The 70,752-nt window shown below is 41.7% G+C and overlaps 5 protein-coding genes across 10 annotated transcripts; 3 read left to right on the plus strand and 2 right to left on the minus strand.

Annotated features, from left to right (window-relative positions):
* Positions 1-16,045: 16,045 nt before the first annotated feature.
* Positions 16,046-29,023, plus strand: clint1a (clathrin interactor 1a). 3 transcript variants are annotated; one of them, XM_046030131.1, is made up of 12 exons: positions 16,046-16,243; positions 19,619-19,723; positions 20,400-20,496; positions 21,024-21,132; positions 22,394-22,558; positions 22,690-22,873; positions 23,376-23,595; positions 23,698-23,785; positions 24,373-24,438; positions 24,921-25,225; positions 26,299-26,491; positions 26,612-29,023. In XM_046030131.1, the coding sequence occupies exons 1-12, from the start codon at positions 16,203-16,205 to the stop codon at positions 26,965-26,967; spliced, it is 1,929 nt and encodes a 642-aa protein (XP_045886087.1). In that variant the 5' UTR covers positions 16,046-16,202; the 3' UTR covers positions 26,968-29,023. The 3 variants fall into 3 exon arrangements, with proteins under 3 accessions (XP_045886087.1, XP_045886088.1, XP_045886086.1); XM_046030132.1 differs by lacking the exon at positions 16,046-16,243 and adding an exon at positions 16,380-16,421; XM_046030130.1 differs by lacking the exon at positions 16,046-16,243 and adding an exon at positions 16,452-16,470.
* A 1,392-nt stretch (positions 29,024-30,415) lies between these two features.
* Positions 30,416-33,807, minus strand: lsm11 (LSM11, U7 small nuclear RNA associated). The gene is made up of 4 exons (XM_046031279.1): positions 33,271-33,807; positions 31,905-32,044; positions 31,675-31,758; positions 30,416-31,004 (listed from the first exon to the last, which is right to left on the minus strand). The coding sequence occupies exons 1-4, from the start codon at positions 33,728-33,730 to the stop codon at positions 30,672-30,674; spliced, it is 1,017 nt and encodes a 338-aa protein (XP_045887235.1). The 5' UTR covers positions 33,731-33,807; the 3' UTR covers positions 30,416-30,671.
* Positions 33,808-34,067: 260 nt separating this feature from the next.
* On the plus strand, positions 34,068-39,151 carry thg1l (tRNA-histidine guanylyltransferase 1-like). 4 transcript variants are annotated; one of them, XM_046031281.1, is made up of 7 exons: positions 34,077-34,554; positions 34,741-34,854; positions 34,937-35,113; positions 35,208-35,377; positions 35,503-35,591; positions 37,423-37,530; positions 38,444-39,151. In XM_046031281.1, exons 2-7 carry the CDS (start codon positions 34,751-34,753, stop codon positions 38,603-38,605), a joined length of 810 nt encoding a protein of 269 aa, XP_045887237.1. In that variant the 5' UTR covers positions 34,077-34,554; positions 34,741-34,750; the 3' UTR covers positions 38,606-39,151. The 4 variants fall into 4 exon arrangements, with proteins under 4 accessions (XP_045887238.1, XP_045887237.1, XP_045887236.1 ...); XM_046031280.1 differs by having other exon boundaries at positions 34,079-34,554; positions 34,654-34,854; XM_046031282.1 differs by lacking the exons at positions 37,423-37,530; positions 38,444-39,151 and adding an exon at positions 36,333-36,398 and having other exon boundaries at positions 34,068-34,554; positions 34,654-34,854.
* A 1,928-nt stretch (positions 39,152-41,079) lies between these two features.
* On the plus strand, positions 41,080-59,253 carry adam19b (ADAM metallopeptidase domain 19b). The gene is made up of 23 exons (XM_046031608.1): positions 41,080-41,717; positions 42,087-42,199; positions 42,338-42,408; positions 49,565-49,643; positions 49,867-49,943; positions 51,603-51,807; positions 51,913-51,978; positions 52,333-52,404; positions 52,498-52,664; positions 52,861-52,945; positions 53,344-53,483; positions 53,886-54,063; positions 54,152-54,241; positions 54,423-54,618; positions 55,584-55,692; positions 55,846-56,053; positions 56,251-56,328; positions 56,984-57,092; positions 57,191-57,320; positions 57,467-57,569; positions 57,671-58,042; positions 58,152-58,249; positions 58,330-59,253. The coding sequence occupies exons 1-23, from the start codon at positions 41,603-41,605 to the stop codon at positions 58,334-58,336; spliced, it is 2,868 nt and encodes a 955-aa protein (XP_045887564.1). The 5' UTR covers positions 41,080-41,602; the 3' UTR covers positions 58,337-59,253.
* A 10,052-nt stretch (positions 59,254-69,305) lies between these two features.
* gpr151 (G protein-coupled receptor 151) lies at positions 69,306-70,625 on the minus strand. Its single transcript, XM_046029698.1, has one exon. The coding sequence runs from the start codon at positions 70,623-70,625 to the stop codon at positions 69,306-69,308; it is 1,320 nt and encodes a 439-aa protein (XP_045885654.1).
* Positions 70,626-70,752: the final 127 nt, after the last annotated feature.

The raw sequence follows: 70,752 nt of genomic DNA on the forward strand, positions 1-70,752 counted from the left end.
TATCCTCAATTCTCTCTCCTGTTGCTCTGGCTCTCTCTCTCCTTTACTTCCTTCACCTCCTCTCCTCTTTCCTCTGTTGGTTTAAGTCCAAACAAAGTCACCTCATCGTCTATTGTGGGAGAGATTGTAAAGTTTTCATTGAGCCCATGTGGAAGTGATTTAGCTGTAATCTCCAGTAATTGTGACTGTAACACAGAAACAGACTGGAACAGATTGGCCTCATATTTTTCTTCAGGGTCACTATGGGCTTATCTCAATATTTAGCGTCTAGCCTGATTGAGTTATCATATCACATTTGCTGTTAAGAGCTGAGTGATGTCAACAAATGTAACTAGAGAGCACAAAATGTTGCTTTAAATCACAAAGAGGAAGGTTCCTGTTTAAAGAAAGCGCACACATCAATGTCAGCGTGACCTGCCAAGCCCTGACTTTTTAAAATGCATGACATTTAAGAGCGGTGTAGAGATGTGAAACAAAAATGCTGTTAAAAAACCCACTATTACAGTGTGACCTATCCTAGATCTGAACCCAGTTTCCCCAGACCCATGTCACACACTCTCTCTCTCTCTCTCACACACACACACAAACACACACAGAAGTCTAGAGCACTCTGCTCAGTTGCTGCTGAGGTGCAAATGGTTTGTCTCTACGCATCACTGACCCAACGCTCCTTCACCGCCTCTCTCCTCTATCTGCTCCTTCTTGACTCTGTCCATCAATGCTCCACCTTAGTCACCTCTGTCTCCTTTGCACTTTTGTCTCTGCACCCAGCCCCCCCAACCATCCCTAATTTGTCTCTTTGTCCTCTGTTCGTCATAGTTTCCATTTTTCTGAGTCATGATTTGTTTTCTTTCTGCTCCCTCGGCCCCGTGGCCCTCACTCACACATCCTGATGAATGAGTAATCTTGTTGTGTTGGACTCAGCCATCTTTGTCCGTGTTTCGATAATGGCTCATTTTATTCTTTGCTACTGGTGTTCAGCAGATGGCAGTGACAGAGAGCTGGAAGCCATGCAGTTATCATAAAGAGCATGTCAACTGCGAAGCCACAAAGCCTACAAGTGATTAAAACCCTTCAACTCGGGGTTACTTCATCACAATCATTAGTCTTTTCTTGTCCTACCTTCTGGGTGTTAAACCCACTGAGCCTCACCCTCCCTGTCCGTTAATAATATTCACTCTGCCTCTGATACATTAGCCATTGAATGATAGGGCAAAGCCCTGGCCTAATTGCTTTCTTCTTGTAAAGTCTCAATTCATTTTTGCTGAGGAGACACAGCGATGTGCCCCTATAGTGCACATATATGAGTTGACACACACAGACGCGCACACTTTCACACACTCACACACAACCCCACCTTCCCACTGCCGTTTTATGATGGATGGGGCTGAGGATGCATGGGGGAGGAGGGGAGAGAGACTATAAGACTGCATATGTGTGTGTGTGTGTGTGTGTGTGTGTGTGTGTGTGTGTGTGTGTGTGTGTACGAGCAAGTGTGTATGTTTGTTGGAAAAGAAAGAAAAAGGGAGAAGGAGAGAGAAAGAAAGAGAGAAACTGAGCTGAGAAGCTCTGATTAACGACACAGAGAAGGGTCCCAGAGGAGCTGGGGGAAGAGCAAAACTATCTAGGGCCAGCTGAGAGAGAACAGGAGAGAGAGAGACTGTGTGTGTGTGTATGTGTGTGTGTGTGTGTGTGTGTGTGCGTGCGTGCGTGTGTGTGTGTGCGTGCGTGTGTGCGTGCGTGTGCGTGTGTGCGTGAGGGGGGGTGGGGGGGCACAAAAAAGAGAGGCAGAAAATAGGGGGGCGGAGGAGGAAGATGTTTTCTTTTTATACGTTTCATTAAAACAGATTCACAAACACATGAAACTCTGCATATCCATCATCATCATCTGCAACTAGGAGTATGGGCTTTATCCCTGTTAGCCTTGCTGCTACACAATGCATTTCTTTTCCCCTACCTACCAGATACGACACACACCCTTCAGATTAAATCACCTTGCTTACCTCCCTTATGATCCTGGAGCCCGGTGCCTTGGGCCTCAGTTGACAGTGCTGTCAGAAAGGGGAAACAGGGTGTGTGTTGCCAGAGCACAGGCCATCACCTCTCTCTGATTGCACATGAGAGTAGAGGTAATGGGAGTGTAATAGCACCTTAAGTACCCTGCTCTCACTGACACTGGCTGTATAGCATTACCCCTTGGTCTGACTGTGTGGAAAAGTGTGTGTGTGCACGAGGGGGTGTATGCATTGGCATATGTGCAGAGTTTCTTGTGTTTCTTGTGTATAAGTGTCAATCCGTTTGTCTGCTGTGGATAAGTGTGTGGATGCGTGGGTGTGTGTGTATCTATACCGAAAGAGCTCTCACTGAGGTTTGAGTGTGTTGTGTTTTCCCTGAGGGTCGTCTGAGCCACAGCGATCAAAGAGAGAGATGGAGGTTAACTGACCAGACCTGAGAACCTCCACAGAAGGACCTGAGGGACTCCTCTCTGTTAGCCCAGGTACCAATCATCTGACACACACACACAAACACACACAATCAGTGGAGCGGTGAGTGTAGAAGGGGGCAGTTTGAGTGATCCAGAGGGATTTAAAGATCTGTAAGGCCCAAACTAACTTTGTCACTTCACTCACGTAGCCATAGCCTTTCACACAGTATCCATTACTCCAGATACATTCACTACAAAACATCAAATAGCTTTATCCCAACTCCTACCTCAGTGCTTTCTCAGAGATATGCCTTCCACTGATATGGAAGTCCTGTAAAGTGAGTATAAGTTATATAGCAGGGGTCCCTGGAGAGAATCTCAATGACTAGTCTTGTACTAGAAAGTTAGACTGTATTCCTGAGTCGCTCAAAGTAACGACTGCCGCTGAAGGACTGAGAGTGGCGCACTTCTGCTGGAAGTTAAGCTGGAAGTTGTGTTGTCAAAAAGAGAAGGGGTGGGGAGGAGAACAAGCACGTTCAAGTGTATGAACGTGTGCAAGTGTGCAAACGTGGAAGCATGAGTTGCAGGAGTGGTTGTGCAAATGTTCGTGGGTCTGAGCATGTGTGTGTGTGTGTGTGTGTGTGTGTGTGTGTGTGTGTGTTTGAAAATGAATGAGAGATAACCATCACAGGCAGCTGCCGTGGTGAAGAGAGACGACCAGCACCAGCTAGATGCTGCAGGGAAGTTGTCTTTAAAACAAAACTGAATACTTGTTGATTCCAGAGGCGTATTACATTTTATTGCAGGAATCAAAAAATTTTGGAGAGCTTTAATTCCAGACAGCCTGTCATATAGAAATTCACATCACAGCGCAGCGGTGGAAAAGGTATTCACATCATTTACTTACTACATTCTTGCAGCAAAACGTCTGAAGTATTAAAGAGTACTCATTATGCAGAACGGCCTTGTGTCATTTTAACACCCAATTATTATTTCTGCTGCATTAAAATGTGAAGCAGCATTTTAAATGAAAGGTTGGCAGTATCCTATATTTTTCTTATTGTCAACAAATCCCATGAAACAACCAAAATCAACAATGGATTTATCCTACTTACAAGTTTAAGTAGCCAAAACCTGATATATCTTATTCCTGTTTGCTATAGAGCTCCATTGCTGTCCAAACATTATCAAAAACAAATCAATGAGCCACACTATTGCACTGGCTAATATGGTCCTTCATAACTATGAATACATGCTGCAAATACTCACTAGAGCAACAAATACGTATAAACTCCCCTGCTGGAAAAAGTCCCCAACAAAATAAACTATTAACTCCTATTAGAGTAGCATTTGGAATAAAAACTACAGTGTCCAGGTTATAGGGACTTTCTCAGCCTGGTGAAAAAAATAAACCATATATTTTTTAAGATCTCTTCTCGGCGTCTTCTTGTGAAATGTATTGACATCTAGAATAATTACTATTCTACTGCTGCTAAACACACAACTATGTCACTTCACTTGAGACAGTACTACACTATTGGGTGCTGTATGTACAGTATATTGCTTGCCTTGTAATTGCTTTTGTATAGTTTATACAAATTTTTATATATATATTCATATATCACACTCATATTTTTTTTATAAACTTCTAATTATTTATTTCTTATTTATCTGTACCCTTTTCTGTCCTTGTGCTGCTGCAACACCTTAATTAGCCCTCCTTGTATCAAAGAAGGCTTATCTTATCTTAATGCTAGCTTTAAGGATTCAGTATACTTAAAACAAACTAGGTTGTAACACATATCATCCAGCCATGTCTAAATGCAAAAGTGTTTATAATGGTTCTGAATGGCCACACTTAAAGGCAGCGCAAAAAGTGCTCCATCATAGCCTCCAAATGCCTGGACCCCCTTTCTCCAGGAACAGTTGTTTGTTGCACATAATCTCCATGAAAAGTGACTGGAGTAGATGTATGAGACATAAGCTAAAACCCTGCCTTTACTCACATATTTTCACACACCTGGTCAGTCACTGCAGAAAGTGTGCACCCCCCTATTCAAACATCGGAAAGGTTTCGGTATAGGAGGTTTTAGACACAGATGGATGATCCAACAGGAACTTTGTTTGAAGTGGACTGAGGCTCTCGTCCTTGAATGCTGGTCAGGGTTGGCTAATTTGAATTTTGGTGGATAGTCTATCTATTATTAGTGTTATTATTAGTCTATCTATCTCTATTATAATGCAAAGCTAATCATATATTTTATTCATACAATCTTAATCAGTAAACTAACTACAGCTGTCAGTGGGGTAAAATGAGCAATATTTCCCTTTAAACTGTAGTGGAATAGAAGTATAAAGTAGCATAAAATGGGAATAGTCAAATAAAAAACAAGTAACTCAAAATGGACGTACGAAGTATGCTATAAATGTATGCTACATATCCTGTCTGTGAGGGATGGTTAACTGTCCTTGTCGTGGAATAAACAAAGTATATCCTCTTCACTCAAGTTAAACACGACACGGACGATGACATTGAAGGCCAGGCTGTTTGGGTAGGTGAGTATGTGTGCTTCTGTGAATGTGTGTGTGTGTGTGTGTGTTTGCGTGTGTGTGTGTGTGTGTGTGTGTGTGTGTGTATGAGGAGGGGGTGGGGCACAGGATCCTGCTGCTGGGTAACATCTCTGTCAGGATGGCTTTGCTCCATCACCACCCTGCTTCCACACACACACACACACACACTCCATCAGCACCCGCTCAGGGCCCATCAGTCGCAGCGGAGCACATGTGGCCAGAGTATTCTAAACAAAGCTTTATAAAGAGCTCAACTAAGACGGCCCAATGTGACAGTCGAGGTACTAATGACGCCTGGAGACTGCTAAATATGCCACTGACAGACCAACGGCCTGCATGCCATGCACACACATATAACACACAGGTTTTAGTTTTGGCATGCACCGACAAACTCTCACAATCACTATGGCAGGGTGGAACACATGCTCACCGCGGCAAACACACAGATGCACACAAACTGACACACACACCTTGTGCCCAAGGGCATCTGTCCACAGCCTAAGAGCTCCCAACTGTTGAGGAAAAACAGCTCAATTAGCTCAGCAGAGGAACTAACGAAATACATCTATACATGCACACACACCACCCACACACACACACACACACTCAGAATCGCATTGATCCTTCCCCAGTCTGTGGCTCTAATTGGTGTGTTGATGATACTGTGAGAGTGTGGGATCCTTCAGGCAACCATAGAATGACTTCCAGCTCTTTATTTCTCATTTAAAGTTGAAATACACCCACAAACCTTTCCCAGTCGCATGCTGCAAACTATATTCTACCTGATATATCTTTTGAAATTCTTTTCTCATGTCTGGGTTTAATCTAATTTTTGCTCGTCTGTGATAATGCCATTCCTGAGATCACTCCAGAATCACAAAAAGCCAAAAAAAAAAAAATCAGAGCATTCCAATGCCATAAATATCTAATGGCTTGATGATTGTGTTGCTCCCAGTAGATTGAACAGTTGTAAAAACCATCTATTCATTATCTGCATGTCCATTAAAACTATATGCAGACAAATGCTCAATGAGCACCTTCAATTCACATATACACAAACCCCCGCACACACAAACACACACACACACACACACACACACACACACACACACAAAATGTTACAGCAAGTTATTGAGAGCAAATGGGGTAGAGTTATTTCCATAAAGGGTCTCAGTGGGTCTCAAGGATCTCTACTCCCGCCGACTGGGAGCGATTTAGCGAAGCACACACTGGTATATTAGTAACTGAAGACGTCTGGGGACAAAGCTGCTCTCTCTAAAACCCTATCCCTCCACTATGACCTCTAGAGCATTCACAACTGGGACTGGGAGGCACTCTCCATCTTTTGCCTTCTCTCTTTCGCTGACTATCTCAGTTTGTTCTCCTTTCCTCTTTGACTTTTGGTTCTCTTTTTTTTATTATCTTCCTTCTTTCTTGAGAGGATGGTTATCCTTTTTTTATCCATATATATATTATATTTTTTTCCGTTCTCTCTTTCCATTCCACCCATATTCTACCCTATTTTTCCACATTTCTCTCACTCTCTCTTACATCCATCCTCTGCAACCCCCCCTAGCCCCCACCCTCCCTCCTTGGCCCCAGGGACGGACTGCTGATAGACTGTGTACACCAGCTGCCCAGGGGCTATTTTTAAGGAGCATTTGTCCTTCTCCATCCCTCTGGAGACTGACTCAACCCAACAACATCTCGTCCACGCACACTCACATGTGCGCTCAAACACACACAGGCATTAACACATGCACTCATTAGCCCATGAGCACGCATGCCCCACACTTTCTCTCTCACACACATCTTCCGTCCAAGGGCATTCTGTAAATGTAGGGGCAGCTTGTAGCGCCGTAGCCCACTGCTTAACTGCACAGGAGCCCAGGCGCTCCCCAGCCAGCCTCAGAGGGCTCATAAAAGTACCCTCCTCCCAGGTCCTGGCTAATACTCTCCCTTGTTCTAACCCTGCCTTACAATAGTTTGTAAAACAATACTGTAAAACACTGTTGCCGAGTATTGCGTCAGGCTGCTTTCATCACTAAACCCATAGCAGCCAATAGGGGCCCTTAAATAATGCATACAGGAAGTCGGAAGATTCAAGTTCCGTGGCACCCAGCAACCAGCAGCTTAACACCGCTGTAGTCTGTCTTATTTGTCCCTGCTTTCCCATCATGTTGGACAAATATAAAATTGACAGAAATAGACACCTAAAGCCTAAACATACTGCAAAAAGAGCAGTTAAATTTGCAGAAACAGAGAAGGAAAATGTTATGAATAAGTCATAAGTCTGCTCACTGCTAAAACAATCCTGAAAAATTCAGAAATTATTTCAGTTTTCATTTGTAACCTTGGTAATAATTGTAAAGGAATTTGTTAACAAGCTACTAAATTATGTTCAAAGCATAAAATCTAGGCTGTGAACCTTACTTTTGTGTTGTGTTCAACCACTGCAGCTCAAAGCAAATGTAAAATATAAAATGAATCCTCAAACAACTGCTCCAGCAACCTCGTTAAGACATTATTTACTTTCATCGTTAGCCAAGGAAGAGGACACTAAAAATCTGTCAGCAGCCTGAAACGCCTGCTCGAGTGTCTGAGCACTGTTTAATTGTGCTATTTATCAGCCAAAAAAGCCTACACACCCATAAATAAACACAATGCCCATGCAAAGGAATTATAAAAATGTCACGGCGAACCCACAAGTGAGGCCAGTGTTGATGCATATTAAGCGATTTAGTCAGTGAAGGAGTGGAGCAAAAATATGATGGTTAATTTAAGAGTCATTAAAATTGCATGAATGTGCATTGCGCTTGCTTGGAGTGGGATCTTCTCTGATCGGTAACGAAGAAGGAGAAAGAGCAATACAAGCTGCCACACATTGTGGTCTATAAACTCACTGATTGATCATGGTGGAGGCAAGCAAACCTGAGAGGGAGGCCCAATCAATGTTTCTGAGACTGGCAAGGTAGTGTGTGTGTTTGTGGGGGGGAGCAAGAACGTGTTATTTTTGTGTACTTACATGCAAGTGTGCACTATTTTGCCTGTATATGTTTACAAGCTTGTGAGTTTCATGCATATTGAAGTGTATACTTGTGACTGTGTGTGTGTGTGTGTGTGTGTGTGCGTGCGTGCGTGCGTGTGTGTGCGTGTGTGTGTGAGAACGAGAGAGAGAGAGAGAGAGAGAGAGAGAGAGAGAGAGATTGTGTGTTTCCCTCATTTGAGGAAAGACTATGTTCTACATTCCACAGGGGAACAGAGTCATTACCGAAGCAGGAACTCAAGCCTGGAGGCCACGGCTCTACATGTAGTGTGAATAGATCGAGCTAGTGTCTCGCTGAGACGTGCTGTAGAGCACACACTCCGCCATTACCTGTGCCCCGCAGTTCAAATCTCACTCCCACCTTATTTCAGCTGGGAAAAATAGGTAAAGTTGACAAAAACAAACAAGTATCTCACTGTGGCAGCTCTGAAGTGAAGCCATCGTTGGTTTAGGCGCAAACACCACAAGCACCCAAATAATTTTACATCAAATAGAAAATGAGTGCTTAGGGCATTTGTGAGGTGACATGTAGATCTAGGATTTATGAATTTTCTGTGAGTCTGAGGCTGAGCTTTTTGACCTGACTCTGAGGGACATGTCAGCTCCGAAGCCCTCTGCTGCCCTCTGTTGGTGACTGAACCTCACCCACAGTTCCCACACAGTGCAGGTATGGACATATGGCAGTTGTCTATCACTACATAACAGGTGTGTGATGTGATTCTTCCATCTTCCCCCGCTCTGCGCCTCTCCCTTTGTCAGTTTCCCTCCCAGCATAAAGCAGACAGAGTATGGCTTGGGTTAATTTCCCCTGTTGCTGACAAACACAGGTCGTTAGCATGGCCCACAGGAAACTATTGTTCCCTCATAATAGATGGCAATCAGAGGTGAGGTCTGATTATGCCTGCTGTCACCTGATGCTCCGTCTGTTTCCCTCTCTCTCGTTCCCTTCCTCTATCTCAATAGCTCTCTTTCCTTCTCAGTTTTTACCACGTGTTAAAGCACAAGTGCAGTTGCAGTGTGATGTACTCATACTTGCAGATATATTGTACATTTCACAGTAATTTGTTGTTTTTCTCTCCCCCTTTTCTCTTGTGCTCTTAGCCACTAAATTAAGTATGACACATCTAGGTTGCGATAGACCTATAACACAATAGTTAATGCCTCTATACAGCACTGAATCTCTTTTGATAACACAAATGCACACATATGGCGCACACACACACACCAGCCACCAGCCCTAACACACACACTCAAAGCTACTTCCTTTTATAACCTCCATCTGTGCTTTTTTTTTAAATGGTGTCTTTCTTTATACATACATCCATGAACTTCCCATTCCATTCAGCCACATTTGAGACCCTTTTTTTTCTTGGTCCAGATTTCTTTCTGCAATTTCTGGCATCCTTCTAGTACTAACAATGTGTTTCCAGGACCTGCAGTCATAAACACTGTTACAGACTTCCCGTGAGCTTGATTTTGATTGACACCACTGGTGATGTGTAAAAAAATATATATGAATATTTACAGTATTAGTATTAGTCATGGTAAAAATTCCAGTCACATCACATACGTACACTTAAACCACCCTTGATCTATAAACAGACTGAGAATGAAGGGCCTTGATTGGCTGAGAGAATGATTGACAGCTGAACGAGTGGAACCTTTGAATGTGAAACTCAAAGGAAAGATGGGAAGCGTGTTTGTGTACGTCCCAAGGGAGGAAAAGCCTGGGTTTCACACAGGCATGCACACACAGACACACACGCACACACACATACACACGCACACATTGTGATCTTGCTCTACTTTGGGCTGTGCTCCACATGAAAGCGTTGATGCTTCCTGCTGTTTGAGACGAGCTGTGTGTTGTGCTGCAGTAGAACACACAGGTCTGTATATACATGTAGACGGACAGGTCTGTGTCAGAGCAGGTGAGATTGTATCCATCTACAGTACCTTGGCCTTTGTGGAATATCTCTCTTTCTCCTCCTCTGCCTCATTTCCTCTTTCTCTCATCTGCTGTGTCTCTGTGTCTGTCTTTTCTGTCTTTTTATATTTCTGTCTTTTTATATTTCTGTCTTCTTCTTCTTCTTCTTCTTCTTCTTCTTCTTCTTCTTCTTCTTCTTCTTCTTCTTCTTGTCCCCAGAGAGAAAATGAATGGGTTTCATTCACATCTTCAGATACACTCAGGTAACACAAAACAGCAAAATAACATTTTCCCATTCAGTTTTCTGCATGCGTTTTGTTAATTTCTCATTTTATGATTCAAACATGAAGAAAAATATCCAGAGGTTTTACCTAAGGATTTAAATTACAAACAAAACGTGCAATAACAATCACATTTCTTTCTGTCAGCCTGCTACTGACTCATCATTCCCTCAGAATAATATTTAATATAGAAAGTGAAAGTATCACCGTGTTCTACAAATGGCACTCCGCAAATGTAGAGGCACCGTGCCCTTGACTATCCCCCTGCTGAAAGTAAGTCTTAGCCAATTAACAACGTCTTCCACTAGGTCTACACGCACACACACAAACACACATGTGCGTGCACTCACACACACCCAAACCTCTCAGCTCATGGGACCAAACCTCATTAACTGCTCTGAGACATACACTCTCTCTTTAATCAATCCTTTTCTAAGACTTGCGCGTACATGGAGGAACGGTGACAATACAACACAAGCACACACGCAAGCACACATGCAAACACACACACAAACACACACACATATATAAGGGGAAAGAGAGAGAGAAAGAGAGGTGTAGATACATCCACACACAGATCTCCCAGAGAGAAAAACATGGTCATTTGCCAGGGTGATTCAACTCTAAAACACCCTAATTACATCGACAAAGCCACTTTGTTTTGGTGCTGGATAAAATGTGAATGATTTAGCATATTATTATTATGCCTCTGAAATATTAACCAACCCCGAGGGACTTTATCTGCTCTTTTAAATATATGCAAATTATTTTATTTTGGTTTGGTTTGTTTCCAGTGACTTTTGTGAATTGTGTTTGGATAATTAAATGAGTGCGTGCAGATGTAGAATCGCAAGCAGTGCCTACACGATATGATGATCTGCCAGATTAGCATATAAAGTAGGAATGTTGCACCTCGACTACTAATCGACTAACTTTTGTTTTCGCTTCAACCTTGACCTGTTTGAAACATCCACCCGGTGTCTGGCCTTGGAGTGGGAATGTAAACACCGTTCCATGACTTTTTAATTGATAAGACTCATTTGATATTGTCCTTCATTCTGAAGACTTCTCATTTCGCTTGTGTCAGGCTCTTTCAGTTATGACCGCCCTCATATCTCCCTCTGTGCTTTTCAGCTCCACTGGATTCATGTTGTACTGGAGATGTACTACAACAGGCACTGTGGCTTTGCACTGACTTAGCACTCTTAGCATTGCCAAATTAGTGGGTGAAACAGTCTACTTCTGTCTGAACCAGGTACAATTATCTCCTATCTGAGGTTGAGAAGTTCTTTCAAATGACGTAGTGGACCTGGAACAGTTGATGTGCAGAGCGCCAACATTTCAGCTCTGTCTTACTTCACTGATTGCCTTGTGAATCCCTGATGGGTTCCGCTTGGTACATAATCATTTCCCTAACATGGGATAATTTGATTCTATTACTCTAACAACAGCGCAAACAAATTGCCTACGTAATTTATTGTGCCAATAATAGCAAAAACAGATGTGGTAATGGTACTGCGGCTTTCCAACCTCACATTTATATGGACTTAAACCAAACTAGATATAATTGTTAAAATACATTTATGAACACCCAGCCTCACGTTTACTTGGAGCATTTTCTGTGTCCAAATATGCATAATTATGGTTTGGCAAAGTGGCGATCTTCAGCTGCTGGTTCTTAATTCGTGCACCCACACAGCTCCAGGTCTTTTTTCCCCAAAAAATTGAAAAAACAAAAGATAGCCGTTTTTTTACACAACTTCCCCTCAGCTTTTCCACAGCTTTCTCTCCACTTATCAGGATGGTTTCCTGTGAGGAGGTTCATGACACAAACAACATTGATGTGTCTTCTCAGTTGTATTATCTTTGCCAGTACTGCATTTCACTCCCATACAGAATCTCACTGGCCCTCTCCTGTGCTCTCCTCGTACGCTCTACCTCTCCATTCACTGGCGTTCCATATGCCCTCTAAAGCCCTCTGCTCTGTCCCATTTCTCCCATTGCCTTGGGTCCTTTTTGACACCCCTGGCATGTTAATGGGCCAATCAGAGACACTGTCCTTGAGAATCTCACATTGGCTCATTTTCACCCCCTCAGATTTATAACCTGTGCTGCTTACAGCTCCAGATGTTTTGTTCTCGTTTTTACTCTCTGTAATTGCTAATTCAATCTGGTTGTAAAGGAGCAGATGCTCTCAGGACTTGAGCATACCTGTGTGGGTTTCTCTCTGTGTGTGTGTGTAATGTTTTCGCACCCCTGTACAAAGCAACAGGATTTACATCGTGACTCATAAACATAAGCCTTCACAATTACACCAAGTTCATTTCCTCGTGTAGGGGAATAATAAGACAACAACAGTTTCAACTCGCAAAGTATTGCACACGGGCATCCCCTTCCATATACCGAACAACTGTCACACTTAAACCATGGCCGCTGATATTTGCTGGTTCAGTCGGCCTGACAGTTGGCTTTGGAGGTCAACACTGTGGTGGGAGCCTCTCTCATCAGCCTCCTTGTATTTTTTTTTATCATCTTCCACCCCTTTTCTCACCAGGGAAAGTGGCAATCCAGGCCGGTTTAGAGAGAAAAATAAACAGACCGGTCATCCACAGGAATGTGAATGCTACTTTAGTCCCATTAGGAACATCTGTGTGTGTGGTATGAGATCACAGCGGGTTGTCTGTGCAACTTTGACAAGTAGCCTCATTGTTTAGCATATTCAATATCTACATACTGTGCCAGATATGCTCGGTACACACAGATATATTTACTGCACATTTACATGCGCATACACACACATAAATGTGCACACATCAGTTCTTGCTTACATGCCCACACACAAGCACCACAGTGGACCTGTCATGTGTCATGGAGACAGGGGTCAGATATCGTGTGATGTGTGTGGGGGTTATATCGCTTGGGAAAAGGACCAAAGATCTTACCAAGGCTGCAAGAGGGCCAACAATAACAGCCTGAAATATAACAGCAGCGAAAGAACCCTCACTGACAGGAGGAAAGCTGGGCCCCAGCGAATGACTCCACAGATCAGAACCTCTTCTGCGGGCACAAAGATAGGCAAAGATGTGCAAAACAAAGAACATTGTTTTCTAATGACATTGTAAAACTGCAAAGAAAAAAAAGCACAGAGTGTTGAGATTGAAAGCACATGTTTGTAGAGAAAGAATAATAGCGGAGTTGTAGAACGGGCGTCTTTCTTGTGGACATTCCCAAGTCGAGATGATGTTCTGACCACATTTGTCATGGGAACTTCAGCCATGTATACACACAGCCTCGACCCCCAGTAGTTACACTGACAGACACGCACACGCTCACATGTGCACAGGCACTGAACGCACTCACCCATGTGCAATGCTCAGCAGTCTCCAGCACAAGAAAAGTCAGAGTGCCCCCTAGTGCTGCTTGTGTTAAAATTACATCATTCATCTGGCTTACTTTTTCATCTCCTTCAACTCAAAAGTTGTTAGTGACAACTTAGTCTAACCAGACCAAACTGATGATCAACCAAAGAGCAGGATGATGAATGGAATGTGGTTATAAAATATGAAATATCAAGGACAGGCTGACAGGTTTTTTTTTTCCATATCCAAAGAGAGCATATGACTGTACAAGATTTCTTATAGACAATGATTTGCCAATTTCTTTCTGAAAATGAAAACTCTCCAAAAAAACAACTCCAAAGCTCACTTGACAGCACAATTTTAACTGCATAAATATTGTTTGAGATCAGATTTCTACCATTAAGCCTTCTGCCAGCTCGGTTTTCCCCCTACACCACACAGCACTATACTGTATTTAACACAAAGACTCACCCCATCCTATACATCAGTGTGCAGAATTCTGATCTTTAAGGACACAGGGGGTTTTCAATCAAAGCCTTGATTGAATACTTTGCCATCCTCAGCACTCACAAATACACACACATAGTTGACAGAGAGTGTCTTGCGCTACATCATTTACCACTTAGGCCCCTCCCCGAGGAGCGTGCCATTCTTAATGCGTGGCAGATAGGTTGATAGCTCTGGTTTCTGTCGAGAAGTGCATGTCAATCAACAGCTCGCGTCAACGTCACTGGGGCAAAGTGTTTCTGAAAGATCTTTTTACTGAGTGCCTTTCTGTCCAACCTCCTCAAACCCACACACAACAACACACTCACACATGCACAAACACACACCCACAGCCATTTCCATCTCAGCAATCACTTCTCCTAGAGTTCTCCTCTTCAGACGTGTAACAGTAATTGAGGTTGCTCCCTTGGGTGCGGTGCATTCTGGGCCGTTAAGTGCTGTTTCTTGTTGTTTTTTTCTCAAATGGGTTGTATTTTGGCTATTGTGTTGTTTCCTCCTGCTCTCCTATAGAAGCGTAAGCTGTGGGCCATATTTACACGTATCATTAGAGAATAGAGACCCTGTCAGATGGAGGGCATCTGAGGGCTCATCTTGCCCACTGGAATATCAATCAATACGACAAAGAGTCTTAATACTTTTTGTACACGCCCAGTCACAAGAGAATCAAAATCATTTTATCGAGAAGTAAGAAATGACGACTGCCAGTCATTTAACTCGTCCTCTACAAAAAGTAAATATGAAATACCATTTTTTCTTACTCATAAGCTTACTGTGTCTATTTAAGATGGCACTCAGCCAAGGGTGTTCACTTGCCATGCTGACCTCCCTGCTCGCCACATCAGCCCTGGCTTGGGTACACCCTATGACCTTTCTGTGCGTTGATGACGTTGTCCGTCCAGAAGAGGGAGTGATTGATCTGGATTGACACAAACAGCCAGTGCCCTGCGTGGCCTGTCACACAGCATCACTGGGTCATTGTAGCATGCCTGAATGCCAGATGAGGAGGGATGGAGAACACACAGGGTGGTGACCTGATGCTGGCTACTGTTCTGGGGGAAGCTGGAACACATTTGGACAAAAAGGACAGGTTTTTGCTATACAGCACAATTAGCAGTGTGCAGTGGAAGCCAAAGAATGTCACTACATAATAAAAACATTAGAAAATTGTCTGTTCTGGATAATATATTTCAGGCGATACTAGATTTTTAAGGCAGATACAAAAATTTATATTTGAGAGTTTAAAAATATTTCATAACAATATGTGAACTGATATTAATTTGTTTATATAAACACATAACACACATTTTATAAGAGTCTCTTAAATTGATTTGTTTTTGTTGTGTTTTCTTACAAAACAGGACACTGAAATATCAATTGATTTCACATTTTGCAATGTCATGACCATTTTGAAACTACCTCAAACGTATCCTTAGCATTTCTTCATGCATTTTCTTGTGACTTATTGACAGAAATTTAAATAGATTTCAAATGTAATATATCTGCAATAAGATAATGTTGAATATCAGTCAACCTGTACTGATAAATGGTAACATCATGCATCACCAACATGCATAAACCACAATACCATACTGTCTAGTCAAGATCTATGCAAAGCCACATTTTGACTGCCTCATAACCTAGAGACATGTTGTTAAACTACTTTTTCCAACCAGGGCCCATTATAATAGGATGTTTAGTCATGGACTCTCATAATGTTTCACTTTTTTAATGATTAAAATGTATTTTTCTATTTCTAAAGGCTATTGTTTAGGGTTGTATTTGTTTACCAAGTTGACAGCTTTTTCTTTATCCATTTAAAAAGGCTAATGCACTCACAGTATTAATGGTGGTGCATGAACACTTTTTTAAAAACTACAACTCCGAAGCTGCTTTAGGCAATGTTGATGACGTTACAGGGGCATTTCCCGTAGTAACCTTTCCTGTCTGCCTGGTGGTACGTTTGCGCCGCCTGTCTTGAAAGGGAGGTGAAGAAGAGTTTACTTTCCAGAGTTCAAGGTTTGGTTTCGTTGTTCGTCTGGAGTTAAGGGTTTTGCCGAGGCAGAAAGCCCCTTTTCACAGAGCCAAGATGATGAACATGTGGAAGGTTAGGGAGTTGGTTGACAAAGCGTAAGTATCTCCGAACTATATTACGTATGTTTCGCATTATTTGTGCCTGAAGTGTACCTGTTTGAAAGAGACACGTACCCAAAACTTTGACGTCACATCACTCTAACAAGTTAGCTAGCCTCTATGCTAGTAGCGATTTAGGTAGCCGACTTGGACAAATACCATTAACATACTATAAGTATGAGTACCTCTTTGTCGCAGTTAACTTGCCAGTTCTTTCGATTAGTGTAAGATAACATTTGCACTGTTATGAGATCACGAAGCTTGTTTGTGTGATTACTTCCGACAGTCCAAGCTAACGCACTTCGCTAACAAGCTAGCTAATTATCTAGCCTGCTGGCTGGTAGTTAGATAGCCGACCAGGCTAGCCAGCTATGCTAGTTTGACAGCTCCTGGGCTGAATTATCAGCGGGGAATGTTAACCCGTTATACTTTAACGAACATATCGTCCTACTGTTGCTTGTGTGCCACTGTCTGGAAACATTTTTAAAACGTCTTTAGTCTCCGGTATGACTGTTAACGACACTTGTAGCTAAGTTAACGTTAGAGTTACATTACTGTATTCAGTACAGTTAACGTTAGTAAGGTATCTATTCTGTAAATTAAGTTACACCACATGGTTGGATCACTTCACAACCAATGTTGTAATGTTTGTCTTACACCCTAGTTTGCTTGTTAAGTGAAACAAGTTAGTCAGACCACTTGAACTAAGTCCTGAAGATGTCAAAATGTCTAACGTGAAGTTATATCTCGTAAAACAGGAAGCTATAAAAGCCGCTGCTGCAGCAACTGTAACGTTACACTTTATTCCAATCTGCAATATTTAGCAATCTTACAGAAAAGGTTTATTAAATGACTGTACATGGTAAGGCTGCTTTTTTTATCATAGGTAACACCAAAGAACAACGAGATAAATAACAGTGCCACAACAAAGCACGTATTAATCAGTGACCAGTGATCCTGCAGTGTTTTGCAACTTGTTTGTTGTCCAGCTGTTGGCCTAAGAGCAACAATTTGATTATTTAAGTTAAACCACACACATCAGTTGCTGTTTACCTTTCCACCAAGTTTTAATTGGATTTAAGATAGAGATAGTTGGGCAATTGTAAAAGGGATTATGTGTCTTTTGTTATGCTTTGGACTGGTTTACTTTTAGCTGCTGACTAAACATAAGCACGCTGTCCTGTACTGTGGGGCTGTGGGAGGCTATTGCACAATTCTTCCTCCCTTCAAAGGTTCAATGGCTAATTTTGCAGACCCAGACAATAGCATGTTCTTAAGTCCATCCAAGAATGCATTCCTGTTGAATGCACCTGTCTCCCAGGAGTGTGGCCTCCTGGAACATGGGTTACTTTCATGGGAGCGAGACAAAAGGGGGAGGGGGACTAGGGAGAGAAAGAAGGAAAGAAAGGTGCAGGTTTCAAAGATTAAATGTTAGAGAGTATCCATGTTTTCCTCCTGGTCTCTTTGAAATTCAAAGTGATGTAGCTTGAGTTTTGAGAGTTTCAGAAATAGTCACTGTTTGTATTAACACAAATGAAAAAATGGTTTCATAAAGTGTCACCAAGCTGTGAGGCATTTATGCTAACACTGTGACATGATGCAACATTCCTGTTATGATTTTAAGGTGAGGTTTTTGCTGAGTCAGGACAAACAAACAAAGGTTTTATCCTGTTTAAAAAAGGTTTTGTGATGAGTGAAACCAACATGAATAATATATAGCCAGGTTTGTGAGACACTGCAAGGGAATATTTTTTGACAGATACAGCAGTCTAACGGAAATCTGTGTGATAATGTGGCACTGTGAGAGAGTATCACAACTTCCGTTTTATGTGGTTGATAACTATGACGGGGCCACCGCTGTGAGGAGATAAGATGTTGCATCTTGTGTTTTGCATGTCACCCATGTAAACATGAAGATTTGTGCAATGTCTGTAAAACATCTTGGGAAACATGCAGTTAATAACACAGCACACACAGAATAATTAGAAAGTCCTCAAACCTGCAGAAAAACATGATAGCCGCTTTCCTAAACACAAGTTAAGTCTCGTCCTGAACTGAACCGAATGTAAAATGAAGAATATCATAAGAATTGAGTTTGATAGAGCGTAAGGCTTGATGTTCGTGTAGGATCTCCCAGCCAGCACATAAAGTTACTGTGGTCAAATGTTTTGCCTCGCCATACTTTTGGCTAAAGCTGTGACATGGCTCACTTAATTATCTGGAATTGGATGCCTGTTTGTTATAGATTATACTTCTGCAGTCCTGTAAGAAACCATTCTTATTCAATGGAATAGCTAATGTAGGCGTGGCTATATGCTACACATATCTTAGGGCAATGCATTGGAAGGCGATACACTGCTACCCATGCAGCAAGCATTGTACAAATTGGCTGGATAACCAGTTTCTCCAGTTCAGCTGGATAGACATCAGATAATATATTTATCAAATCTCTTTTCACAAATCAGAAATAGTGCAGTTGAGATTAAAAATCTCTTCTTTCAAAGGAATCCTAGCCAGACCAAATAAAATAGTCGATGTAAATAGACAGTAGTGCAATGGAAATTACCCCACACACCATTTATGTTTCTAGAATGTTCTCTGCTTGGATAATCCTTTGTTCTTCTTAATGCCTTTCATGACACACCTCCTGTACAGACAGCACATTAGCTTGAGTTTCTGTCTTTTAATAAGTGCTGGTTGTGACACTGAATATGAGGACATATTTTAGACTACTAACAGAAGTTGCAGTACACTTCTGGGGCCTGATTGAACAGATGTGGGATAGTACTTGGTTTGGCTTAGTTTGTTGTGTAATCACCATGATTCTGAATATGTTCACAGCCTGCCAAACCTGCTAACCTCATCGAGTACATGGTACATACGAACTGTTCATTCTGCTGGTTTTTGTATACCTTCATAAAATATTTGAGCCCAATGATTTAGAAAACAAACTTTCTGTTTACCCGAGAGTGCCACCATTTCTAGTGTTGGTTTCTTACGATTGCCTTTTTCTTTTCTAGTTTGTTATTGACATACTAAGAAACCAAGAGCTCACAACACAGTGAGCACAGCCCTGTTTCACTCACTTCCATTTTAGGTCCCATTTCTGTGTTTATATTGAACGCAGATTTGCATTTGCTTGTTTAGGCCCTTGTTTGTGGATTTGAACAGTGGTTACAAAGCACGCACACAAACATTCATTTTAGCCTATAAAAAGGAGTGTATGGGCATGGCTGTAATGAGAATATCTTTTATCCGTCACTGCCCACGTTGTTGGTCTAAATGGAGGCCACGTTTATTGAAATGCCATGTAGATTACTTTACATAGGCATGATTAATGAAATAATGTTTGTTTTTTATCCCACTGTATAGAACCAACGTGGTGATGAACTATTCAGAGGTGGAGTCTAAAGTCAGAGAGGCCACCAATGATGATCCCTGGGGACCATCAGGACAGCTGATGAGTGAAATCTCTAGGTAACATCAACACGCTGGGTTGTTCAACATATAGCGCTGCAAAACACCAAGGTTATTTGTAAATAAAATCAAGGAAAGTTTTTCGGAACTCAGGAAATTCAACTCCATTTTGACCATAGGAATTATTATTTTAAGTTTTGGTTCTGCCCACACAAGTACCTCTTTCCAAGGTAGTCTTTTTCTGCCAGCCATATGTAACTTTGTAATAGTTTCATTGTGGTTACATATTAAAGCAGAAAAGGAACCAGACAAACCCTGAGAATATCCTTGCTTGTTTAGAAATATACCTGATATTTAGGTGTTTTTTCCACCTACATTAATTTCTACATTAATTCAGATATATTAACGCTGCACAGCAGGAAATTGCAAACCACACTGACCCTGAACCACCTCTAAATTCACTGAGTTGTTGCCTTGTTGTGTGTAAAGTGACACATTTAATGGATGTCACTTATTTGTCTGATTTGCCTAATCCTCGGGATGCAGTGTAAACACCAACACAAATGTGCTAAAGGAACTTGTAGTTCAGGTAGACTCATTTAGTTCCTGAGGCTCTGCAGTACAAGGGAGTTTTTGGTCAAAGGCTGTAGATGTCTTAAACAGTCCAGTTGTTAGCTATCATGCATTGCAAATAAATAATAAAGGCTCTTTCTTCTCTGAATGTTTCTGTAATCAGAGCCACCTTCATGTATGAGCAGTTCCCAGAGGTGATGAACATGCTGTGGGCCCGCATGCTGAGGGATAACAAGAAGAACTGGAGGAGAGTCTACAAGGTCTGCGACAGTACTGTTGCAACATTCCACAAACACACATGCTTGATGACACAAGGCTTGAAGGCCCAGGCACTAAGTGCGGTTTTGTTTTGACCCAAAATTTAAGACAAGACCTAATTCAAACCAGTTTGGCTTTGGTTTTAACCTGACTCAAGCTGAAACCCTTTTTAAAATAGGAATCTGTTAACATCAGCTTCAAAATTTATTACAGGCAGGAATCTGGTATCAACTGTAAACTTCAATTTAAAAAAAAGAGCATCAGGTGAAAAGGGGTGTTTTAATTCATATTTTTTTTATAACTCACAAAACAAAAACTGTTGGCCTTGAATAGAAACCGTTAGATGCCTTGCATTGTTAACATGCTCTGAATTGAGGGAGAAATGTTCTGATGAATAAAATTTTACCCATAACTGATACAGTTACAAGGCCATGCAAGAGAAAAACAAGTCATGTTGACTCCAACAGGATTCAAGAATAAAACCTTTACCACTTTTTGCTCTAACTACTGTTGTGTGTCTGTTTCTCAGTCCCTGCTACTGCTTGCCCATCTAATCAGGAATGGATCAGAGAGGGTTGTTACCAGCACCAGAGAACATTTGTATGACCTGAGATCATTAGAAAGCTACCACTTTGTAGGTAAGGTATCACTCTGGTCATGTCCTTCTGTATTGTTTCTCTCCTTTTTCTTTGCATGTTGGAGGAGTACCTAAACAAACGTGCTAAACAACAAAATACATTCCTTTTTCAAATATTGCTTTGATTAGGTGAGGCGATCCCTACACCTCAGCACTGTAGTGTTTGGTGTTTATTAACAATAGCTTCAGTGTGAGCTGTAATGAATGGAGGGAGGCCCTAAGCACTGCTTAGTCCACAAACCCTTAAACCACACACACACACACTGCCCAAAAGCTGCTTTCACTCTTCCCAACTATGTGTGCAGTTTACAAAACACCACCATTCAACTTTCCCTGTATGGAGATGTTCTTATTTATTGGCTGTGTGTGTAGAAGGGCTGCCACTGACCAATGATTTTCGTTGAGGACTAGTAACTGTTAGTTAAGCCATTAGTCGACTAGTCATTGGCATGTTTATTATTAATTTAATTATTTAAATATTTATTTTTGAGACATCAGAAAACGCTTTGGGTTCCAGGGCTGAGTCAGAATGTTATAAGTAACTTTGTTAACGCTGTACTACATTACAGAGAAATACAAAACCATAATAAAATTTTACAACCGCACAAGCTGCCTGTTAACGACCATTTCAACACAGTATATCATTGGCCCTCCCCTGTCTCCGTCAACTTTACCCTGGCTAACATCATAGATAAATTAAACCTTTGTGGATCCTCTGGCCACAGATAGGTTAATAGATGATATACATTTACAATCTTCAACAAATGAACATTACCTTACAAAACAGATACTTACCTCGTAAAAATTCCGTTTTTCTACTGTAACTCGGGCAAAACTGATCGTATCGGTCTGATTTTGGGTTGGCAGAGATGGTCCAGAGGAAAGTCATATACATAGTCATCCTCCCAAAGTTATGAAGAAACTGGTAAAAACTGTCTACAGCTACAACTGAAGCAGGATGCCATGCTCACATGGATTTATAAATTAAGCTGAACTCGACGTCATGTTCCTGACTTCTGAAAAGGTCTGTCTTGCAATCGTCCCTCTGATACTTTCATCCCAGCCATAACAACAAGACGCAGCTCCCGAATGGAGTTTAAGGGGTTTTTTTGTTTTTTCTGTAACTAATTGGCCAACAGAAACCTGGTGGTCTGTTAGGGGGCAGCCCTACTGTGTGGTTTCAATACATTGTAAAGTTAACCAAAAAAGTTGCCAGTTCATTAATGATGTTAATCTTTGTGTTTCTGTGTCTCTGTCTCTAGATGAGAATGGGAAGGACCAAGGTGTAAATGTGCGTCAGAAGGTGAAGGAGTTGGTGGAGTTTGTCCAGGATGATGACAGGCTTAGGGAAGAACGGAAAAAGGCAAAGAAGAACAAAGACAAATATATTGGGGTATCCTCTGACAGTATGGGATACCGAAATTACTGTAAGTTCTCATTTTAAAGGAAGTGATATAAACAGACTTATTATAGTTAGCCAAAAATGTGGGGTTTAAATGTAATTGATTATTTTTCCGCCTTCTCTTTTATTCTATTTTATTATTTTATTTTCCTCCAGCGGGGGACAGGTACGACTCCAGCGATAGCCGGGGAAAGTGGGACGACGACTGGGAGAAGAATAAAGGACAGTTCCCCTTCAGCGAGAAGTTGGGGGAGATCAGCGACAAAATCGGCAGCACTATTGACGACACCATAAGCAGATTTAGGAAGAAGGATAGAGACGACTCGCCAGATCGATTTAGGTTGGAGAGTCAAGTCATCCTATCATATATATATATATATATATATATAATATAATATTATTATTATGATGTATGGCGCCATATTGAAAGGCACAAATCATGTTATAAATATGAACAAAAGTGAAACCCCCACCACCAAAAGTCAACATAGAAAAATGAAACTTGGTATCACTCAGTTTTCAGTTGGTGGTTCAGTTCTGATGGTGTTAAAGGTTCGTATATCAGCACTGCTTGTAAATACAGCAGTAAATGGGCCTTTAAGATTTATTATGATCACATAAGAAAAACGGAATGCTTTTTAAATCTACATCTCAAACATTTTAATTATATTATTATTAAGAACAGATTTATTTGGGTGCCTACAGTAGGTAACAACAAGATTTTATCCTGAACATGTTCTTGGTTCTTTTTGTCCCTTCATGGATATAGTGTGTGCAAAGAAAATCTTGACCAGTTTTGCAAGGACACAGTTATCTTACCCGAGCCGTTATTGTCTCCATAGTGACAACGAGGAGGACCGGGGTCGCTCGTCTTACAATGGCCAGTCAGGAAAAGACTTCAAAGATGAAGAGGAGACTGTCACCACCAAGAGTGTACACATAGTCCAAGCAACAGAGACTACAGCAACACGGAAGAGAGGAGGGGTCCCGTCCAGGAAAGTAGACTTGGGGGCCGCAGCCAACTTTACAGGAGACAAAAGCCCAAGCACCTCCAACAAACCGGTAACAAGAGCTCACATGAGCATGCAAGAAAGACTTTATTGATATGCGTATAGTTATATATGCGCTGCGCCCTGATCTTTTTGTATATGTTCTTTATTCCAGCCTCAGCCAGCAGCCCCTCAGCCCTCTAGTACTGGCCTAGCTGACCTACTAATGGTGGACACAACACCGAGCCAGCCTGCCGCCACAGGTATAATGTCACTAACCTCAAGTAATGCCCTGACATTTGGTGAAATGTGCTTGTTTGCTGTCTTACCAGGAGTTAGCTGAGAATAATGGTATCAATTAGATTTCTGTGGTTTCATCATAGAAACAGCTAGCCTCTGTGCAAAAGGAAACATGTGCCTTTCAATAGCCCCAAATAAGTTTTATTTACATGTTGTATATTCTTAGCCAACAAGCTACAGCAGTAAATCCAAAAATAACCTTTTTGTCCGGCGATGTAACATTGTACAAGAAAGAAACTCCACAGTGACTGCAGGACTAGACCCTGTAGTAACAGTGCCCAGCTGCTGATGCTAGCTTCAGATTTTGGGGACAGCAGGGGGAGGGAGTTGATGTATAGGAACTAAGTGCACCAGATGTTTTTGGAGCAGTCCCTTGTGAATGGAGAGGGTGTGAATGCTGAACAGATGTTTGGTCTTGTCCACCTATTCACTGCCCCCACCCCACCCCTCTCTCCTACACTTCTGACACTGAAGGAATGCTAACTATGGTAGAATGACACCTGGAGCTCTCTTGTTTGAAATTGATGTCTTTGTCGGTTTCTCACTGCAGACCTGATTGGTGGATTTGCTGACTTTTCCTCGCCTGCTGCCTCCGTCGGCCTCTCCAAAGGACCTGGTTGGTTTCAAGACTTTTTTTTCTTTGTGCGTGTGCATGTGTGTGCTGTGCTGTTGCAGCCATGCTGCTAGAATATTCAGAGGGATGCTGGGAGAAAGACCCTGGCCATATGGAGCCTGCTACCTGCTCTGCATAACAAGAACAGACACACATCAACTCCTGTTATGGATGACAAGGAGACAGGGACAGAGGAAGAAGTTGATGGGGGTGGAGGAAGCTGAGAGAGACTGAGAGGAGGGATAGAGACAACAAGCTCGGCCAGTTCAATAAAAAATTTAAATGTGGCACCAGCGGTCACTGAGAATGCCCTGGATAAAGCTAGACCTCACTGAAGACTCAACTGTTAATTCCTAATTGCTATGACAGGTTCAAGTTAGCTTTTTGCAACACCTTGCAATTATTTACACAGCTCACAATACAAACATCACTGTTTGGGTGGCAAAGATAAAAATTCAACTGTCTTGTTTTTTTTCTTGGTGCAGCAGTGCCAGCCTCCAGCAGCAATGGAGACTTTGGAGAGTGGAATGCCTTCCCTGGAGGTCAGATGCCAGCATCTGCTCAGACTGTTGACAACAGCGGAAGTGACCTTTTTGGAGCCATGGCAGCAGGTCCTGCCGCTGCCCCGGCCCCCGCCCCAATCTCGGCTTCAGGCTCTGGTCCTGCCTCAGCAGACCTGTTTGACTTGATGGGGCCAACTCAGTCCCTCACCTCGTCCCAGAGCCTCAACTTCAGCATGAGCAGCACACAGAGCATGAGCACCACAGTCCTGCCCCAGTCTAGGTCACAGGTGTGCATGATTGCACTCATACACACACGCATCACACACACACATCCTTTGTAAATAATTTATTGATATACATATCATTACAAGGTTCGTAAAGTAGGCTTTAATATGTGGAAGCAAAATATCCTCAGGGAAATAATGATACACTTTATGATTTCAGAGGTTGTGGATACAGAGCTAGACTGATACATTTTAGTTTGTTTTTGTTTTTATTTAGCATATATGTAAGACAATATTTGAAAAATTATATAAAATATCATCAACAGCTAAAAACCCATGCATTTATACAAAGAGGTATTGAATATATGTTCGGAGTTTGGAATCAGCCACTGCAAAACTTGAAAAATGACACACTGCTAGAGATGTTTAATTTCAGTGTGTGTGTGTGCAAAATGCTCTCCTTCCAGTGCACTGGATTTGTTCTAAATGGGCTTTTCACCTCCAACAGTGGAAAAAGTACTAGATAAAATAAATTAGTACATATAGAAACCCTATGGTTACAAGCTTGTTTATCGGTTAGTATGCCTGCGCGATAAAGACATACCTCGTGTGATTTAAAGATGGAGGAGAAGCATGATGGTAGAGGGTTAACATGGAACCTCACCAGATGCTCATCCCCCCTCAGAGACAGCCCACTAACCACCCACTCCTCCTGTTACTGACACACAGAATGAGAAGAATCCGTTCTGAGTTACAAAAACATTAAAAACCCAACAAAAGCCTGTGGATGTCGACTGTTTTTCCATGTTAAAAGCTTGTTGACCTACTTAAAAAAAATCTTCCTGTTTCACTGAGAAGCCACCCACCACTCACTTCTACTCTGGTTACTTTAGATGGTATGTTATGATTTCAGAAAGAGACGGTAGCAGATTCCTCAGTACAGTATCAAGGTTAAGTGGGTCAGGCAAAAGGTTAAAAAATGAACTATGACAAGGGACTGTATTTTTATTTTATTTCTTTTTACTGAAATACATGATTTCAGTGTTGGAGCTTAAGTATCAATGAAATCTCTGTGACTTCTAGCATGAATTAGCGCTTTCTCTAACATTGTATGTCGTCTTTGCTCGCCCCTCCAGAACATGGGGGGTCTTCAGTCTGTCATGCCACTCCAGCCTGTGCAGCAGGGAGTGGCCTCTCAAGATGCCGGAGCCAAAGCGTCCCTCCCTTCCACCTGGTCAGACCACTCGGTTAACATCAGCCTGGACTTCCTGGGCCCAGGCATCCAGCCACCCAAGCCTAGCCAGCCCAGCCTCAACACGCTCCAACACGGTGAGAGGAATGGTAGATCTGGCATGAATTTAGCCAGCCTCTCCTTCAAAGCACACCGCCACTCGAACACGATTAAAAAATTGGCACTTTGATTCATTGAGTTTGTTCTGTCATTTCCAGGCAACCAGGTACCTGCCAACATGCTCTCCCAGGGATTTTCCAGTATGAGCCTTGGACCTACACCAGCCAGGCCGCCTGTAAATCCTATGATGCATCCTGGTGCTGGCATGGGAATGGGGATGGGCATGGGGATGGCCCCCAACCAGGGCATGATGGGGATGGGCATGACCATGGGGATGCCACAGGGAGGTATGACCATGGGGATGCCACAGGGAGGTATGACCATGGGGATGCCACAGGGAGGTATGACCATGGGGATGCCCGGTGGAATGGGAATGGGGATGGGGATGAACCCTGCAATGGTCCAACAGCCCAAACACGATGCCTTTGCTGACTTCGGCAACTTTGGAAAGTGATGGAGCTGGAGAGCAAAGATTATCTGGTGGTGTCAGTCTTTCTCTCTCTGTCTCTCTCTCTCCCTCCCTCCGTCCATTGGTGAAGGATTGTTATGAGCTGCAAACAAAGAGTACTTGAATAATGTCATCTATCACAATATCAACACCCTGCAATCTCCTAATCTTTTTTTTTTTTAAGTAATGCTGTGTCGTGATATGGATCTAAATGAATGTGTGTTTGTGTTGTTTGAACCAATGATCTGTGTGGCCTCGGGCGATGGCCGTGTCGGTTACTTGTGAAACCATGAGAAGAGGGGAAGCCACCAAGAGAATGTCCAGGGGGGGGGGGGGTGCTTTATAACCTCAGTCAAGTGAAATCACCAGATTAGCAAAAAAGATATATCTGTAGCTACATAATTGTTTTGAGATGCATTCTCAGTAATTTTGCTGAATGTAGCATTTAAATAACATGATCAGCCATTTTAACTTTCTAATGTACATTTAAGAATGACAAGTTACCTCTTTTTCTTTTTTTTCCCCCTCCTTTGCTCTTCCTTTGGCCTGTAAATAGCAATCCGGAGCCCTTTAAAGGAAAATAAGTTATGAAGTTGCCCTATATGAGAGGAAGTGACAGTGTGAAGAGTTGTATCTTACAGAACCAAATCTGATATGAATTAAGACCTATAACGAAGCACATTGACACCTTCTCTTTGTACACAAGTGTCCACACACTCCAAATGTGGCCTGTTAAAGCTACAAAGGAATAAATGAGTGTTTGGTGTGAAGGTTATTGATTAATTTGAGGAGTTTCTCCTTCACCAGACCCTCATTTGTGGTCTTTCCTATTGCTATATATATATATATATATATTTTACTTATGAAGATTATAATCAGTTTGCATCCAAATGAGATAATCAGTAGGTAGAAGAAGCCTCATACAGGGGTTGTGGGTTCTTTTATTACAGCAGAGTGCCTGACAGACCTTTGCCTTTTCTCTTCAGTTAACCTCTTGAAGGAGACAATGTGACTGTGCAGAAGGTGAAGGACATACCTGTTTTGTGTTTTTTTTTTACTTATGCCTCAAGTGTACTGACTGTGCAGGTATCAGATGCAATCACTCTGTTCTGTTTGTCCCATTTTATCATTTTCACTCTGTTCAGGGCAGTGATAACTCCAGAGCTCAGAAAAAACACCTTGGATGAAAATATATCGAGCTCAACTTAATTCAGCACCTCAAGTGTTGGTACAGACTGTTAATAGGTTGCGTTATGCGTCTGTCTGTGAAATTTTCAGCGGTGCGTCACAGTAAATACTGCCTTCTCGCCTTGTATTTTTTTATTAATGTTACACATTAAAAACAGCAAATCTTGGAAACAATGTTGCTCTCATAATGGTCATCAGTCCATGTCTGTGTCTTTTGCAACTTACCAGGACTGTGTGAGAGGACGCAGTTTGTGGACGCCCAGTATGTTAAGGTGGTTGGATGAACATGTTGTGGGATATGCGCATAACGAACAAGCCCATTCAGAAGTACACCGGCTGATTGACCTGTTAGACGTACAAAACATTGCTCTTCAGTGTTTCAAGTGCCTGCCGATGGTTGCCTCCTGACCCTTGTAATGAGTGACTGATAAGTCAATCTTGGCCGCCTGCCTTTTTTCTTTGGTTTGTCAACGATTGGATAAATAATTCACCGACTAGAGGAGAGGGCGGCGGATTCTGTGGTCACAAGAGGATTGCACTTGTGCTTTCCTGGTCTCCCAAGGGCTCAAGAGGCTGAGCACACTAACACATAGTAGCCTTGCATCGGAGTCTGAAGCATTAAAATGACCAAAATCTGTTTGCTGTTGTTGTTTTTTTTTTTTTTTTTTAAATATCAGTAGAGGTTGTTTTATTCATTTTTTTTCTACTTTAAATTGTTTTGATCTTCTCTGAAACGGGATCGTTACTGAAACACTAGCTTATGCAAATGTTAAAAAAAGAAAATCCTTTGAGAAAATGAAATTTTGCATTCTTCCCATTTTGATTTGATTTACACATCAAGAATCTATCTACAACATTAAACAGTTGATTGAAATTTGCTAATGGTGTGTGTTATTTGGTGTGCTGTGTCATTAGCCTCATTCAAAAGAGCTTCAAGCAGCAAAAGTGAAGCCACTGCGCTTGACTTTGAAATTACATTCAGTTGATGCGAGTTTAATTTCATTGTTTGAGGTAATAAAGGACGGCCTTCAGTAAATATGCACATTTACAAATTACATTAATAAGGCAGGAAGCCGAGAGAAGACATGTAGGTGGTGTAAACCCTTAATGCATGCAAATCAGCTGATAAATGAGTGTGAGCACCAGATTCATAGGTCACCACTGCTGACTGCATCACAGTCTACATAACATACTAGATCAGAAAGCGTAACAGCAAACATGTTTTTACTGGAATAAGACAATATCTGATTCTTACTGTGACAGCTGCAGAGGTCAAACCCAACAGATGTTCAGAAATCTCAATCCTTCGTTATTTTAAGCTTTCGTGTAGCATTCTATGAATAATTTAAAAAAGCTACTAGTGTTGTATTTAAAGAACTATTTACTTTGTGTCCTTCATGCTTCGATAGTTATTCAACTGATGAAATGTACAGTTTGTCCTAATGAGAAAGACGGCCTGATTACTCTGCTTTAATACACTTGTGTCGTCTAATTGTGGCCCATCTCTTCACCACTGTGCCCTTTTAATATTGTGTGAAGGTTTGTTGGAACACACTGGTGTGACAAACGCCACTAAAACACAGTTTGCATTAAACAATTGACCCCATTTTCACTCTCTGGAGAGCACCACTGTTAAATGGGCTACACTAATAATATTCTGATACATTATGTGAAACATAGTATATGGATGAACTACAGCTGCTAGAATCTGTCCTATTTATGGCATAAAAATATATAGAAAGAGGGTCGATTAAACTCTCTGCAGTCAAATTGGGGGGGGGAGGTAAAATCCAAAGATTTAGAGGCAGAAACATTATAGCAACATAGAATCATTCTGTGCCAACCATCATCCAAAAGTAACCCCTGCCATTTAAAACAAGAAAAAAAAAAAGCATCTTTACAACTTCCATGAGATGCAGTAAATTGTGCTTTTATGGGTAATGTGGCCATTAAAGAGTAAAAGCAATCTGAGACGTCAAGACAAATGACAGCTTTTGAGTGCCATCTGCAATCTCTAGCTTCACAAACTCAATTATTCATAATGCATTTATGAAGTCCGCTGAGACTGCGCTGTCATTCCTGTTCAAACTAACGGGGAAAGGCAACATAAAGGGACAAGCTCTTGATGACAATGGCCTCACAGACGGCACTAATGTGTTTATGCTGCCACCTCCTGGGTAATAACAATAACAAAAACAGTTACTAATGCTGTGTCGACCTGCGTTTCCTTTAGCGGCTGTCAGACAAAAGAGAACAAGACAAGAAATTACTATAATTAGAACTGAGAAGCTTTTATTCCTCAAAATTAAAATCATTTCTCTGGTGGGCAGAGAAAGACCTCCATATCAATATGATATAACAATAGTCCTTGTTTGATTCTTCTGAATCTAATTAAATCATGTCTGTCTGGCAGTTCATCTACAGTATTTCACACCTATCAGATGTTAAGCGTAAAACTATACTTAAATGTAACTGATTGTGGTCATAGCACACCTTTCTTTTAATCGACCAGAAAACAAAAATCAGAGTGGCTGTGGGTTCACCAGGATGACGTTCTCACCCCGGATGAAAAGCTGGTTGATGTGGCGTGTATGGACCTTGCCATACATCTGGGAGTCTTTCTTCTGACAGCCCTCTGGACCCGGGGCCTTCAGCGAGACTGTGTGTTTATCGTGTTTTGTTTTAACCGTGTCTGACAGCTTGGACTTTGTCCTGCTGTGCCCTCCCTTGCAAGTATGGTGAGCAGACGGGTCTTTTGGGTTTGCAGGCTGCTGTTTGCTGGCTGTTTCTCCGGCTTCGCGCTTTGCTGGCTCGTCACCCGCTGAGCTCTCCTGGAGCTTCAGCTTCTCGAAGAGCTGCACACAGATTCCAGTCATGTTAATATGAAATCAAACCCCATCAGATACCATTTATTGCCATACTATTCATCGCCGTTAGGCATTTTTCAGCAACAGCCATTCAACAAATTTACATTCTGTAATAACCTATCTATATAGTAATCATTGTTATTGGCGGGTCCACCATTCCCACACGTGATCCAAATTACCTTCACATGAGTGCAAATGCAGTGGCTGTGGCTTAGAGGTAGAGTGGGTTGCCTAATCGGAAGTTCTTTATTAAGATACTACTAATGCAAACAACATTTATACAGCTAATTCATATTGAAAGTATTTAACTGGCAAAAACACACAGGGCAGCTTTTATTGTGAAGCAGTCATAGGAAAAACAATATACGTTAGGATGGCGCTGACAGCAATTGTTTTCAACGCTGCATCTACAAAACAAGACGATAGTAATCTTTGACAGTAGATCAGTTTTAAATATTGGACAGGCTGTACGCCTCCAACTCCTCAGCAAGGTAAAGTTTACTGCATCCTGCTGTTTTGCAGAAAATGAAGTAGCATGAAGTCAGATCAGATTGCAATTATTTTAGATGGACTTCTATATCTAGGACTGAAATCTTACAGATTGTAACTTTAACTCAGTAGGAAATATATGTTTCAGTCAATGAAACCTAGCACCTACCCGTGAAATAGTGAGGGCCTTCTCATGGTAGAATGCTTCTCCAAGCAGAGGCTCCCTGTATGTCTCATCTACGTCAACCATTGCCTGACAAAGAGGAATAAAAACAAATGGTGAAAGGCCAAAATAAAGGCATCAAATTCAAGGTCACAAGTAGATTGTGGATTATTTCAGATTCAGAATATGGCAGTTTACAAGTGATTCAGTGTGAAAACATGAGTGGGAGAGCTCACCATGTTCCAAAACTTGTCAAAGGCAACCACAAAGCCGGAGCACACTCCCCTCAGTCCCTTAAAGGTCCTGATGTGAACTTTGACCCTTATCCTCTCCTCAACACATCGGTACAGCTCCCCCAGTGGACTGCCTTTACATACTGAAAACACATGACATATAGGTTATACAACTTTCTACAGCCTATTAATTATAGAAGGAATTCAGCTGAAGCACAAAAAGATTTCTACCAAAAAAATGGCTAAACACGTTACTACTAGGTGTGTGTGGGGGGGGAAATCGATACAGCATAGTATCGCGATATTTTGCAAGGCAATCTCCTATCGTAACACGAATGTCAAGTATCGATCTTTTATTATATAAATTGTACATGAGAAGTTTGTTTTTTGGCACTAATAAAATTGCTTTTTCAGTCCACTAGAAAAAGAATTTTACTTTGGGGACACAATTTGAAGTTGGGAAAAAGATAAAATATTGCAATAAATTGCTATATGTTTAAAATCGCAATAATATCGTATCGTGACATAAGTATCGTGATAATATCGTATCGTGGGGCCTCTGGTGATTCCCACCCCTAGTTACTACTAGATTTTAGATTAAATTAAATTAACTTCTCAATGGGATGATGTACAAATGTGATAAATCAAAGTGTGTAGGGATGCACATGCTTCCAAACAGGGGACTGAATGGGTTGATGAGAATAAAAACAATGTTAATCTTTCGCTTTGGCCTTCTCAAACACCACATTTGAACCCAGTTGAATCCCCATGGGGAAATCCTGGACCCACATGTTAGACAATGCTTTCAACCGCCACCTTTAAAAACACTTAACATGAACACCGTACATTCATCCAGTAGAGATCCCGAGAAAGGCAACAGAGCATTGACACTGCTGGAGGCTTGCTGTGGCAAGACCAAACTAGTCCCTAATATTCAGAATTTACCATTTTTATACCATTGTAAAGTGAATATCTTTAAGTTTTGGACCGTTGGCTGAGCTCTGGGTAATGGTAATGGGATTTTACATGATTATCCCATATCTATAAGCATTTACTCCTAAAAATGTATTGACAAGTTTACCAACCATCTTTAAAAGCATTGTAATAATTATTTTATCCCTTAAAAACCACAGGTAGCTTAGCTCAAGTTACTTTCAGGTTTGAGAAAGGATCTGAAATGAAAAATATTCTGACTTATTATTATGTGAGAGGCACTATACAACTTCTGTGCAGTAGTTGCAGGCTCCAAGTGAGAGCATGTTATCAAACTAATCCCAAACATTCAAAAATATTCCACTGAATGGTCCCTCTAATGAACTCCTAACAAAACACATGTACTGATGCTGTAGTTAGTGGTTATTGAACCTACAGGGCATCCTTGACAAGACATTTTTCTGTGGCTTCTGCCTCTTTCTCTGCGGGGTGCGGCTGCTCTCCCCCTCCTCCTCCGTTGGCACCGGGTTGTTCACCATGAGCTTCTTCAGCCTTTCTATGCGCTCCGGGTCCGCCACCCCTTTCATCGCCTTCTGCCGCTTTTTCTCCACATTCTCCGGCTTGGCTCTTCCCCGGCCGCCCTTCAGAAAGCTCTCGTACTCTGACACATTGTTGAAGCACTTGATATTTGGGAAAGGAAGCGGTACAGTCGGCGAGTACAAGGCCAAGAGCGGGTCGAAGCTTTCCGAGCAGACATCTATTTTAGCCGCGTCAGAGTCCCCAGCTTCACGCTCTGTCTCCGGTTCATGCTCCGGTACTGTTGTCGCACTCGAGCAGGTTGCAGCTGTCGTTTCTTTAAGGTCTGGTTTAACATTAGTTCTTTCCCTCTCCTCCATGTTTGAAACAACCGCAGAGGAGCACACAGTGCAGCAAGGAATCCTGGGAAAGTAGTTGTCGTCGGATGACGCTGAGCTTTCACTCTGCGCCTAATTCAAGAGACTTTAAACGTCATAGACTACATAGAGTATGTCATGTCAGTCAAGTCAAGTGGCGCCTTTAAATCCTGGAAACGTCGGGTTTTTTATCCCGTTATTTGTTATTTCCCATAATAATTTTATAGTAACGCTCACTTGTGTATACACACTAAAAGAACAACGAACGCCCTCAGGAAATAGCCTAGCCTGCAACTGGACTATAAATTCCGTAAGATCATCCTCACACACGATCTTTGGTCGCAGTACCCCTCTCTTAACACAAGATGGCGTTAAAACACAGAGCATGTCGGTTTTTTTCTATGTAAATATGTTTGCCTTAATAGATAATCACATGCAGTAATACAAGAAGAAATTAATATATGAATGTGTTTTTTCAAGAGGGCTAACAAGAAACTGAGAACAAGTAACTATTTGTTTTTAATGCATTGTTTGCTAAATGCAGGCTTGTGCTCCGGAACCAGTGTCCGTAGTGTCTGCGGTACTACTACGACAGAATTCGTTGACGGACTGTATACAAACCAGCGTGTGCGTGACCTGAAAACTGTCTTAGAATAAATGTAAATGTCAATTGATAACAGCGCTCGTACAGCTTACCAACCGTACTAAATACATTGATATTTGTGTAGCTAACGAAATAGCTAGATATTAGCGCTTCCAACTGGGCTAGCTAACTCACGGATTACTGCCACGTTAGGTGCAGGGGACACCACATATGACATCCAAGTGTAAGTCATTTTGTTTTGTGTGTTTTTATTTTATTGCTGCGCTCCTGCATGAAAATATTACCACTCCATTCTTCTTGGGAATGTGTTGTCTTACTATAGCTCCCTCATGCTGATTGGAAAAGCCTGCAGATTTGGTGGACGTGTCAGGTCTTGCGTAGTCAAATCCTTGGTCCGTCTTTTTACCAGTTCCAGCAACATGGCAAAGAGCAAGTTTGAGTACGTCCGCAACTTTGAAACAGATGACACATGTCTAAGAAACTGCTACATTGTTGTGAGACTGGATGGGCGCAACTTCCACAAGTGAGTTTCCTTCCCATGCTACACACCTGTCATCTCTGAAGACATGCTGTTGTTTTGAGTGTCTGCACTGATTTTGTTTCAGGTTTGCAGAGCAGCACAAGTTTACAAAGCCCAATGATAACAGGGCGTTGGGCCTGATGACCCAGAGTGCACGCTCTGTCATGGCAGAACTCGAGGATATTGTCATCGCTTATGGTCAAAGTGATGAGTTCAGCTTTGTTTTCAAGAGGACCTCCACCTTGTTTAAGAGGAGAGCCAGGTACTTAGGTTTTGCCACACTACAAACCAATGTCCTTCTCACACGTGCATGTTCTTTTGTCTGATATTATTTCCCCCTCTTTCTCGTCTGGCAGTAAGCTCATGACCCATGTGGCCTCCCAGTTCTCCTCCTCATATGTGTTTTACTGGAAGGAGTTTTTCGGGGAACAGCCCCTCTTGTACCCCCCAGGTTTTGATGGACGTGTGGTCCTGTATCCGAGCAACCGCAACCTCAGAGACTACCTCAGCTGGAGGCAAGCAGATTGTAAGAACATACTGTGCTCTTAGCTGCTTAATAATTCACACATTAGACTTCTAGATTCATTGTTGTTCATTAAGCTGAAGAGAGTTAAAGATGTCCGACTGTACATGTGTTTTTGTGTCTCTCAGGTCACATTAATAATTTGTACAACACAGTATTTTGGACATTAGTACAGAATGGAGGACTCACCACAGCCCAAGCAGAGGATCGCTTAAAGGTGAGAGCGAAACGCAATCTTAAGTTACTTAAAATGTTTGCTGTTATTCTTTTTGAATTTCCATAAATAATAGAATAAGAGACAAACAATACCATCTTTAAAAGTTAATAAACAGTTCAATAAGGAGTAAACACCTGCATATTTAGATGTTATAAAACATGTATACATTTATTCAGACATAACACTTTATTCATGATCATCTGACATTTAGTCCAGAGAGCTTTATCCAAAGCACAGGTACATCTGATTCCAGTTACCAAGTTCAATTCTGTATAATAAATAAAACCAATAAATTTACTTAATTGTTGAATTTTTAAATTATTATGACTGGTTTGTGCAATCAGCCTGATCTCCAGAACATTTCCCAACATAAAGCATAGAACATAGCTATATTTTATTTAATGTTTCAATGTTGTTACAGATAAGATACAACTTCTCCAAAGGTGCACAAATACTACTCTGTGTACTGCGTGTTTTTACTTGTAAATCACATCAAAGAGTGATGCCTTACCACTGCCTTGTGATGGACACTAACAGTTCTCTCATACTGATTATTCCTGGTGAAGGAATTAGCTGATTAGTCAGTCAGTCAGTCACTTGACAAGAAATAAATAAATGACAATATTAACAATCGTATTGCATAAATAGACGAAACATTTGCATTTTTAAATATTTGCAAGCTTTTCTCCGTTTCATGTCATTATAAATTGAATACTATTGTGTGTTTTCGCCTGATGCCAGCTGGGATTGGCTCCAGCCCCCCGCGACCCTGTACGCAGGATAAACGGTTGACGATGGATGGATGGATGGATGGATGGATGGATGGATGGATGGATGGATACTATTGTGTGTTTTAACTGTTGGCAAAACAAAACAATTTGAAAACTTTGGCCCAACAGGACATCCTTAAATTTGAGTGCTGACTTTGGGATCTGATAAGGTTCGATGGCCGATTATCATTAGTTTTGACTGTTTGTCATCTTAAATGATGAGTCAATTAACCTAAAACATAATCAGTTTGTGAATATTATAGTTTATCGCAGCTTTTGTTCCAACTTGTGTATCTTAAATTTCAACTGCCTCTGTATCATATTATTTTCTTTTTGTGATTAAAAGTACTTCTGTAAAGTTTGATTTAACTTTTTGTTGTTACCAAGATTTTCTTGAGGTTGCAGTTGCATGTATAGTTGTGAGTGGGTTTCGTTGGCCCGTCTTTTGTGTGCATTCACATGGTCATCACATTATTTACTTCTGGTTTATTTCCATTAGACATGAACACATACCGTATGTGGTTTTTAACACCACAAATGAGTTTGTTGTCCCCTCTCAGTTTTGGATGTGATGATCAAAATGCAATACCTACAATGATGCACAGGGTAATAATAACATCTAATTCAACAGAAGCGGTAACATCTTTCTATAGAACATCAGGTCTGTTTCTGTTTGTGGCAGCTGCCGCTGACTGACACAGCTGTTCTCTGGAAGTCAATCCAGTGGCCTGTGAAGTGAACTCTGATGATGTGAGGAAAGCTGACGAGTTGATGAAACGTTTATTCTGGCTGGATGTTTCAGCAACATGAGTCATTCACAGCCCATCAAACCTTTGTGCTTCCTAGGTCCTTAATCACTATATAAACATTTCTTTGCAGGAAAAAATGCCCAAATCAAATATAATAGCATCAATTTATTTCCTAATTCAAACAATAAAACAATAGAAGAACCAGTGGGGTCTCTACACCCAGTGAAGCATCTCCTATGAGCTGATTTACTTCATGTATGCACACATGTTATTATGCATGCATTTGTCTAACTGTGTAATGTCTCCTTCTAGGGAACATTAGCTGCAGACAAAAATGAGATCCTGTTCTCTGAGTTTGATATCAACTACAACAATGAATCTGCCCTCCACAAGAAAGGCACCACTCTCATCTGGGAAAAAGTAAGCTGCTAAAAGGGGTTTGAGTCTGCACAGTTATTACAGAAAAAACTCGCTTGGATAACTCCTACGCTGTTTGACATTTTCATTTGCAGAAAATGTTGAGTCTGGAAAGCTTTGTGCACTTGTTTGCAGTTTGTGGTTTCGACTGCAAAACAGAAATTTCCTGTTGATATTCTGGGAAGCTGAAATTTCTTCTCTGCTTGTTCATCTACTAAAAGTAGAATTGTCTGTTTTTTGGATCAAAGCTATTTCATTGTCATTGCTTGCGTTAACACTTTCAAAACTCCAACATCGCTGCATTGACAACCTTTTTGTCCATTCAACTCTTTGTTGCATTAAAATGGTTGCCATTCTGCAGCTGATGTATACATTTCAGATATGTTGCTTCAAAGATAGACTTTTCAACACGTCCCTGCTCGTCCTGCGTTACCAAATGCCAACAATGTAGCTTGACAAAAAATAAAGGTGACAAATTGTTCACTATATAGGAATACATATCTTAAGCAATGTCCCAAGTTTTTATTAGTAGATCATTATACCATAGTCAAATGAAAGAATAAAAAAATAATAATCTGCCTGGCAGGTTTAGAAATTGTGGCATGCTCCAAAAAGTGGTCTGCATTATTGTAAATTTTACAGGACTCTATTGCAACAGTGCTGCATATACATTGCCTGCATGTGACATTGTATTGTGGGTTAGTTGTTCACAAGAAAAATACATTAACAAACCAGAAAGTCAGAAATGCAAGATGTGTGTTAAATTGCGCTTAAGTGTAAAAGATGGCTTTTTCTGTAGTTGTATAAAAAGATTGCTACCACTCTCATAGCTGCCTGTTTAATATGAAACTACATCTAGGAGGCCGTTAGCTTACCTTAACTTATACAAATTTTATTCCTCACTCTTTGCGTGCAGCGAGAAGAAACTGTCACTAAACGCATGAAGCTGCCAAATGAAGAGGAGAAGGACGTGCCCGTGACTCGCAGCAGGAGGAGGGTGCAGGCCTACCACTGTGACATTATAGGGGACCAGTTCTGGGAGGAACACCCAGACATCCTGGAGGATGACAACTGCTAACAGGAGGACAAATGCAGAGCTGAGTCAAGCCAGGCCCGGGTTGAAGTGGACCCATACAAGCAGTGGACAGATGATAAAACAGCTTGATAGTGACTTGTGTGTCAAACATGCTACCCATGAAGCTTAGTATCTTTGAATCCCTTGAAAGAGCATTTCCTGAGACTGAAGCCCTTGACAATTGACTTTGTATGATGACTCTCTCACAGCCGGAACACATTCTGACGTTCAAATATTAAACGTCTACCATAACTTTCCTTTAAAAAGTAGGAAGTGTTGTGCTTAAAGTGCGTGATGATGACTGTCATGTTCAAATAGTGTCACACTGTACATGTCCTCATTTGATATCATGAATGACATTTAGAATACTACCATCCCTTGAGCTTTCAGCATGTTAAACATGAAGCCTCTTGGCCAACAGTTTTTTTTTTTTTGCTGAGGGGATTTTATTTTAGAATTCACTGTTTGCAGTCGGACTTCCCGAATCATTAAAATTCAGAGTGTTAAATATCACATAGTTTGTAGTAATAAAGAGCGTATCTAAGGCAAGAATAAGCAGAGTAAAGCAGAAACTAATACCTTGGCAGTAACGAGCGGCCTTGTCCTGCAGCCAGGACACCATTTAGAGATGTGAATGGATTCAGTGCTAAGAATACCACACACACCCTGCGTACACTCTATCCCTCCTGACATGTGCTCTGTGGCATATTTATCATCACACTTATAAGTGACCGGCTCAGTATGAATGGCTGCTGGAAGCCTGAAGTGGTAGAAGCCTACTGTATTTTGTTACTGTAGTAGGCTCGGTTACTGGCTGTATTTTTGGTTTTGTGACCTCCTTCAAACCATGCGGCTTCTGTACTGGACTTTATGTAACCAGGATTCGACTCTTCATTTGCATTTGGGATCACATTCTTTCGCAGAAGGCTGTTTGTTTTAATAAGACGTCTATAATGAGTTAATGAACAATTAGTCACTTCACTTCAATTAAGAGGAAAAACATTATAATGCTTATCTTAATGACAGAAACCGACTTGACATATGGCCTTATAGTATAAAAGCCTGAGCACGTTGAGGATAATGGTATAGTTATTTAAAGACATGTGTTTACATGCAGGGCCTAAATTTGAGCATGTTGGGTTACTAACCAGGATAGAAAAAATGAGGAAATGAGATACAACCTCAAGAAAATTGCAATTTAATAGTTCTTTTAAAATATTTCCTATACCCAGTTCTGCAACAGTTACATAGCCACTGAGATGTAAGCTGCGTTCACATCATTTTGTTCAGACTGCAATTACAAGCAGCCAAGTGGGAAAAATGTTCATGTAAGCCTCTGGGATAGTGTGTATTTCTGACAGGGACAACATCCCCCACTCGTTGAAAAAAACTACAGAAGTGTCAACAAACTGGTGCCGACATGGCTGCAAAGCAACCATCACTATCAGTTACAACTAAGTCTGTTGTACACTGATACAATCGATTCAGCTAATGTACAAGGAGATACAGACTGTATTCACTAGTTAAGAAACAGCTCCAAATACTTAACAAACGCAGTAGCTAATTAAAGTAATTTAAACGGTGCGAATAATGCATGAACAATGTTTTTCTCATCTTGCCGATAGTCAGTTTAAAGCTGCAATCCATCAGTTCTAAACATAAAAATTGTTGAGGAGTGCTCATGCGGTAAAAACGATTGAATAATGTCTTCAGTGGCTCTGAAGGTGCTTTAAAGGTTCAGTGTGTAATATTTAGGAGGGTCTATTGACAGAAATGCAATATAATATACATGACTATGTTTTATGTATGAAGACCTTACATAATGAACCAATATTTTTTTATTAGTTTAGAATGAGCCGTTTCTATATACATGCACCCCGGGGCCTCTTACATGGACGTTGCCATGTTGCGCTGCCATGTTTCTACAGTAGCCCAAACGGAGAAACCGCTCTACAGAGCACATTTCGTCACAACGATGAAGAGGTACGAAGAAGAAGAAAAAGTTATGTTAGTAATAGTAGTCGTCTGGTTTATTAGAAGTACGAGTAGAAGTGAAATTTGGAGAAATAGAAGAACATACATATTATTTAGCACAAGAGCTGACAGAGCACGTCGACCACCATAGCTTCTCCTGCATGCTTATAAAGAGAGGGACGAACAGTGACTGATGGTTCATTCATGTGGTCTTTATTGCAAAAAGAAATAATGTGTACATGGGACAAAAAAGTATACAGAACTATGATTCGTGAAAAATCACATATTGCAAACACGTTATCTGTAATATGGTAATAACGGTTAGTTTGCTGTCCATGTAGAGTGAACTAGATGTCTGCGTGTATATGTTCTGATCCAATACATCTTTGCAGTAGTGTTCATATTAATTCCACAGTCTGACCTAAGAGTACATGAACACACACTGAAGTCGGAAGAACGACTTCACAACTCGGGAAATGGGACCATCTGAGGGGCACGTGAATTCACCGCGAGCCGCTGGTTGCAATTCGCAACCCTCACCACTAGATGCCACTAAAACTTACACACTGAACCTTTAACTCTAAGAAGACATAGAGTATAAACATGATGATGTATAGAATACGAATAAAAATTCTAGTCTACAAGGATATTTTTTTCTTTTGCAGTGTCTAAGATTAAGATAATGCTCCATAAAGTGGTCCACAATAGCCTCTTTGCATTTCTAATATGATTATTTCAGTGTCTTGTTGCTCACTCGCATCTTTTTTATCACATCCTGGCTTGTTTTGCCTCACCTCGACAGCTCACTGCCCCTCCTCTCCATGAGTGGATTACGAAGGGGAGGAGAGAGAAAGAAAGAGAGATGTGAGACCGGTGGTCTGCAAGCATCTCATCCAGACGATCAGCAGCTATCGCGATGTCACACCGGCGGCGTTTTCCCCGTCTGTAGTGAAACACCCAGGCGAGTTTATACTGCACATTTATGTCTCAGTTTAGCAAATTCATTTGGAGCCGATTGTTGTTAGAATGCGTCCAGGAGCGCGTCCTCTTCTCGACGCTGTGCAGTCCACCCTGTGTCTGTGTCTCGTAGTTTTCCTGCACTGTGTTGAGGCTGCTGGATCTGAAGGCGCTGTTTACAATGGTGAGTCTGGTTCTTTCTCGCAGTGATGAAATTAGATTTTTGCATGCCTTGAAAAAAACTAGATCGGTGTGTGCATTGCATTGGTATGTTGACACCTGTTTTCAGTTCACGTGTACGTTGGCCATGCATAATGTCAATATCAGTATTTAATATTTTTATTAATATTAAGTGAGTCACCCAATGCACAAATAAAAATAATATAGACTATATTTAAATAGGCCACAGGTGCACGTTTTTCTTTTCTCTTACTATGTTTATTAAAAGCATTATGCACCCAAATACCAAGGGAAATACCTTATATGTGAAAACCTACTTGGCAGTAAACCTGTTTCAGATTCAGATTATTTATTTTCTGTTGGGTTTTTTTAGGAGAGAATAAGCAGGGTTCACTGAGGAGCATCCTTGAGCATGTACAGAGTTATGAGATTACTTATCCCATATGGCTGCATCCTCACAGACACAGGAGGTCTGCCAACACAGAGGTGAGTCATTCTATCTCCATTTGGCTAATAAACCTATTTAAAGAAACACACATTTTAAATCTTGATATAAGTCAGCTCATGTTTAGTGACCTCCTGCAACCTGATAATCAATATGTGTTTTTTTTTTATTCTTTTCAGCATCCTACAGAGGCTCAAGTTCTGATCTCAGCTGAGGGCCTGGAGCTCAGACTACACCTGGACAAAAATGAGTAAGTGATTAAGTAGAATAAGGTTGCACTACACTGCAGTGTTTCAGACAGGACATGTCCGTCAACTTTTGGTGAGTTTAGAGTAGCAATGCTTCTAGGGACAGGTAAAAAAAAAAAAAAAAAAAGAGGCAGGACTCAAAATAGTTACCTGTATCAAATTATTCCAATCTGATTAAATCAAGTCAGAGCATATTAGTCCCGTGTATCCCAAGATGTCCACAAGATGTCCCGGCTAGCCCTGTTTATTTGACCAGATGTTAGCTGTCACATACATTTATAAGGTCAGTGCCCCTGTGGGTGCAGAGAGGGGGATGAAGGGAGGAAAGGAGGGTGATGGGTTTGGACGACAGAGGGTTGACATCCGATCTGTGTGCCTTGGGCAAACAGGAAGTAAGTCTCTGCCTCTGCACCTAACATCCTGTCCAGTAACAATGGGATGGTGATAGGGAAGGGATTGGAGTATCTTGCTCGTTTTAATGGACAGTGCGATGGTTGGGTGGGATAGCAGGGAGGACTGGAGCTGACTGGAGATATCAGAGCTGTAGTTGATCGCTTTGGGATTTGAGCCAGCACACGGGAAGAACGGGAAGCTTTTATGAACATTAGAAATGAAGTCAATTTTTACCGTGAGACTCATGCTCTCACTGTCAGGCACACGCATTAATGAACCATGTCTCCACTGTGTCTGACTGACCGTCCCCTGAAGTGATTGTCACCCCCCCCACCCCCACCCCCTGCCCAGTAGGTGGTCACACTGTTAGGGCTGTTGGGCAAGGTATTTTCATCAGTCACACAAAGCATGTGTGGTTAACAGAATGAAAAGAGAGAAGGGATGACAGATATTGGTAAAGATGGTATTAACTGACGTAACTGACGTGTGTGTGTGTGTGTGTGTGTGTGTGTGTGTGTAGGTTGTTCTAAAAAAATAGGAAATAAAATTCTGTAGAAAAGTTAAACATCCTTTTACTTATAAGCAAGAAAATATATTTTGAAACTATTTTTTGTGCAACTTCTCAACCATTTCCTGGAACAGGAAAGTTGTGAACATTTCATCATGGTGTTACTTCTGCTACAGTTTCAGTAGTGAGGTGATGTGAAAACAGGATGGGTATTGATATGATTTGAAATTGTAGCAATTTAAACAATTGTAAATTGTCGTTTTAATGGTAAAGCATGCACAAGGAATTGAGAAATCCATTGAAAATGTTAGTAACACTTTGTATGGTCTTGCTTTTTTAAACATTGAATGATGAGGTTCAGCCCTCCACCCGACCTCATAAATCTCATACAGTCCCATACAAAACTAGTTTTACAGCTTTCAAAGTAAGAGCTTGCTGTCTCTCTTTGTATACCTGTTATTTAATCTGAGGTTTCCGTCATTCTCTCTGTCATTTTTGCCCCTCTCTCTAAGCCCAAACAGCAATTCCCATTTTGGGTTTTCTGTGTTTTGATTTGTCCTCTGTTGGCCTAATGTGGAGACAGCTCTGGCTCTGTGAGACTATGGGAGGGGGAGGGGGGGGGGGTGTCAGGGACGATCAATGTCTGATTTTGGAAAGAAGCCAGAGGAAAAAGCTACCCGTGTCCATCTTTGTGTCCTGGCTACTCCCCTCTTGTCCTCATTGCCCCTGTAACTGTTACTCTGACAGTCAGCAGATAAGGGTGTACCCAAACTAGCTGTGAGATGGTCTTTCTGGTTTTCCTTCTACAGCATTTTACATCTCCTTTTTCCCCCCTGCTCTCTTCACTTTATTTCTAGTCCACCTCATCTGCTCTCCACTTAATGTATCACTTAAGGAAAGCTCGGAGAAAGACATTGCTGTGAATTTATGTGGGCATCTACTCCCAGTGGCTGAAGTCCAGACTCAATCCATTTTCGTCCTCCCCAGTCATGCTTGTCAGTGTACTCATGTATGTGTGAGCATGGGTCTTTTCTTTGATTTTTACGTGCAGTCGGTGTGTGTGTATGTGTGTGTGTGTGTGTGTGTGTGTGTGTGTGTGTGTGTGGTGTGTGTGTGCCTGAGCTTTTATCTTAATGAAAGGCTGTGGTTCGCCCGTAGAGGGTTGATTTGGTTAAGAGCCAGGCAGGGTCTAGTGTGCTGACTCAGAGTGCAGGAAAAAGGATGTAAAAACAGAGTGAAAGGCGGAGGGAACAGTGTAAGAATTGAACGATGGACCGGAGGAAAAGGGTTGAGGTGAGGAAAGTCATGGAAAGAGGAAAGCAGAGACAGTTGGGGTCGGTTTGGGTGTGAGTTATGTGCATGTGGTTCCGATATGAATCGTGTAGATATTCTTGCTTCCTCCTCTGCATGACTTTCTCTGTTCTTCTGTCCAATGCCCTTCCTGCACACCCTTAAGTGCATGAACTAGAATTAAGCACTCCCTTGGGAAAAGCACACATCATTGTTCCTCTTTTTCTCTCCTTCTCCTCACCTCGTATGTCTTCCACTGTCCACTCTAAAAAACGAGCACCCCATTCTTTCTCATTTCTTTCCTCCCCTCACCTCGTCTGATATTCCCCAGGCCTCTAGTATAAATATACATCTCCCACGCCTTTCTCTGCGGTCAGGGTTTGGGAGACTGCGGCCACCCGCAGACAGGCGACACACACACACACACACACACACAGCAGCCCAAAAGAACACAAACAAGACTACAGCGCAGACCTGATAGATCACAGGTCTAGGGAGCGGAGAGCAGGGATGCGTTCGCTTGCCCATGTTTCTATGTTTAGTCTCGCAGTGGCGCGGCCTTGTCTGCTTAGATGTCTTAATCTAGGCCTCTGTGTTGGCCTGTGTGTTGGGGAAACACACATAAACACACGCAGGGCTTCACAAAACACAACATTGGCCTCCCTGTGCAATAAAAGCCTATTCATCATCCATTGCTGAGTGGTACTTTGACTTTGCGTCAGCCTTCTCCCTCCCTCCACCCGCGTGCGGTGATGTCATCTGATACTATGAGAGAATGCGACCCACTGACCCTAATGCACGTCCCCTTCTCCTCTCTTTCTCTCCTTCTCTGTCTCCCAAGTACATTAGCATTACTCCCCCACCCTGTCTTTCCCCTCATAAGGCTGAACCAAGCCTTTGTCTCAGCCTCACTGGCAGACAGTCCTGATTCAGGCAAGTTTTGCGCTCAATCACAGCATCTGTCTGGACACTGGACGACATCCAAACTCTGTGCAGCACTCCCGCCATCACACAGAGGCTTTTGCAGTCTTGATTTGAAAGCTTTCGCACCATTTACCAGAATGCAATTAGACTCAAGGGTCTTGGATAACCCAAGGGTGTTGGTAGTTTTAGATTTGTTGATTTAAAGGAATAGTGCAACATTTTGGAAAATGTGTGATTCGCTTTCTTGTCAAGAGTTAGTTGAGAAAATCAATTCTACTTTTACATCTGTAGGGAAGCGGCAGCATGTTAGCTAAGTTTAGCAGAAATGCTGGAGAAATGGGTGAAACAGCTAGCTCTGTCCAAAGGTAACATGATCCTTGTACCAGAATCTCTAAAGCTGATTAACATGTTAAATGGTCAGTTATGTCTGACTTCCTGGAGTCTTTGCTGCCATGTAACCCCTGTAACGACACAAATTTACATTTGTACACTTCAGTTTTTATATGGATTACCAGCTAGATGAAATGTGTTTATTAGTGAGCTTTACAGGTACTGATAGATGTTGTTATCATTGGACCAAGGACATAGAATTTGGTAGGGACATTTTAGGTTTTGAAAGATTATGTCCTCCCCCCTCATATGCTTCAGTGGTTTGGTTCACTGGCTAAATTTCTCAGACCCTCTGCAGACTAGTGACTAACGACAAATCAAGTGAGTTATTCAGGCCAACAAGGCGAAAGTGAGAAAAATACCAAGATCTATTATATTGTAGGCTAATTTATTCCCCTATATGTTGCTCAGAGTAATCCCAGTTAGTGTCTCTCCCTCTCCTCTCGCAGGCACGAGTGAGAGTGAGTTACTATGGATATGGGGACGCTCTGCCTGAGAGTTTTGTTTGTACACCCCCCAATGATGTATTTGGCCCACTCCTAAACACAGTTGATGATCCATTTACCTGAGCTTTTTTCTTTCTTTCTTTTTATTTAGAGACAGTGTTGAGGCAAATTGAAACTAACGCTTTGATCACAACTGCAGACTATTTTGGGTGGTTGTTTCATCATGCTGGGTGACAGTTGCATTGTTTCATCTTTCAGTTCTTTACCGTTTCAATAAACTGCCATCTGGTGTAACTACCAGTGGCTATGGCATTTCAGTGCCTGAACAAATAGAGATTTAACTGCATCTTCAGCACGAGACAGTAGCCATGTCTGAATGTGACAAATACATTACTAGGTATGGACTTTTCATCAGTGTGACAAAGCTAAATGCTTTCAGTAGTAGCAATGGCTTTGTTAATGGCATGCTGTGTCTATGTCACATGACTCAGGGGGTTATATAGCCAACAGTCTACTAGTGTATACAGCTGCTGACTGGCATGTGAGAATGAGGGTGAATGGAGCAGAGAAAGAGTCAGTATGTGTGTGTCTCCTCATGGGAAAAGTGATTGTCCTTCCTGTATAACGACTGTGGAACAGCAGCCGGGTAAAGCTTGGTCAATCATCACCCACTCCGCCATTAATTCTGCCTGTTAGAGCAACAGAGAGGGTTACAAAAATGAGAGGCATGGTGGGAATATTTGGGAAACTTAAATTTGGAAAACTAGAGGAAGGCCAGTTATAAATGAGGTTAGAAGGTCAAATCACAACACAGCGGGGGTTACCCCAATTGGGGTGACATCAGCCGGATACACCACTGACTGATCATGTTTAAGCCTTCTCTTAGACTGTGTGTGTTGTGTGTGTGTGAGACAGAGTCACTCACCCCCCCCTAACCCCAGCGTGGTAAAAAGGATGAAGCAGCCGTTTTCCGTCTTTGACTTGCTTTGTGGCTGATTGCATCAACAGGCTGCCATTGTTTCAGTTGTCTCCTTCAGGGCATCTGACGGAAGAGAAAGGAAAAATCCCCATCTTCCCTTCATTTGTCTTCATCATCCCTTTAGGATGGAGAGGTTTGACATTTGGGGAGATGGGCTTATTTGCTTTCTTGCTGAGAGTTAGAGGAGAAGATCGATACCACTCTCATGTCATGCTCTTAATTTGAAGGTACAGCCAGCAGCCGGTTAGCTTGGTTTAGCATAAAGACTGAATAAAAGGGAAAAGAGTAAGCCTGGTTCAACAGTAACAAAATCTGCCTACCAGCACCATTAATTAACATGTTACAGGTAATTTTTTATGTAATTTGTACAAAAGGTTGTGCACACACATAACCCCCGCATAAAACCACATCTTGTTAGTTATACATTGTAGTATTTGTATGGATTAAACAAAAGAGATACAACCATAGACTGTATAGGGATACAACATGTTAATTTGTGAGCTTTAGAGATGCTGGTAGGTGTATTTTTTACCTTTAGACAGAGACAGGCTTTAGTGTTCATCGGCCGATGCTGAAAGTCGTGTAGTCTGCACAAGGCATAACTGTTTCCAGTCTTTATGCCTAGCCACCTCCTGACTGTAGCCTTAGGTGAGATATGCAGTTCTAATCCAATTGACATCTTTTCGTCAAATTAATCGAATATCACAAAACTATTCCATCCATGATTTGTTTGTCAGGAAACGTTAAATTACTTGCCCACAGCCATTCAGCTTACTGACTATTTAGTCGAGATATGCTGTTGTTGGGATGTTGTATTGCCGTCTGGAGCTAGAGTGCTGGCTCTGGGAACATCTCATCCTCTCTGCATGTTAACTTTGTAGCAGCAACTGTAGCCACAGTTTGCTAACCCACACCCAAGCTAACATTACTTATAGTACTTGCTGTGTTGTTGTTCGCTTTATATGGTATTTTTCACTGTTTATAGAATTGCACCTTTTAAGGGACAGACATGAGAGTGGTATCGATCTTCTCACCCAACTCTCAGCATCAATAGAAATAAGTGCCCCAAATGCTGAACTATTTAATTAACTTCACCCAACTGATTTGCATTCATTTTATCCATCAAAGATGAACAAGGAATAAGACTTTATTCACTTGTAAGATACAAAGCTATTATTATCCTGAGGCGCAAGCTGGCTAAGATAGAAAATACATGTATACATGAGTATGACAAATAATAAAATCATAGTGGGAGTAGTCAGTGAGGAACATCTTAGGTCTGGCTTGTGTTTATTTGAGACTAGATAGAAGCATCATCAGTAGATGCATGAAGGTTTCTCTACAGCTTGATTTCACTGCACTTAACAGCCTCTTTGATGGATCCGAGTAGGACTGTGGGAGGAAGAGATGTGAGGAGATTTAGAGCAGAAGAAAACCAGCTGTGAGGCAGATAGACTTTATGAATGAAAACAGGAAGATGGATTGAGTTGGAAGGAGAAAGACGGGAAAACAAGCATTTGTACGAGATGTAAATATTGGGCCAGAAGTTTGACAGAAGCAGCCCACGTCTGTGGACACTCAGTCACACACACACACACACACACACACACACACACACACACACACAAACAAATGGAGAGTAACAGGAATGTATTGCTTTACCACAATTACATTAACGTTTCTCTCGATATGTGCATGTTTCCCTGATTCATCACACGCTCCTTTGCAGTCTGTATTGTATACTGGTGGAGAAATTCCAGCAACAAATAAAAAGATCTAAATTGGTAGATAATAGCCCTGTCAAACAAATGCAGTCTGAACATACCACCAAACTTACACTTTCATCATAGAGAAGTTACTATCTCCTACTTCAGATACTCTCCACAATGTAAAAAGGGTCATTTGGGATAGGTACATATGGATTTAATTACAGTCACAACATCTTTCCACATTATTATTTGGATTTTCTCTTATCTCTGAGAGGATATTTGTCTAAATCTTTAAAGCAGTCTGGTTTCGTAGAGCGTCTCTGTCTGTGTAAATGTTTAATGAGCTGTGAGCCGCTGGAGAGAATCTTCTATTGCCACTTTTTCCTGCAGCTTTTACTTTGTATATTATTTTTGTTATTCCACTATAGTGCTGCTGTTTCAGAAGATCGAATGTCCGACACTACATACCGTGTATTTCCTCTTGCAAATTGACTCTCAGTTTGTGCTGTCTTTGACCAGGCAGCTGTTGGCCCCTGGATATCAGGAAATATGGTACACTCCTGATGGAGCCCGCAAGTCCTCCTCTCCTGCCAGCACTGTAAGTCTGCGAGACAGTTTTATGTTCTTAAACTGCAGTGGAGTGCTGTCAATGATCATTGAACAGAAAGAAATGTCAATGCAGCTGATCAAATCCCATAGCATGAGGAAAACAGGGACCAAATGATTTTCTTACATAACAAGGTCACCTGGTTAAGTGACAGTCTCTCTTATCGCTGCACCACTGAACTGCATGTTGACCTTTAATTGTTTTTGTCTTCCAGGGACACTGTTTCTACCATGGGAAGGTTCTGGGCATGCAAGGCTCAAGTGTTGCTGTTAGCACATGCTCAGGACTCAGGTATATAAAACTCACAATGGGCTTTTTTCATAAAGATTTCTGATATTTAGAGTTGATCCAAATGGTGAAAGACATTTCTTAGAATTCTAAGAAGTCTCCCATGACTAAATCCCTCTAAAAAAGAAAACACTATTCATGAAGACAGCTCAGAGTTTCTTCTGAAAAGGAGTACAGAACAGCAAGAAGCAGAGCTAAGAGAGACATTTTCCCGATATTCAAAAGCAGGGAATTAGTGCTGCAGATTATATTGTATAGGGCTGATGTTTGTGATTAATCTTATTACAAATGTATTTGAACTGCTAGGCCAACGAATTAAAGCTATTAGCTCTATTACAGCCTCAGTTTATGTTTTCCAGCTGACGTGCAAACGTTTCGGGCCAACAAAACAGAATTAATGGATGTGTATCAATTTACTCAGTGTTTTCTAAGTCATTGATAGAATACCTACATAACTCAATACATTAATTACTGTTGTCCACCATTTCCTATTTTAGTCAACTTGCCAAAATAGAGGAGGTATTTTTTCAAAATGTGCCATTTTCACAGCTCTGAAGAATAAAATAGTTATTACAGAGAGAATTTAATTCCGTTATTTAAGTGCAAATGCACTGGTTGCCATATTATACATACATATACATACATGAAGATGCAAAGATAGTTGGGCTATTTTCACGAAGAAAATGTATTTTGTTTGCTAATGTGTGGATTTGGAATCTTTGAAATGCAGTGATTTTCTCTATAGATTGGTGGCGGTGTTAAAATCTCAACCACACCTCCTATGAATTTTGAGGCTTACTTAAGAGGTCTCAGAGAGCGCCCTGAGATTGTCTGTGAACATAATTTTGTAGATGAAAAGAACCAAAGCCTGCACAACTGGTCAGCCTGTGATCAAACCATGGCTGAATAGACAATGTGACAGGAAACAGTTGTGTGCACAGTCTTGAGCAGTCCAGTAGATTAGTAGGTCATTGGCTTCAGAGTTGGTTCATTGAGTACAGCTCAGTATGGAGATCCTGTGTTTTCTCCTGGTGTGGCTCCAGGGCAGCAGAGGAGGAACTGGCAAGCACTGACAGAAATCTCAGCCATATGTGTGTTTTTGTGGGTTCAGTGCTCTGCATCTGGAGGACGAGTGAATGCATACCTCTTCCTTCTAATGTAGATTCTCTGGAGGAATGCAGACACAGCATAGAGGGACATTGACAAGTGGGCGTCTGACCTCTGCAGATGTTTTCTACAGCTGCTCGACCTGCTGCTGTGTGCATGCTCGTGTGCTTGTGCATCGACGTCTTCACTCATAAGGGGTTTTTTGCGAAGAAGCCAGAGGATTGTGTATTGCTCTGTTTGTCCCAGCTGATCTTCGTTTAGAAACGGCACTAAATCACCTGAGACACATCCTTTCTTCTCCATCCATCCGTAAAACCACTACAGCCAAATGAGTCCATAGTCCATATCTGACATGCAAACATATGGTTTAACTCATACCTCAGATTTACATTTAATCTGATGTTTTAAGGTTAAAAGGTGGTTTTTATTTACAATATATGCAATACAAAACATTGATACCCACAGTGTGCAGATAGACAGCAACATCACTGATCACCCTTTCATTTCCTTGAGCACTTGTTAGATGGAACCATCAATGGTGTCTTGTTTCCCCAGGGGACTGATTTCTCTGAACACGAGCGTCAGCTACCTGATAGAGCCTCTTCCTGTTTCCACGGATGCACAGCAGCAGCACGCTGTGTTCAGAGCCGAGCATCTCCATCTACCCAGAGGTAGCTGCCTTCATCACCATGGCGACAAGGAGCATGAGGGGGGGCTTGATGATTTCATCCATGGAATGATGTCAGCACGGAGCAGGAGGGTGAGTTCGGACGGTACCAACCTGCCTGAAATCCTTGGCAGGTTTTACACAAAGCGCAAAAAATTGTGCCCGCAAATTGTGTATTTAATCTGTCTCCATTTTTAGGAAAGAAGGGACCTGAGCCAGAATATGAAGTATGTAGAGCTGCTGATAGTGGCAGACAAGGCTGAGGTGAGGACATGTTTGTGGACGTCGTCATATTTGGCCATACAGGAACTATTAAATGTTGGCTCTGTACGTGAAATCAGCTCTGTAGACAGAATTAAGTAGCATGAAGTCATGGGAATTATATTTGTAACCAGTATAAAAAGTATATTTCTACCTTACACAGTATTTTAATAAATTTAAACCCAGCAGACTGCACCCATTGCTCTCTTTAGAGCTAGCTGAGGTAAATATAAAATTCTAATTCGAGTCCTGTTTGTTGTTTGAAAAGTGAGAAGTCCCCTTTTGAGGTTTTTGGAAAAAGCAGAAGAGTGTAGGTGTGTCTGTTCCTGAGAACAATGTGGTTTATGCCGTTTGCAGTTTGAGAAGCATGGGGGTAGTCTCGAGAAGACCAAACTGAAATTACTGGAGGCGGCCAATTTGGTTGACAAGGTAACATCTGATGTGATGCATGAAACCCACAAACTGACACTCAAGTCTGTCACACCTATATTTAGTAGTAACAGTTCCTGTCCACACCCACAGTACTACAAGGCTTTGAAAATCCGTGTGGCATTAATCGGTCTGGAGGTGTGGACCAGCCAGGACATGATCAACGTTTCAGACAATCCTCACAGCACTTTGGCATCATTCCTGTCCTGGAGACGCAAACAGCTCCACGCTCTCCCCAACGACAATGCTCAGCTCATCACGTCAGTCACTCTCTCTCATCTCCAGCTAGTCCTCCCATTTGTCATTCATCACCCTGTACCCCTATCTCCTCTCAACCTCCTGTCCCGTGGGGAAGATCTTTCAATTGATTTTATGTTCACTTTGTGAGACAGTAACCATCACCAGTGGGCCCTTGTCCAGCTGGAACTAATCACCGGTGTGGTTTTGTGTCTCCAGAGGGAGGGCGTTCCAGGGCACCACCATCGGGCTGGCACCTCTCAAAGCAATGTGCTCCGACTACCAGTCTGGTGGAGTGAACACGGTGAGAGACGAGAGACGACACAAACATGAATCTTCTGCATGCACTCGAGTGGCAATGAAAGCTCATATCCTAGTTCGATCCCCAGCTTCTCCTGTCGTCACATGTTGAAGTGTCCTTTAGCAACACACTGAACCCCAAATTGCTTTCCTTGTGCGTGTGGGGAAACAATGTAAGATGCTATATTAATATAATGTAAATAATAACTTGTATGATTACCTCTCTGTTTTCTTTTACAAATGAAGATCCAATAAGGCTCTTGACTTAAAGTTTTAATTATTTTAGGTTAGTTTATTAGTTAGTTATTTTAGTGTCCTGTGATGACAGGGTCTACAAAATGCCATGAGAAATGTATGTGACTTTTCCATATTTAAGTAATGTTTGACTCTTCTTTTGAATAGGACCACTCAGAGTCAGCTGTGGGTGTAGCCGCCACCATGGCACACGAGATGGGCCACAACTTCGGTATGAGCCACGACAGTACAGGCTGCTGCCAGGCGAGGGCCGAAGACGGTGGTTGTATCATGGCTGCTGCTACTGGGTACGATACACAAATGACACATGAACGAATAAATTATAGTTATCAACCTAAGAGGGGGGCGGCGCGGTGGTGCAGTGGTTAGCGCTGTCGCCTCACAGCAAGAAGGTTGCGGGTTCAGTTCTCCCCGTGTCTGCGTGGTTTCTCTCCGGCTGCTCTGGCTTCCTCCCAACCTCCAAAGACATGCGGACTAGGTTGATTGGTGACTAAATTGTCCTTAGGAGTGAGTGTGAGTGTGACTGGTTGTTGGATACATCATCTGCAATGATTCATTTATATTTTGTTAAATAAATCCTTAGTTAAAAGTCATGTGTTGTCCTCTCCTCTTTGTCTTCCCTTTGAGCCAGACTGTGACAACTTCAGACAATAAAACTGTGTCACTGTTCCTGTGCTTCTTCCTCCCAGGCATCCATTCCCACGCGTGTTTAATGACTGTAACCTGAAGGAGCTGAAGAGCTACCTGAGCTCTGGAGGAGGGAAGTGTCTCTTCAATCTGCCAAACACCAGATCCATGTATGGAGGGCAGCGCTGCGGCAATGGTTACCTGGAGGATGGAGAAGAATGTGACTGTGGAGAAGAAGAGGTCTGCGTGTTGTGTCTCTTGAATGGTGCTGTATATGTTTTTCCTCTATGTTTTTGACAGAACTCATGACTCTACACTGTTTGTGTAGGAGTGTACCAGTCCCTGCTGTAATGCCAACAACTGCACTCTAAAAGCTGGTGCTGAGTGTGCCCACGGCATCTGCTGTCATAACTGCAAGGTACTACCATTAGAATTTGATGGTCATCTGAACAAGAGGAAAAACACAGAATCATCTCCCATGAATGATGTGCCCCCTGGGCTAATTGTAGCAATTGTATTATATCTCTGCATTTATTTCTTCCTTTCTCTGCTCAATTCAGTTTCTTTCCTAAACTTCTCTTTATCCCTCTCCGTCTCAGTTGAAGAGCCCAGGTGTGCTGTGTCGTGCTCCCTCGGGGCCGTGTGACCTAGCAGAGTACTGCGATGGGAAGGCAGAGTCTTGTCCTGCTAATTTCTATTTAGTGGATGGTACATGGTGTGCAGGCGGGCAGGCCTACTGTTACACCGGCATGTGTCTGACCCTGGAGCAGCAGTGCCTGTCTCTTTGGGGACAAGGTGAGTAATCTGGACGCTATAAATCCTTTGTTCCAAAAGGGAGTATATCTTATTATTATTTTGATCAAATACAGCATACATTGTTGTAAATGTAGCATATTTTAAACATGAATATACAAGTTCTAATTTATTGGATACACCTAGCTAACACTAATGCAGTCTAATACCCCTTTTTATATCAGTGAGGTTTTTTATGTGCTCAGCTGAAAGTTATACAACCCATAGTCTCTGAAATATATTTACAAATTAAAACAAACTATTGATACTGTATTCCAAATATACAGATTGGCATACTCAGGAAACTTTGGATTCCATATACAAACTTAATTTTATTGTTAATGCCCCGTTGGAAAAATGCATTGTGCCACCTGCAGTCCTGAAAGCATGCGACACACACACAAAGTTTTTCCTTTTTATTTACAATAGGGGTAAAAGAAGATTTTTTTTAAGATGTAATACTGACATCAGATTGATATGTATTTTGAGTTAAGTTAAATTAAGGAATTCCTAAAATGAGAATCCTATTCCTTTTTTTAATGGCTGATGGGATGATAAAGGTTTTAATGAGACAATCACTTTATAAATGTTTTTAATCGTATAACTAATAGCTAAATTTCAGCCATCAAAAAATCTCACATTGTATCTTTAAAGCAGCTAAACATCCAGTGCATGTTGAAGCAGGGAGGCTGGATAGAGTTAAAGAGGAGTCCTCAGTGGGTCACAGGATTAGGGATTGTTATTGGACAGTGTCCATATTCACGTTGTGACAGAGCCTCTCTGGGGAGCCTTTGTTGTACCACAGGAGCCACACAGAACAGTAAGGGATGCCATCTGGTCTGCATCAGGTGGTCACATAACACACTGAGCCTGCATTTACTGCATGTGTGTGTTATCAAGTGTGTGCAGCCATATTAATGTCTATCTGTTTGTGTTTTTTTTTTTCATTTTCTCTTCTCTGACCACAGATGGCCGGCCAGCCCCTGACCTGTGTTTTAAGAAGGTAAACGAAGCTGGGGACATGTATGGGAACTGTGGCAAAGATCTGTTTGGGAAGTACAGAAGCTGTAAGGACAGGTGAAGATCACAACTATTTTGGTTCATTTACTCCCTCAGTTCAAGGAGAGTATTTACATTTCCCGAGAATTACATGTTAAAGTTTGTGGCCTCTTCATAGTCATTGATCAAGCTCAAAAAATCTGATGATGCCCTTTTTACTATTTCTGCCAGGGATGCTCAATGTGGGAAAATCCAGTGTTTAACTTCAGCCCCCAAGCCCATTGAGAACAATGCTGTTCGCATAGAAACCACTGTCAGTATGGGCAACAAGAAGATCAAGTGTATGGGAACACACGTGTACAAAGCTGACGAGGAGGCACAGGGCGACACTCTGGACCCAGGCCTGGTTATGACGGGCACCAAGTGTGGTGATGGCTCGGTGAGACTCAAACATGCGTGGAGATACACTAAATGGAATTTATTGTTGTGGCAGAGAGATGTTTTTTTTACCTGTCAGAGAGCCACATTTAATTGTTGTCATTTACAAAACGTATGGCTCCAATCTTTGGGATTTTCATGAACTAAATTCTACCACTTATAGGAATCACTCGATTCTCTAACCCCTTCTCCTAACAGATTTGTTTTAATGGAGAATGCCGCAATGCATCTTTCCTCAGAGCTGATGAGTGCAATGCCAAGTGCCATGGACACGGGGTAAGTTTCTATGCGTATGGGGAAGGTTGCCTGGGAGTGCTTGGGGAAGATTTGGCCGCTAGCCAGCAATTATGGAAGGCTGGCAGTGGTGCAAAGCTTGTTCAATGTCAATACACTCCAGTGCAAATGAAAGCCATGCAGTCCAAGTCTTACTTAGGTAAAAGTACAGAAGTCCATCCATCCGTCCATCTGCAACTGCTTATCCTGCGTACAGGGTCGCGGGAAAGTACAGAAGTATTAAAAGCAAAATGTACACACATTTCAAAAGTAAGAATGTACATGTACAGAACATGTATGCAGCAGCATGGTCCCTGTTATCTTTATCTGCAAAGGGACTATAGCTGTCAGATAAATGTAGTGGAGTAAATAGTACATACATTTTTTATTTCAAATGCAGTGAAGCAGAAGTATAAAGACACAGAAAATGGAAATAGTCCACTAACTAAGTACCTCAAAATTGTATTTATGTACAGTGATTGAGTAAATGTACTTACAGTAGTTGCTTTCCACCAATGAACCGTAGTCTCTTTTCTACTTTGAATGATGTTGATGTACTTCTGTAGTCCTGAAATGTCATTTACTCCTATACCTGCATGTCATCATAATGAATATCAACATTTATGTTGTGATTCTGATGGGTAACGTGTTTTTTCAGCTGTGCAACAACAATCATAACTGCCACTGTGATGCGGGCTGGGCTCCCCCTCTGTGTGACCAGAGTGGATCAGGGGGTAGTGTAGACAGTGGACCTGTCATCAGCCACAGTGAGACACTTTCATGTGTTTTCCATACAGTTTAACATATTTCTTTGTTATTAAATTGGGCAATTCTTTTGACTTTTCTCTATTTTATATTCCAACAGACAATCTCCTTCCAGTCCTGCTGGTGCTCCCTCTGTTTCTTTTTGTACTTTTGGCTGCTGTTGGACTTTGGTGCTGCTACAGACATAAACTCCACCCACTGAAAACCTCTGCTCCACTTCCAGTGCCAACGTGTGTAATTCTGAAGTCTTAAATACTAATACCTTACATTTTAGTGAGCAGCAGTTTTCTGGCAAAGTACTTTTGTTTTTGTCTGTATGTTGTTTGGATGTATAAATGATGAGTCTGTACTTTTCTATTTATGCTTTAACCCTCAGTTGTTCAGTTCCGGTCGAGGGCAAACCTCTGTATGCTGGCGGTCATGTGAGCGGTCATGCTAACCCCGCATTCTTACTAAAAACACAGGACTCAGACCACTTGGTAATGAAGTCCACGATGTCCCGGACAGTGCTGTCATTCTCTATTGTTTTTGAATATTAGAATAAACCACTGAACCTTGTTATGGTTGTATTGTTCCACAGGGGAAATCCTCGCCTCGTCCGAGCCCGTCTTGTCAAACTCGGTCAAGACATGCTATTGTACGTCCAGCAGTGAAGCCTCCTCCTGTACCTGCATATGCTTCAGAGCAGAAAGAGCAGACTCCTCAGCCCAAGATCCAGCCTGAAGCTTCTGCAAAGAGACAATATTCTCCTCAGACTTACACTTCACCTACCGTTAAAAATGCACAGCTGGCCGAGCAGAAACGAAACCAGGCTCCTCCACCACCTTCAGGGCCTCCACCTATACCTTCCCTGGAACTCAAATCCCACTCACAGTATTCAGCAGTACCCAAACCCCGACCAGACCCCCCAAACAGACCTCCACCGCCTTGTCCTGTCAACAAGCCATCAGTGGTGAATATTGTATATGTGTATATGTAATATTTGTATGTTTTTAATTAAATAATCACATTTGGCGTTCGTGAACTGACTGTGTAATGTCTGACTTGTCATTTTGATGTAGGACCAGCAAAAAAAGAAAGGCCTGCCCATTACCACAAATGCCCTGCAAAGAGGAAAAGCTGCTTTGGCGCCATCTGCAGGACAGAAAAAGCCAAATAGGTAATTCATCTGGTGGCGTTTTCTAATGGATATCTATGCAAACATCTTTGTTAACTTATCTTGTTTTTTGTTTCTTTTAGAACCTAAGAGCTCAGGGAGACGTTGCAGACCACCACTTACATCCAATAATGGACTGCCTAAAACTGTCTTTTTATGAATATTGTCAGCTGTCCATGAAAATGTGGCACGGAGAGATATAATGAATACTTGTACACTGTGGGTCTGTGGATTACAGTGTATTTACATGGATATGTATTGAGGAATGGTAGAATTACAGCAAATCATATGCCGCGTTCCAGACTGCTTGGAACTGGGAAATTTCCAAGTTGAACTTCCAACCTCAAGGCGTTCCAGGTGTATGGTGGTACATGACGCCGAAAGTGAAAAAAAAACATGGCTGACTGTGACAAAGTGTACACACAGTTGCACCCTCAGCAGTGCTTTTGGTGTTACTTAAAAGGATGGCAGTTTAAATGCAAACAACTGACATAAATAGCCTATACATTACTAGTTAACTGTGTACCCCTCTAGCTGCAACAGTTGGTAATCCTCAAGTCAGTCAGTTTTGTAGGTTACACTTCCTAACGTTATGCATTTTTAACAATAACTTTTATGCAGAGAAGATGCCTTTATGAGATTCTTTACTGTAGCCAGCTACCTAATAGGCCTAACATATTTCTACATCAATGTATATGCAACAGGTTTTACTATATGATTGTATTATTTTAATTTACACATGCAAATATACTTTTTGTTGCCTTTTAGTTTATGGTTTACCATTTACAATGTGTGCTTCCATGGGTGCTGACATTGTTTTGTGATATAATTCAACTGCTACTCTTGAAGTCAGGGTACATATTTTTTTCTCCGAGTTCACAAGTAGTCAATCCGACTTCAAGTGGCGTTCCAGGATATTTCTAGCTGGAGGTTGGAAATTTCCCAGTTCCGAGTTGCCTGGAACGCAGCATTAGTACATGTCCCAATAAATATGATTTAAGTGTTTAGTAAATTAGCACTATGTGTCTGCTTTAACAATTATCAACAGCCAGAGCTGTGAATTTAAGAACTTCTTTTTGTTATTGTCTCAAAACCTAATGGAAATGTGAAATAGTGCAGCAGTGTTGAAACACTGTTTCCAGGAGTATTTATTCACCAAGAAAAATGTTTACAGTGTAGCCTGTGTAATAAACATAGTGTCTCTTAAAGAGCATCAGCTGGAAAGGGATGTCTTATATTAAGAAAAGATGCCACTATTGAAGTGCTTATGCTTCTTATGTGTGAATAAGAAAGGGTTTTAACTGGATTAACTGGGACCAGTAAAAGCCCATCATGCATGCTGTAAGTATATGCTTATGATGAGAGATACAGGTCTGTGTAGCAGGAAGTGTTAGGGATTTTTCAAGTTTTTTATTACTTTTGTTTGAATGATTTTATGTTGTTGTAGTGTTGCACTTTGAGCAATCCTTTTGGTATTTTGGTATTCACTCCCTTAAATGTTACATCCTTCCACAAAGTACTGTCACTCTCACAAGAGGTGAGTATTTGATAACAAAAAGAAAGAAACAACACTAACCTTTCTTTGGTAGCTCTGTCACCAACAGTCAGTGATGAAATTGTCTTTGCCCAAAGCAACATTTGAAATCATTAGAAATTGGGAACAAAAATGAGCCAGCTTTATTTACATGTATCAGTTAAACATCTCAAAATAGCCCCATACATTTGAATAATTTTGCACGTTTGTCCAAAGACTAAAACTGTTCATTGGGAGTTCCCTCATGACCAAAATGCTAAAAAACTGCTCTGAGAAGAATGACTACAGGCTACAGTGATAACTTTGGCATTACTGTAAGGTACTTTTACAAATTGTGGTCCATTTGACTGCCTAGGGGATGATGCGATTTATCTGTAATATGGAAATACAGTCTGTCAGCTGCCGTGTTTTACCTTCTCATCCGACCTATGCAAACCCTGGCACTGTGCAGCACTGGGTCTTCAACTGGAATTTAAATAAACGTGAAAAAATAAAAAATTAAAATTATACATTTTAACTTGTTGTGATTTTGTTCATACCAGGATTTAAACAGGTCTAGCACTTCTAGATTAAAGATCATGCTTAGTAGTATCTTACAGAATGATTACCATTGCAATTGTTCAACCTAAGTGGCAATTCCTGCACAAAAGGTACAGTGACCTTTAATCACAATTGGACAATGGATTTCAGACATACAATAGTTCTGCCACATTTTATACAGGATCTGCTACTGCTCCTCACAAAAATGCAGGGATGTTAAAAAAAAAAAAATGTTTTAAAAAAACAGTATAGTTTGTTTTTAAAAATAAGATACACCTATAGTCTTGCCCCATAACTTTTAGCCACAAAGGTAATTCATTCCAAGCCCTTTCAATTCAGAGTATGTTTTTCCATTCTAAATACTCTACTCTGAGATGCTTGGTAAAAGTAGGTGCATTGGGAAACACAAATGATATCCATGCACTATCTTTGTTGTATAACTGTCATAGAACTGCACAGCAACACTGTGGAATTGTAAAATGTGTTTTCAGCTCCACACCAATAGGCCACAGGTTGACTAGCAAAAGTCATTCGTGAATGATTATATAGGAATCCTAATCATGTTTTTTTCCCCCCACACTTGGCGAATATTTGATCAACTTTGTGAAAAAGGGAGAAAAATTTAATTAATTAATTAAATTCATATTACGGACACTTGGGGGCAGCGCAACAACCTGGAAACACAACAGTGGACGCCTCGCATTATTAAGTTGATTTGGCGAACATGTTAGCAAGCAGTGGCTTATTTGAATGTGAAGCAGGAATGCAGTAACATTAGCATTCATTTGGAGACCTGTTTTATTGCCACCTGAAGAATGTAAGTCCATTATTCACTCTCCTTTTGGTTCTGTTTTGGTGTCCACAAACCACTGAGGGAAATATGTGGTTTAAATGCTCCACTGTGTCACCAGCTACTCAATAACTTTGTCCTGTCTGCTGTTTGGTGCTGGATTGAATGGATTTATAAGAGCTTTTTCACTGAAAACAGCTGTGTCAGAAAATGACTTGATGACCAGTAAAAACTGAACCAAATTAGCATAATTGTGGGTCTAACACAGTGAGCTAAAAGACAAAGCCAAAAAACTGTGCACAGTTGAGAGGAGATGCGAAGTTGGGTAATTAATTATCTGTGGGTTCATAACTACAAGCAAAATCTTTTACATTAGGCCAACATTTAGTCATTTTGTCCATTGTTATTATAAAACTACTGATTTATAGAGCAGTTTTAAATTAACTTAATCTGCTGAAGACATAAAACTGAGTGGAACGATGACTTGTATTTTAGCCTACTGAACAATTTGTCACAAATGTGTAACGATGATCAGGTGATTCTCAGAAAGTCTATTTACTCTATTTTGAAAAAACAAAACACTTGTCATTCACTTTAATGTGAACAGCATTGCCTCTACTTTCAAAAAAAGTTTTAATTCAATAGTGTATGTATAGGTTGAAATAACACTCCCTCTTAGCACTGCTGGAAATGCTGAAAGGTGCCTGCCCTTTAGATCTCCACATCCTTCACTGAGATGAAAGCTATCTGATTTATTCTAATCAAAAGATTGCTAAATACCAAGGCCAGACCCCCTGAACCAACCTCCCTCCAACACAAAAAAACACACACACACACTTCCCTGGTCGGCTCTGCAGACTGGAGAGCCAGGTGATCTTCCACGTGACCAAAGGGAGGCAAAAGTAGCTGTGACTCAGAGGGAGACGTGTCATTGGAAGGTAAAGGTTTTAGCATGTGGTTTAATTGCAGCCAGCCTCTCCTGCTGAGCATAATTAGTTTTAGCTAGCATGTCACTTCCTGTGGAGCTTCATTTATTAGAGATGATGATTGGCTGAGGGATAAAACGCAGGGGTGACACCCCCGCCTCCCCTCACAGTGGGAGGAGGCACAGCCAGGAGGGCAGTAAAGGGAGGATCTCACCTGCTGAAAGCTCCCCTGCCTTGTATAACGACCCAATTAAGCTGGAGTTATTTTTCCACATTCATAACGTTGATTATCACATTTGTATTTTTCACCATTTTCCTCAGTCTGTCCCTGCTTTCTACTCAGATTTCCTACATTACCAAATAGCCTATAGGGGAGAGCGAGGTGAATTGAGCCAGTTTTTACTTGAGGTGTCTTTAAAGTGAGGACATGACAGTAATGTCTCCAACTAAAATATGTACATATATTTTAGGATGTGGTGCATCCCTGGGAATGATCAATTTGGATCTAAAATAAACTGTTTTCAAAATATGGTTTTCCAAAAAAAGTAGACTCTTTGCTCAACTTGCCCCATATGAGGAGTAAGTTGAGCCAAGGGAGGGAATAAGTTGAGCCACATGGGGGTCGGGGACATCAATGTCATTTCATCGTGCAAACTCAAACGCCAGGCCCCAACATTCAATTGCACTTAGATAGTGATAGTGATTGTTCATATGTAGTTTGTATGATGCTTTGGCAATATTGTTGTTATACATCCATGCCAATAAATCTAATTGAATTGGAACATTGCAGCTATGTCTCCTAGTTGTTTCAAATCAAAATATCTCTTTAAAGTCATCCTGTTGATTGTCATGTCCCGTGCCACCAGATGAATGGACTTCCCATTTTTGTAACTCTCCGGTTACTCTGTCCAAACCCACAACAGGAGTTGAAGCCTGTCTGTCTTCCATTTATAGAAGTATGACATGATGGTTTCTGGTCTAAAATGCATAATGACTCAATGTCATTTAGGTAATGCATACAGTACAATAGCTGACTCAACTTCCCTCAGGTCTTTTGGCTCAAATTACCCCATCCCTACCATTTTAACAAAATTGTGTCAACCCACAGTTTAAGGGTAAGGTAATGCTAACAGTATAGCTTCATATTGTTACTTCCTAAAGCACTAACACATGCACAAGATTTTCTCAAAACTGTCTGTAAATGTTCAGACACAACAATCACGACTCCTTGAAGATAAAAAAAATCAGTTTTTTGATCTTAAATGTGATTATTGGCATTCCATGGGCCTCTCTCCATCACAGGGTGAGTAAAATGGATGACTTTTCAAAAATGTGGGGTCACATGACCACCCCGCTCTGAAGAAAAACTCCCTTAAACTCATTCACTAAGGCTAATAAATCACAATTAAATATAACTATTACTTCCTCTAGAATTTTTAGGCTACAAAATCTACATACAAAATACATTACCGGCTACTTTAGTAGGTACACCTGTTAAATTTCTTGATAACACACATAGCAACAACTCATCGCATTTAGGCATGTAGACGTGGTCAAGACAACTTACATTTATTCATTTAGCTGAGGCTTTTATCCAAAGCAACTTACAATTGCTACATATGTCAGAGGTTGCATGCCTCTGGAGCAACTAGGGGTTAAGTGCTCCACAGTGGGGGAGCATCAGAATGCCACTCCTGTCAGCTAAAAACAGGAAACTGAGACTACAATTTGCATAGGCTCACCAAAATTGCAAAATAGAAGATTGGAAAAACGTTGCCTGGTCTGATGAGTCTCGACTTCAGCTGCGACATTCAGATGGTAGGGTCAGAATTTGACATAAACAACATGAAAGCATGGATCCAACCTGTCTTGTATCAACGGTTAAGGCTGGTGGTGTTGGTGGTGTAATGGTGTGGGGGATATTTTCTTGGCACACTTTGAGCCCCTTCGTACCAATTGACAGCCTGCCTGAGTATTGTTGCTGACCATGTCCATCCCTTTATGACCACAGCGTACCCATCTTCTGATGGCTACTTCCAGCAGGATAATGCACCATGTCACAAAGGTTAAAGCATCTTAACACAACTGGTTTCTTGAACATGACAATGAGTTAATTGTACTCCAGTGTCCTCCGCAGTCACCAGATCTCAATCCAATAGAGCACCTTTGGGATGTGGTGGAACGGAGATTCACATCACGGATGTGCGGCCGACAAATCAGCAGCCACTGCGTGATGCTGTCATTTCAATATGGACCAAAGTTTGTACACACCTTGTAGAACGTATGCCATGAAGAATAAAGGCAGTTCTGAAGGCAAAAGCGGGTCCAACCCAGTACTAGCAAGATGTGTGGAATGACTAAACTGCAATTTTCCATTATTTGTTTAAGCTCTGTGGTTGGCGGCAGAGACTGTGAAGCTGCAACTTGCCTCTAATATGGAAGGTGTTTAGTTGCACTTAGGTCAAACAAGGTCCAACTGGAACAATGCCTAGTCACCCTGCACACTTGCAGACATGTCTGTTATTATTCCGCTGATTTCACTCAAGTTGCATCTGCAGAGCTATGCTGAGAATTACTCGATGCTCAGCTCACAAAACTACACTGCTCAAAAAAATAAGCGAACACTTAATCAACACAGTATAAAATCAAGTCACTTAATCTTAAGAGATATCAATCTGTCACCTGTTCTGGTGCAAATGAAAATGACAACAGGTGCACTGGAGAGGCTGATTGTTTACTAGCTTTGCGTTTTTGCTAATGTCCCTCACTACTGGTAGCATGAGGTGGTACCTGCAGCCCATCCAGGCTGCACAGGTCCAGTCCAGCTCCTCCAGAATGCCACATCCATACTATGTGCCGTTGCAAGAATGTTTGCTGTGTCTCCCAGCACTGGCTCAAGAGCATGGAGTAGGTACCAGGAGATGGGCCATTACACGAGCTGGACAGAACCATAGCAGGGCATCAACCCAGCAGTAGGACCGGTATCTGCTCCTTTGTGCGAGGAGGAACAGGAGGAGGAGCACTGCCAGAGTCCCACAAAATGACATGTAGCTGGTTACTGGTGTGAATGTTTTTGTCTAATCTGTCAGAAACAGACTCATGAGGATCCGACGTTCTCTAGTGGGACCGCACTCACAGCCCAGTACTGTGCAGCTTGATTGGCATTCGCCAGCACCAGAATTGGCAGGCCCTGTTCTCTTCATAGATGAGATCAGGTTCACACTGAGCACATGTTAAAGTGTCTGGAGATGCCAATGTGAATGTTATGCTGCTAGCAACCAATCCAGGTGTGGGATGAGATCCCCCCAGGACACCATCCGCCATCTCATCAGATGCATATCCAGAAATTGTCGGGAGTGCATACAAGCACGTGGGGGCCATACATACTACTGAGTGACATTATGAGTTGCTGTGATGATTTGCCGTGATGAAAGTCACACAAGTTGGATCCTGTGATCTCGATTTATTTACACTGATTTTCTGTGTTATTTTGAATTCAGCCCTCAGTCGGTTGGTGATTTTGGTTCCTGTTACGTAATTTTGTTCGTGCGGTAAAGATTTTGAACGTTGAACTACTTTGTTCATTGAGATTTGAGATCGTGTACATAATGGCTGAAATCACTCAGTCCCTATTTGCACAATTATGTTTACTTTCCACAAATGGACCAATTGTTCTGCATTCTAAATGTAATATTTATGCATTGTACAGTGGATCATGTAGCTAAATAGAATGAGAAATGTAGTGTCCATAGCATTGCCTTTGGCAGATGTGTAAATTGCAGTTATTTGACACTACGTCTGTCTGTGATGTGCCAAATTATGATCATTGTCTTCAAAATCTCATTTTGCTACTCTCTATATAATACTACATTCACTGTATGATGATTTTTAGTTGATAATTATGGTGGAGGGAGTAGTTAATGAGGGATTTCACACACAGCCATTATGACAAATGTGGAAGTTGCTGTGTCCATACTAGTGCAACCAAACTAACAGGAGAATGAGGAGGATGTCAGCCAGGCATTAAAAGACTAATCAGGCACAGTAAGTGAAGACACATTTTCACTAGCTAGCCGGCTTTGGTCAAAACATTAAAAAATAAATTCCAAGCTGATTTTCTGACACTGGAAAGTGACAAAATTAAGTACACTGTTGTAGGTGTACTGATGATGCACACTATTGTCCCACATTGTAATGTACAGAGAGAATGGATGAGCTCAAAATCATGAGCTGCACAAAAACAAATGTGATTGTGGTGGCAAGGCAGCCACAGAGAGATCTTGAAAATCAAACAATTCCAAAATTTTGATTGATGTCCATCGGCACACATATTGCATTGTTCATCCATCCATCTTTAACAGCTTTTTTAGAGTCAGGTCGTGGAGGCAGCAACTCCAGCAGGGGACCCCAAACCTCCCTTTCCCGAGCCACATTAACCAGCTCTAAGTGGAGGATTCAAAGGCATTCGCTGGCCAGTGTGTAGATATAATTTCTCCACCTAGTCCTGGGTCTTCCCCAAGGCCTCCTCCCAGCTGGATGTGCCTGGAACACCTCCCAGGGGAGGTTCTTAGGGGGCATACTGATCAGATGCCCGAACCACTTAAACTGGCTCCTTTCGACGCAAAGGAGCAGCCCGAGTCTACCCCGAGTTCCTCACAGCTGACCCTCCTGAAAAAAACCATTTCACCCTCTTGAACACGCAGTCTAGTTCTTTCGGTTATGACCCAGCCTTAATGACCATAGGTGAGAGTGTGAATGAAAACTGGACTCATTCCCTACCCGGAGTAAGCACTCCATTGGTCTCCTGCTGAGAACCATGGTACTTAGATTTAGAGGTACTAATCCTCATTCTGGCCACTTCACACTCGGCTGCGAACCGATCCAGTGAGTACTGAAGGTCACGGACCGATGATGCCATCAGGACCACATTATCTGCAAAAAGCAGCAATGAGATCCTCACCCTGACTACGCCTCAGTATCCTGTCTATGAATGTCACAAACAAGGATTGGTGACAAAGCACAGCCCTGACGGAGGCCATCCTCCACCTGGAACGAGTCCAACTTACAATACCCGTTTATAAGCCTTGTCCAGATCCACAAAACCCAAAATATAGAGCGGAAGGGCGTTCTCCCAGGCACCCTCCGCAGTCTTTGTGAGTGAAGAGCTGGTCTGTTATTCCACAACCAGGACAAAATTCGCATTTTTCCTCTTCTATCTGAGATTCGACTATCGGCTGAACCCTCCTCTCCAGCGCCTTGGAGTAGATTTTACCAGGGAGGCTGAGGGGAGTAATTGGCACACACTCTCTGGGACTTGAACAGAGAAACCACCACCCTGGTCTGCCACGCCATGGGCTCTGTCCAAGACTTCCACGCAATGAGGAAGAGGCGTAACATCCAAGACATCCCCTCCACATCCAAAGCTTTCAGCATTTCATCAATGCTGGGCTTTGCCACTGTGGAGTTGTTTGACTACCTCAGTGACTTCCACCAGGGAAATTGACGATGATCCCCTATCAGCCTCCAGTTGTGCCTCTACCATAGATGGCGTGTTAATAGGATTCAGGAGTTCCTCAAAGTGTTGGATGGTTCTCTGTTTCCCCTTCCTGAGGTGGTGGATTCCTGTATTTTGGATTTTGTCTTTTGGACTGCCTTTGCCTTGCCTTGTAATTCAAACCAGTTAATTGATTATCAAAATAGTTAATTTAATAGGCGATTATGAATTGATAAATTGACTAATCGTTGCAGCTCAAGTGTTCACAGTGTGTATTTAAAGATAGTGGGACCACTGTCACTAATGTTCACACCTAACTGTTTTTTTGTGTTATTTCTGTACAAAAACTATTAATTATTTATGTCTATGTGGGTGAAGGTTAAAATTTCAGTCCAACAATGAAAGCATAGCCTTTTGCCGTCAGTGTTTATGGCCTGGTCACCACCTCAGGGACTGACGGTGCGTTATATAGTTAAGTGTTGTGCTGATTGAGGTACTTGCCACTGGCAATAAAAAGGTCAACATAAATGATTAATGAGAGGAAAATGTCATACGGGAGGGGAGGGAGCAAAAAGAGGTGTATGGTAACTATGGGATGACTCATACATCCTAAATTCTCTTGTGCTCTCTTTTTACTTTTTACAGACTTTTTACTAGTATAACAGTATACATTTAAATCCATATAAAATTTTGAATGTCAGTCTTTCATTAGAGTGAAAAGTCGGATTATTTACCTGTGGCTTCAATGTTCAGCACAGCCTGGTTGCTCTTACATCAGGCGTAGTTTCTAGATATTGTTTATACCTTCAACTGTGGAGTTTTGATGTATTCAGATGAATGTAGAGAGAATTTCTTGAGACTCCCACAGAGGTGAGTCCACTGAAATAAGTTCAGATGAAAGCTCTTTACCTCTAATTAGAACACTTGGCAATTCTAATGGATGCCCTTATGAAAATATACTTAATGACCTGATGTCAGCAGGAGACTATCCGCTGATGTCTGATCCATCTCATTAAGACTCTACTGTACATGTGTGTGTCTGTGTATGTATGTCATTGATTTAACCCCTTACAAGAACATTTCTGACTGACGTAGATAGATAGACACAAACCAGTTATTTTGCTATTGTGCTTCTATATTTTGCTCCTATTCTATATCTTTATGTATCTTTATATCATTTATTACACCTCAAGCCAATTTTATGACACACAGGCAACATTTTTAGAATTGTCTTTATTGTAAACACTGGTAATCTCTCACAGAAAGAGGACAGGAAACAGACTTTTTCACTGTCACATAAAAGAAACGCCTACTTCAACATCACTAATAGTCAAAAGAGTTTACACATAAATAACAATGATTGCACATGAGTGCAAAATACATTTACTGTGTTAAATTTATCAGTTTTTTTCCCAGAGGATTTCTTGCAGCACACCAGTCATTTAATACTGTGTATTGAATTTACAAATTTTAATTTACAGCCACCTATTGTCATTTTTTAATAATTATAATCTAGTTCTTCCATTAAACAATTAAAAGACAGCAAAAATACAACAATATGCAATGTTTATCATATATACAGATGATACGGCTCTATTTATAGTCCACTCATATTTCACACCAATGGCACTTCTTACCTTTTGAATAATATCATTAACACAGTTGACAGAATACAAATTATTCACGGTGCAGCACTCAGCAGTCCATTCAACTGAGGTCCGTCGATGAAGCTGCTGCTGCCTGAGGATTGTATTGATGAGGATGGGAAGTGGTTGTTATTTTTTCCCCTCTTCGCTCTGGTGCTCCCACGGCACAGGATCATTTTCGTCTGTGTGCGATCCAGTCTCCCTCTCCTGCCAGAACTGCTCCAAATCAGGCAAGACAATCCCATCTTTGAGGCTCACCCTGTCTACTTCCCTCCCTCCTCCTCCTTGCTCCGGCAGGGGCTGAGCCTCTCCGCTGGGACCCTGGCTGGAGCTTGATTGAAGGCATCTCTCCCCCCGCAGCTGGCCGGAGGTCTCTGGTCTAGGGCAAGGCGAATGGAGAGCTGTAGGGTTGTGAGGTCCAGGTTTGGGCTTTGGAAGAGGTTTGCGCAGGGTGAGGCGCCTCCACAGACCCCTGTAGCCCTCTCTGAACTCCTCGGAGAGGGAGAGGACGATGAGAGGATTCACCAGGGACAGAGAGAAGGTGAGCAACTGAGCAGAGAGGGTTAGAAGAAGGGGAATAGAGGAGATGAGGGGCCGAGCTCCTTCAATTTCCTTCTCTGCTATATGACGCTCCCAAACCCACACCACCCACTGTGGGAGCCAGAGAATAGCCATGGCCACAGTCAGGCTAAACAGCATCAAGGTGAGCTTCCTGGATCTGATCTGTGTGCGCAGGTTCTGACTCTTACTGGAGCGGCGCTGGCACTGGCTGTAAGCCTTCCAGAAATACACCAGGGCAAAGCTGAGAGGTGCACAGTAAACCCCCAGGGGGTATGCTTTGATGTACACAGACATGAAATCCCGGGCTTCAGGAGGAACTATCAGCTCACACACCAGCCCGCGGATCTCTCTCTGCAGCGTAGCAAACAGCCAGTGAGGAATGGTGACAGAGCAGGCAAACAGCCAAATGAAGAAGAACACCACCAGGATGGAGCCCAGGTGGATGCTCACCTGCTTGTTGGGGTTGGACACATAACGGTAGCACGCTTTGGCCATGACAGCCACTGTGAAGCTCTTCGCTGCCATGCAGGTGTGGAGGAACCAGTTGGCCGTCTTGCAGACCACCCAGCCCAGATTCCAGCTAGCTTTGGAGTAGGAGGCAGCTTTGAAAGGCACTGTAAACGCCAGCACCAGTCCATCAGCAAACATCAGGTTAAAGATGAGGGAGTTGATGAGAGATAGTTTGCCCCTATGTGCGCTGGAGAACAAAATGACCATCGCAGTGAGATTACAAGCCGCACCCAAGACGCAAATGACTGCCAGAATAGCTGGCACCAGGACCCTCAGCTCCCCAGGGTCCAGCTGTTGGTAAGAGCCGCGTTCATTGAATGACCACTTGTCGATGGAGCTGTTCACCATTGTCGCATTGTTCCCACTCAACTTATCCATCTTTTCAAAAAAGACAGCGAGCTGATATGAAAAGAAAATATTTGAAAAGCCAGGAGAAGAATAGGGGTTGTGGGTGCTCAAAAGACCTAAGACTTAAGAAATATTTTATATTTCCAGCAATACTACC

This window comes from Micropterus dolomieu, linkage group LG19 (assembly GCF_021292245.1).
Source record: "Micropterus dolomieu isolate WLL.071019.BEF.003 ecotype Adirondacks linkage group LG19, ASM2129224v1, whole genome shotgun sequence".
Classification (NCBI taxonomy): domain Eukaryota; kingdom Metazoa; phylum Chordata; class Actinopteri; order Centrarchiformes; family Centrarchidae; genus Micropterus; species Micropterus dolomieu.

Bases quoted from the DNA above. Each gene is read 5' to 3' on its own strand.
- lsm11 (XM_046031279.1), bottom strand. From the start codon at position 33,730: ATGGAGGAGAGGGAAAGAACTAATGTTAAACCAGACCTTAAAGAAACG. The intron at 32,045-33,270 runs GTAGGTTCAATA...ATGTGTTTTCAG, and splicing joins TGTCTTGTCAAGGATGCCCT to TATGTAAAGGCAGTCCACTG. The intron at 31,005-31,674 runs GTAGGTGCTAGG...ATCTGTGTGCAG, and splicing joins AGGCCCTCACTATTTCACGG to CTCTTCGAGAAGCTGAAGCT.
- gpr151 (XM_046029698.1), bottom strand. From the start codon at position 70,625: ATGGATAAGTTGAGTGGGAACAATGCGACAATGGTGAACAGCTCCATC.
- thg1l (XM_046031280.1), top strand. From the start codon at position 34,661: ATGCTGATTGGAAAAGCCTGCAGATTTGGTGGACGTGTCAGGTCTTGC. The intron at 35,378-35,502 runs GTAAGAACATAC...TGTGTCTCTCAG, and splicing joins CAGCTGGAGGCAAGCAGATT to GTCACATTAATAATTTGTAC. The intron at 35,592-37,422 runs GTGAGAGCGAAA...GTCTCCTTCTAG, and splicing joins AAGCAGAGGATCGCTTAAAG to GGAACATTAGCTGCAGACAA.
- clint1a (XM_046030131.1), top strand. From the start codon at position 16,203: ATGATGAACATGTGGAAGGTTAGGGAGTTGGTTGACAAAGC. The intron at 19,724-20,399 runs GTAACATCAACA...TTCTGTAATCAG, and splicing joins CTGATGAGTGAAATCTCTAG to AGCCACCTTCATGTATGAGC. The intron at 22,874-23,375 runs GTTGGAGAGTCA...TTGTCTCCATAG, and splicing joins GACTCGCCAGATCGATTTAG to TGACAACGAGGAGGACCGGG.
- adam19b (XM_046031608.1), top strand. From the start codon at position 41,603: ATGCGTCCAGGAGCGCGTCCTCTTCTCGACGCTGTGCAGTCCACCCTG. The intron at 54,064-54,151 runs GTCTGCGTGTTG...CTGTTTGTGTAG, and splicing joins GTGACTGTGGAGAAGAAGAG to GAGTGTACCAGTCCCTGCTG. The intron at 54,242-54,422 runs GTACTACCATTA...TCTCCGTCTCAG, and splicing joins TCTGCTGTCATAACTGCAAG to TTGAAGAGCCCAGGTGTGCT.